This window comes from Vicugna pacos, chromosome 16 (genome assembly GCF_048564905.1).
Source record: "Vicugna pacos chromosome 16, VicPac4, whole genome shotgun sequence".
Taxonomy (NCBI): domain Eukaryota; kingdom Metazoa; phylum Chordata; class Mammalia; order Artiodactyla; family Camelidae; genus Vicugna; species Vicugna pacos.
In genome coordinates, this window is record NC_133002.1 from 383386 (window position 1) to 455474 (window position 72089).

Sequence of the window (72089 nt, forward strand, 5' to 3'; positions counted from 1 at the left end):
TAATTTTGTGCTCTTTTATGATAAAGATAAAATCAACTGTTAAGTAATTAGCTGGCAGTTCACGAGTTTCCCAATAAACTCAACAAGGAATTTTGATATTATCTGTACCACGACATGTTTTTAAAAATAAGCATACTCGATTTTCAATAAAGATTTACAAGTTCATTTTTACACCATGCTTCTGTATACAAAAACTTGCTGAGATGCACCTTTCTAGACATTTTGAACCTGAACATTTCAGGATGAAATCTGAGACCCTTGTTCAAAAGCATCTGTTTGAAATGCCATCTGTGAGAAATCAGGGAACACCTTGTCTTGCTCAGACATGGTCAGTCATTCTCTTTTGTCCTAGAGAAGTGATCTAGCAGCTAAAGGGCTGAGCAGTTACAGTTACTGAAAGCATTTAAAGGAAGATACTGGAGACAGTTTCAGTGAGATGAGTATTTTGATCATGTTAAGCATCCACTGAAAACTTATTCAACCCCAAATCAAACCACATCGGTTCTCCCTTGCCCTGGGGGAGTCAAAATACCACTCCCTGGGCAACGAAGCTAAAAGTTAAGAGCTGCCTATTTGCATATAATTTTCAGTCACCAAATTAATCACTGCTGTTACATGATACTTAAATACTGGCTAGGCCAGTAAAAAGATATTTGAGATTCTGTCCGAAAGAAAAAAAAAAATCTTCACACTAAAGATGAGACTTCGGCTCTGTCCCCAAACGACTTACACATACCTCCGACAGATGCAATCCATGACCAGGGAGACCACTGGACTTGGGAGAGAGGGAACCGCAGCCCGTGAGCTCCTCCGGCAACTTCTGGGAAGAGCGCTTGTAACAGCACGTCTGTTAATAAATTGACAGCACAAGGCTCTCCTCTGGGGAAAAGAAAAGACAGAAAACGCTGGACTATACAGTTGGCTTTAGATTCCGGAGCTCTTTCTTCGACTCTACCTCTTCCTAAATGACGCTTGTCTTTCCCTCTCTCTCTTTTTATTTCCTCCCCTGCCGGATTGCCCCTCCCTGCCACTTTTTTTTTTCCTTCGTTCTTTTCCTTGCCAGCAGATTCTGAGCTTTGGCTTCCCCCAGCTCTGCTCAGTGACTTGATAAGTCAGAATCACTCTAGAGTCCCCAGAGACAGAAGCCAGCTTTTACTTTTATTTCTCTTGCAGCAGTTACTGAGTACACCGCTTTGCGTTACTCATTTTTTCCCCAGCCAACCTCCAGATCTTCCTCCCGCCCAGCAGGCATTTTCATAAGAAAATCCCCGAGTCAGCGTTGCAGATCCAGTGGAGGGGACACAGCCGAAGGGACAGATGCTTTTAGGGCATCAGGAACAGCTGTGAAGTCATCGGGCAGCTGAATCCAGCCTCTAAACCAGCAAAAATCCATGTTCTTAGGTTTCCCAAGAATTATTTATTCATATATGTGTGCTGGTCATAGAAAATTTTCTTAAAATCCCCCTTATTTGATGCTAATTCATTTAGGAAAGAGGGTGGTAGATACAAATGTTTGTGGTTAAGGGGGAAAACCAGTCATCCTGATCTAAACAGGATGATTACTCATGCTAGGAAGTGAGTGACTTTGGTGATGCCGAAATCATCATCGTCACCATCGCTGTCACTTATAGAGCATCTATTAGGCACATGGCACATGCAAGGTGCATGCATTAACATGAATTCTCACTGGTTTACAAATGAGTGTATAAATAGTTTATAAATGAGGCTCAGAGAGGTTAAGTAATCTGACAAAGTTCACACAGAAAAAGAGAAAGCTTTGGTTTGAATGCTAGCCTTTAATGGGCACCTAAATGAGATAGGGAGCTTGTTAAATGTAGATTCTGATTTAGCAGATCTGTAGCAAATTCCTGTCTGTTGCCAATCTGCTGCTCTCTGACCCATTTTCAGGAGCAAGACATTTGAAACATTCAAACATATGGCTTGATATGTCACACTTTCAAACAATAAAGTTAAAGGTCTATTTCCCACTCCCTCGCTCCAATGGACTTAGAGCTTCAGACTTCCTTACAAATAAGCTATTAAAAATTTAAAGCCCCAGATTGTCTTCCTGGGGGAAATGAGATAATACTGGGTGACAACTTAAGCTCGTTCCTAACACTTCTGTAGCTAAAAGTTATCCATCCTCTATTTTTTAATCTATTCAAGTTTGAATAACTTCTTCCCAATTGATATAATTAATACTACAAGTATAAATTAAATCTTGAAAGAGACTTGTTTTCTTCTCTCTCTTGAGTTGTTCACTTTGTCTAGCTCTGACAGAGGGCACGGATATTCTGACATCTCTCCTCCATTCCACAATGGTCTGCTCTTTCTGACCTTGTCCAGTAACAGTACCTTGGTGATTTTGTCATAAAAGGAGAGGGTCCAGAAGTCCGTTTTTCTAGGATGGAAACCAGAGAGAGGGCTTCATCATTAAAAAAAAAAATTACAGTTGGAAAGTTCCTACATCCTGGCTGAGTGCGGGGAGCCTAGCCTGCTGGGGAGGATGAGTGCCTGGTGGGCTTCTGGCCATCACTATCCTTGAACGTCTAAAATGGGGGTGTAAAGGGACACAGCCGTCATCCAGGAGGAGTGCTGTCACCTGGTGTTTGAGATAGGGGATAATTAGAACCAGCGTGTTTCAGCACTTGCCAGCAAAGCCCTGGGAAGATGGGGATACGGGGGCCACTGGTTACATAATCAGAGGTTCTTGCCAAGCTCCTTATGAGAGCAGCAGTCTTCCCACAGCGAACTGCGGCCTTTGGAGGCAATTCCTCTCTGCTTCCTAGCAGGGGCCCCTTCCCCACCCGCCAAATAATCCAGTAACCTCACTGAAGCTCTGAATATCACCTTAGCCTGTTGAAGATCATGTTCCCCCACTGCCAAAGGCAGAGGTAGATGATTTGAACTTATTCCAGACAGAAGCCGGAGGCACCTTTTTCCCACAGTGAGCTTTTGGCTGAATTCATAATGAGGGGCAGTGAGTGTATCTGTGTGCTGGGAGCACAGCTGGTCTGTCATTATTGCTCCTAATGCCAAAGCTTTCTTTAGCCTTTTCAGGCTTCAGATGCTACATTCACCTTAATTCTTCTTAACAGTGTGCACATCTGCCCCACTACACAGATGCGCATCCCCAGACTCTAAGTAGACAGCTGATGTTTGCACTGATAAATACAGAGAAGTAGAAAGCTTAGGCATAAAGAAGAAATTGTATCTAAAGAACAGATAACTCTCATTATACCCTTGAATGCCTGAAGTTTTAAGTGACTTTTCCCTCTTCAAATTAAAATTCAAAGAGAATTCCTATTGATCAACCCCTGAAGTCTTTGAATGATTCCCCCCACCCCGCTCCGTGTCTATAAGATATTAAACACTCCTCCGAATGCTTTAAGGGACACCTGTCCCCAAATGCAAAATTTCATCCACAATGCAACCAGCTTGCTTTCTGCAAGACTTATTTCAGAAGGGAGAGGAAATCTTTCTGGTTCTTTTTAAACACATGGCTCCAGGAGATTCCTTTATGCTTGGAGAACTTTTCAGAAAGCTTCCAATTCATGAATGAAATCTATATTCCCCCCACCCCACCCCACCCCTCCGTAGACATTTAACATTTCCCTCCCAGATCTTTCAAAAACCAAGGCAAAGATCCTTACCTTTCCCAGCCAGAATTGGACTGAGACAGCTGCCAGCTCTGGCCAACAGCTACCCAGAGAGGGGGATGCAAATCGCTGCACTAGGGACCGTGAACAAAGTACTCAACAGGCTTACACACAATTAAGGGACCGGAGAAAAATTGGTGAGAGGAAATCCCTTAAGCGCTATTGTATTTTCTTCTATGACAAATACAATCCACTTTTTTTTTTTAAAGGGAACCAAGTTTGGAAAGTGTCCTCCTTTGTTTTTCTTTCTTTGTATCCTCATTCGGGCTTTCATTTTCAAGGTTTTTCCCTAACCAAAGCACCATTCTGATACTATCCCTCTGTAACACTGTTAACCTGCAGAAAAGAATTTGTAACCCTTATTCTATACTTCTAGGAGGCTCTGGAGTGGAGGGAGGATGAAAGGGGGGAGTGAGAAAACAAACTAATTTTTTTTCACCATAATATGCAAGTAATGAGAGGAATAAAAGAAGAAAAGGATTGATGGCGAAACAGTATTTGGCGCCTTGCGTGGGCAGTCTCCGTAAAGCCAGGCGAGAGGTCCTATGAGTGCTGTCCATCAGAGGGCGACAAGGCACCATGAAAACGGTGGTACACTGGACGGTCTGAGCGACCCAGGCAACCTTCCACCAAAGGCATCTTAAAGAGCAGGGTTAGGAACACTCATTGTTCTGGAGAAAACTCCTCCAAATTAAAAAAAAAAAATCTCATTTTACTTAGAAACAAGCCAGAAACAAAGTTACTTGAGTGAGCGGGGTGTAGAAATGAAGGAGGAAGATGGCGAGTATCATAACAAAGATTTTCGCCTCTTTCCCTTCAGGAGGCACCAAAGGTTCAGTTTCCCAACTGGAGAGGGTAACATTTTGATTTTGCCACTGGGTAGATGCCGTTGAAGACCTAAGAAATTTCTCCTTTGGAGACACACACACTTTTCATTTTGTGAGGAGCAAACCCACGTGCATTCAATTACTCGCCCGTATTTACATATTACAGTTTGCTTTTGCTTGGTGTGGTTGAGTTGGTTCATTTCCAGCAGCCCTGAAGATGCCAGCTCCTCCTGGCCCTCTGTCCGTCCAATCACCACATGCCTTTGATCTCGGTCATCACCTAGTCCAATTGGATTCAGTGAGATTCAGGAAGCTGGCCAGTTTTTCTCCTTTCCAATGCTTCTTTAAGGGTGTGTCTGCATTTCTGCTCTGAAATCATGGACATTTGGGGAAGCGATCTGTGCTTGTGTGTTCATTCTGGATAACAGGCTATGTTATTACTCCCCCCTCTCCCCACCCCAAGGCACTTCTCTTCGAGGTCTAGGACCTTAAATAGGGAGATCTGAAAGTACCAAGTGGAAGAACAGGTATGCCTTAAATCTGTATTTTACTATCTGCTGATCAGTTTCCAATTACCCAAAACTCATAACATCCAGGTGGATACAGAAAGGAAAACACACCTCCTGGTCACCATTCTCTTACCCATTTTGTCCTGAGTCACTATGAAAGATTGCAGAAACATTTAAAAAAAAAACAAAAAACAAAAAAAAAACAGAGTTGCTGACATCAAATAACACAGTGGGACCTGAGGGACGGATGAGAAAATTCTCTCTCATTTCAACAAGAACTGATTGTCATTCTGGCCTCAGACGAAAAGAATGGATTTTCTTGTTTCGAAATCCAAATTTATGCTGAAACAGCTATGAGCCTGATACATCCCCATGTACCTTGCACAATCCTTTATACTGATATATATTCTTCCTTGGAGGTGTAAGATGCGAAGCTCAGAGGTAAAGATTTACAGCAAGTTGTGTCAATACTTTCCCCAGAAAAGGTCACAGCCCTTGAGTCAGCGCCCCCTAGTGGGCTCCGGGTCATGTATTTAGGGGCTTGTGGAGCCCACCATTTTGACTTTTCCAGGGAAGGGAAGGGACCAAAACGCCCTCGCCCCTTTGCCACTCCTCTTGGTCCCTGATAATACGGCGCCATTCTATGCCTTTTTACAGAAAGAATTGCCCCTCGCCTCTGATGACAAATGTCAGTTTCCATAAAATGTGCGGCAACACTGTGTGAGCCCAGTCCACTCCTAATCAGCACAAAATTTCTAGGCTTCAGCAGCAGCCTGGTGCTGGGGATTTGAAACTGCCTTGCAGCGTGTAACGTTTTCTAAAAGCCAATAATCGATGGCGCTCTGTAAGGGTCAGCCAGCTTCTCTTTGTGCCATACAGATAGAGCGGAACGGATCTTCTGACCTGATTTGCTAGTTCCCGGTTGTGTGGCACGTGTCCTAAAATGACCAGGGCAGGATGGGTGCACCCAGCCCTCCTCCAAATAATGGAACATTCAACCATAGGTTTTTAAGCTCTGTGCTTGAGTAAGAGGAACGTGAGTTTATTTTCACAAGTAGTTTTGGTTATCTCCTTTTTTTTTTTTTTTTGGAGAAAGAAATGGGGATACAGAGGATGTCCCCGTTCCCAGGTCTAGCTCCAGGGCCTGGGCTGCTTCATTCTGAGTCAACCTACACCAGATGCCCAGCTTGAAGTGGAGAGAACACAATATCGCTTATTACGTGTCTAATATGCACCGTCGATACACAGACCCTATCTCTGTATTTTTATTTTGCTAGTGAGGAAGCCAAAACTCAGCAGGGTTGAGAATTCCCTTACTTGGAGAAAGAAGCAAAACCAGGATTCAAGTTCAGATGCCTCTTTTAGGTTGCATTGTGAGGATTCTGTTGCTTATTAATTAGATTATGTGTATATTTGTAAATTTAGCCCAACTGCCCTTTTTTGGGTTCCAGATGACATACTTGTAATAGGTTTAGTTTCGGAAAAGTGCTCTGAAAATGGGTACTTTCTAGGGTGATTAAACCATGAATGTTGCCTCATACACATCTGGATACTGAAGTAAAGTTGCATTACTGAGCAGATTTGGGAATGTTTGAGAACCAAACCTGGTCCCAACGGAGTCTGTAAAAGTTGAGCCACTTCAGAAATCACCCAGGCCATTCCTCTGCTTTCAGGAACATTTCGGTTCCACTAATATTTACTGCACACCTTTTGGGTGCCAGGAATTTTTTCAACCTTCTACCTGAGTAGATGCAACCCAAGAAGCAAAGCATGGTCTCTGCTCTCCAGGAGCTTTTGGTCCAGGACAGGAAATCCAGGGGGACATCAATGTGCACAATCTTTCTGCTAGAGGCCATCCCAAACTGCTACAGAAGGCCCCTGGATGATTAAAGCGGTCTGGTGGAGGTGGGAGGGAAGGCTGCTGTGTCGGCTGGTACTTGACAGTGTAAGTGAGGAAGGAGGGAAGGCAATTCTAAGTGGAAGGAACAGCCTGTATATAAGTGAGCACAGAAAAGTGCAGTCTTCTACAGAGAGCTTTGAGTAGCCCATGTGGCTGAATTTGAGAGAGCCCAGGGCAGACTGGGAACAGTCCAGCAAAAGACTGGAAATGGTGACTAGTGAGATCATTGCTTCAGTGTTTGGACTTTGGAGAGCAAAGCTGAACAGGATGGCATAGTCAGCTCCGTGCATTGTCAGTAGTGGCTTGATTAGAGTGCTGGGATGCATGGGAATGCTCTGGGGAGAGTCAAAACAGGGAAGGCAGAAAGTAGACCAGTTAGGAAACCTTTGTGATGGTCCCAGTGAGAGTGCCGGTGATCATGGGAAAGGAATAGAATCAACAAAACTTGGCAGTGAATTTCATGGGCTGAGGTTATCAAGGGAGAGGGGTCTGTAAGGTTTTTAAGCCTAGGTAATTAAGAGCTTATTGATACATCAGCAGAAGTAGAGGCAGAGCAAGGAGCAGGCATGGGGTGGAGGCACTTAGTTTGTTTGGTTAGCCCAGCTCTCCATTTCTCCAGCGGAGAGGCGTGTGCCAGACCAAGTCGCATTGCTGCCTGACTACAGATTCGTGAAGCATTGTCTGAGTTTCCAAATAGTGCCGTTTTGGGCTCACAGATGAATGTTCCACTAGAATTATGATTGAATTTATAACTCACTTCATTTTATGCCCACACAGAAAATTGCAGACACACAGGCAATATACAGACATGATTTGAGGTTGCTAACCTTCTGCCTAGAACAAGAAATAAATATTTTAAGAATTCTAATTGGAACCTTTAATAGGACTGACTATATGCAAATCACATACGGATTCAGTTTTAAGGCCAATTTTAAACTCCTCAGAAACAAGAAGATAACTATGCAAGTATTTTTGTACAGTGCCTAGTATGGAAAAAGTACCTCTGCGATGTTTTCTGGGAATGAAAGTGTTTTTCCCTCCCATTAATCACTACCCCAAAGTACTACTCACAGACAAAGGTACATACAGAAAGTTCCAGTCACTTCACATGTGGAGAAACAGCCTTTGTCTTACCAAGAGCTAATTTTATATCGCCCTGTGAATTAAAGATTTATTCGGTTTCTTTTTTTTTTTTTAAAGCAGTCCCACTCCAATTATGGATTTCTTTAGAAATGTCATGTTTTGGGCCTCGTGCAATATAAGCAAGGCTTCCTATTGGGGTTTTCCAAGACCACGTTGGTTGGAATACCTCCCATAAATTCCCGAAAGATAATACCAGTAACTGTGCGTGTGTGTATGGAAAGTCTTTGCCAAATAAATGAACAAATAAATAAAGAATGACTGTACATTGAAATCAGATATAAGTTTTTATTTACTCGTTTATTTTGTTAAGTGCAGGTAAGGGGGGATGGAACCCAGGACCTTGTGTGTAGTGAGCATGCCACCACTGAGCTATCCCCTCCCCACCGAAATCAGATATAATTCTGAAAACTGAGATCATTATTCAAATGGAATATTTCAAAGTGTCCACGTACTTAGTGCCAACAGTACTAATTACCCAATTATGCCTGATAATTATTCAACGATTATTGGCATTTTCCCAGTATTCTTTGGATGGTGCGTACCATGTAGACCCAACAACAGGCTCTATCTAATAAACAAATTTTTACTGAACACTTACTTTATGTGCTATAACTTTTATAGATTTATTATGTCAACTTAATACTTGTAAATAATCCAGAGGTCAATATCAGATAGTTTCATTATAAAAATGGCGAGATTAAGGGACTTGTCTTGGGAAGTCACCATTTGGGAAATGGTGGTGCCCAGAACCAGAACCAAAGCCCGTTTGACTCCCAAGTTTACCTCCTAATCTCCGCGCGATATTGTGTCTGTGTTCAGATGATTTGCATTCTTTCTGTTGCTCATAAAGAATTTACTCTCACCCCCACAATGAACTCTGGGGTTTTGAAAAAAACTATTTTGCCAGAAAAAACATGCAATCACCTTCCCACAGAGCCTCCATAGTGACCCGTTGATTGAGAGTAGGATCAACTTAAGAAACTGGAAACATTTCTATCCACTTAAAAAGTCTTTGATGCCCGCGATGTGGGTGGGTAGTGGGAAACAAAACCATTTGTCCAGCTGAACCGAGGTCAAAATAGAGCTATTTATCTTGGGAACTTATGGAACAATGCAGAGAGCCGATTTCTGGCTTTCATTCTCTAGAGAGAAATTTTAAAGTCTTGCTTCACAAAGGAGATGGTACCTTGCTGTCTCCTTCTTGTTTACTTAAACAACTATACAGGAAACAGGCATTGTTGTCTTTGTAAAAGCAACTGTAAAACTTGGTAAAAGTAATGATCTCAAGACCGTGCATGGCCACAGAATGAGAACACGATGTTTCTTCCATCGTGTACACTGAAGTCATTAAGTCCATTCTGAACTCCAACTGGCCACTGTGCATGGTTAGTAAATCTGCCATTGATAACTTTGGATGACTTCCAATTTGAGGGGCTCAGTGGTCTCAGGGGAAACTCTCTCTTTCGACTTATTTCTTGCTATTTATTTTCTAAGTTAAACTTAGTTTGGAAGACTTTCTTTACAGCTCTGATATGACTTGATCTTTCTTCCTAGGGTTACAGGGTAAGGTTTTGGATCACTTCCACAACAAAATGAACATTTCTGACTCTTCACTCTTGTGCAATGAAAATAACCATAAACTAGAGTCAGGAAATTTGGGTTTAAATCTTTCTTTTCCTCTATGTGGACTTAGGCGAGACACCCAGCCTCTCAGGGTCCCATCTGTAGATCCTTTACTATTATTTCCTTTTATTCTATTTTAAAAATCCTACTTGGGCTCCTATAATTTCCTATATTATCATCAGAGAACATAGATAAAACAGTTTGGCAAAATAGCTAACACAACTATCCAAGCTACCAGGAAACCCCTTTTAAAAAAATATTCCCTGGGGCAGCATCTGTCAGCAAAGCCCTTGACCTCTTACTGTGGGCATTCCTCTATTTCCCTGAGAGAAGAGCCACGGGCATCTGGCTCAGAGACTGATCACAGTGTAAAGGTTTCCTTCAGTTTGAATCAGAAATTCTTGGATTGCAGTGAGTGCACACTAATTTCCACTCTCGCTGACCCAAAGCTAATGCCGTAAGAAGTGTGGGGTGTCCAAGGAAATCAATAATGCAATACATGGCAAATTGAATTTGGAAGGCCAGAGCAGGGGCCAGAATTCCCTCTTTGGAGCCTTATTTTTCTATGGCTGACACGACAAGATCTAAGCTGGAGACTGCAGTTCACAGTGTCACGTGACAGGACACAGGAGCAGCCAGCTTTAGGGAAGACTGATGGGAAAGCCCAAGGGTGATTCCTTCCGGGAACAGGAAGCAGGTACCGCTGTACCAGGAAGGCTTTCAGACACAGAATCTTTCAAGTTTCGCAGCAGCAACTGGGCTCCCCAGAGGCTGTGAAGAGGGTGTCCCGTGGAGCGTGCACTTCCTCTGTGCTTCTCGCCTTCCAGATCACAGAATCCAGAGAGGAGCAGCTGTGTTGCTATGTGACTCGAATTATCACAGTAGATTCCTATATAAGCACCCAGCTCAGATTCTCATATCATAGATTAGAGCAGAGAAAAGGAGGAGTTTATATATTCCTCTCTTTCTGAAATTCCTTTTTGTTTTCTTTGTGGTGGGATCACAGTCTTACCACTATCAAATGTTTGGATTACCTGCATCAGAATAGTATAGGGTACTCAAAAAATACAGATTTCTGGGCTCATTACATTATTGCATTAGGATATTTTGTGAGTGTGTGTGTGTATGCGTGTGTGTGTGTTGGTAGGTCAGGAATCTGCATTTTTTTATCCATATCACAAATGAAGCTTGAGATCCTCCGCTTGACACTAATGTAGCAAGCTATTAAGTGCGTGAGCCCAACCACACTGCTCTCTGGTTAAAACCATCAGTGATTCCCTTGTATTGAAGGGTCAGCTTCAGCTTAGATCAAATTATAAATGCAACACACTATTCCATGTTCCTCATGCCCATTGGTTTCCACTTTTAGATACTCAGGGTGATGCCTACTCACCATCTGCTTCCCTGAAAAAGTCCTCCTCCATCTTTGGACCAGGCAGGCTTGCATTTCCTTCCACTGTCTCCCTACACTGCTCTGTGCTAGGGTTTCTCAGCCTAGCACTGTGACATCCGGGGCTGGATGAGTCTTTGCTGTGGGTGGCTGTCCTGTTGCTTGATGAATGTTAGCAGCATTCTTGGCTCCATCCACTAGATGCCAGTAGCAACCCCCGAGTTGTCAGAGCCAAAGATGTCTTCAGACATTGCCAAATGTCCCCTGGGGGACAAAACTGTACCTAGTTGAGAATAGTGCTCTGAGCTTACAAATATCACAGCCCTCACCAAATCATGTGGAATTGGTTTGCTTGTCTATCGTCTCTGAGATTCTGGGAGTTTGCAAAAGCATATCCTTGTGCCAAAGCATAACACCTAATGCATAGTCAACATGTAATACACGTTTCCTTAGCAAAGGTACTTTACTGAGGTACTAGCTATCAGCAGACCTAGATTTTGGCTAGTCTTGGTTGGATCTACTGCTTAAAATGTGGTGACTGTGGACCAATCAATTAGCATCTCTGTTCCTCAGTTTCTCGCATTTGGAAAATGAAGATAGTAAAGGAGACTTTTATGCCTTTGTGTTGTATGTGGACGGAATGCCACTGGGTATGTGAAAGTGTAAAGTGCAGAAAGAAGCCTGGTTAAGGCAACGTGTCCTGAGGGAGACATGCTGCTGTCACATTTGTATCCTCTGGGCACAGAGTCTGGATAGGGCTGGAAGTTCAGGTCTACGCAAACAATACAACGCTCTATAGTAACACCTGGAGGATTCCTTTAATGTGGAACATTCTACATATAAGAAACCTTGTTGAAATGATTGAACCTGATGTTGGGAATGAGGCCACCTCAATTCCTAAGCATGCTGCTGTACAACGCACTGTGGAAACCCTAAAGGGCCAACGCTTGGCTCCCTGTCCCAGATCCTGAAAAAGACGCAGCCAGGCCTGACCCTTCTCGGCTCTAGGTCTGTCTGACGTTCTGCATCCTTAGGGGGCTGCCAAGCCGATTCTCTGAGTCCTATTCTGCTCTGTGTTGGGACTGTGGCTGCCTTGTCTCCTGAGATTTTGTATTAGTGGCAGGAAATTAGCAGGTTTTGTATCTACAACTGCACAGAATGCTGGCGTTGCTAGGGAGTCAGTCTCAGCCACTCTTCACAGAGGTTTTTTCTCCTCTAATGCACCCTACAGGATGCCTGTCCAGTTATTTATTACCTTCAAGAAGGCTCTTTCTCTCTGTCTCTCCCTCTGCTCACCTGCTTTATGACTTCCTTTCACCCTGGGCGTTCCACTGCTGTTTCCTCTGTGTCTCCCAGCACTGTGGTGGGCTGGTTTACATCTCGTCCCCGTCCTTTTTAGCAGAATGAATTAGTTTCCAGATTGAGTTCAGCTGAGAAAATGTGGGCTTGGAGACGTGTGTGTGTGTGTGTGTGTGTGTGTGTGTGTGTCTGTTTACCACCAATCACCTCCCCTCCAGCTGCAGCCAGCCAGGGCATCCTTGTTAACCATTTCATGCCCCTAACATGTAGGCTGCGAGAGCACTTACAAAGTGTAAAATTCTATACAAAGAAGTCAAAAAGTCCCAGTCACAGGCACTGTTAGGGCTGCAAGAGGGCTTGATAACCACCCAGTCTAGCTCTTCCATTTTAAATTTGAGAACACTGACCAGGTTATCCAACTCGTACCATTTTCTTTGGAGTTTCTGACCATCCCAAAAAGCCAATCTGAATCATTCTGTTACTTTTAAAATGCATCACAGCTCATCTTTATTTTCCAACTTTTTCTCTACTTTGTGATCCTCTCTTTAAGCTTAAAATAATAATTTCCTTTCAATATAGGGTTTCAGGATGTCTCCTCTGAAATAGGTGATAGATTATTTTTTTAAATAGTGAGTTTTGTGTATTTTTACAGTAGCACTTGGTTGAGAGCAATGAACAGGATTTCTGCTCTTCCCACTCAAGAGAACTACCTTTTTCCATACAAATTAAAAATAACACTATTCTGTTCCAATTTTTTTCTTACAATTTCTTTTAAAAATGTCTTAGGCAGATTACTGGGGTTTGCTTGTAAAAAGACTGCTCTTGGGAAGGGATAAATTTGGGAGTTCGAGATTTGCAAATGTTAGCCACTATATAGAAAAATATATGAAAAAGCAAATTTATTCTGTATAGCACAGAGAACTATATTCAACATCTTGTAATAACCTTTAATGAAAAAGAATATGGAAACAAATATATGTATGTATACGCATGGCTGGGGCATTGTGCTATACACCAGAAATTGACACATTGTAACTGACTATATTTCAATTAAAAAATTTTTTTCATGACTGCTCTTAAGAAAATTTGCACTGCTCATTAGCCACTACAATTTTTCTGCCTGCTCTCCCTCTCTGTTTGTCTAACTGCAGCGCTCAGGGACAGTTTTACAGAGAAGCTTGGCAGCCTGCTGCAGCCTGAGAGTCCATGATTGTTCACTGCTGATCAAGACCAGGGTTTCCTTAGGAACTCAGATCAGTGGGGGAAAAAAAAGTAAAATGAGGAAGGACAGACTGATAGAGCATTTCAAAAAAAAATTTTGAGCACCTAACTTGAAGAACCAGGACGCAACAGTCCCTCCTGCCACGCACACCATCCCTAACCCGTTCTACCTAAAAATCCTTCACATTGTGGGCTTTCTTTTTCATTTTAATAATTGTATTTTAAATTAGGCTTCTAAGAAAGAAGGTGACATTTCTTATTCTTTTCAGAGTGGCCTGGGAAATGCTACATTGAAGCACCTGATGGGGGATAAAAATAGGAGAACAAGATCTCTTGTCATTTTGTTTTGAAATCAATGCTCCAAATAATAACCAGAAGCAAAAATCCACTGGTGTGTCCGTGAACAGGGTGCTGGGCCAGTCAAGTCACCCAACAGCCCCCGAGATGTTCTCCTGTGGGCTCTACGCCGCAGCTGCAGGCTCCTAGAGCAATCGATAATGTAGGACAGAATGACCAGGACTATGATGGCAAAGAACATCAGAGTGAAAAGACCCAGCACTGTGGAGCCTTTGCCCAAGGGAGTCCTTGGATTCCAGGGAAATGTGAGCTGTGAGCAGGGCGGTTGCAGTCAGTGGAGAGAAATGGCTCCCTCTTCCCTCCACTGCTCAGCCCTCCTTTTCCCCTCCTCCTCCTACCAGGGCCTGAGACTCAGGGATGCTGCAGCTCCATCAGCAGCTTACTTCCCTCCTCCCCTCCCTCCACAGCCAGCCAATCACAAAGCCCGGAGGAGGAGGTAACCAGGGAACTGCTTCCTTCAAATCAGGCAGAACTGAAGCTCAGCTACTCCCTAGGAAACCAATCCCATCCCTTGGCATCTAAATGGAATCTGCATTCTGATCTCTATCCAGATGCCTAAGGAATGAATCCTCCTGAGTGCCTTTCTTCTCCCTTTCCCCTCTCACACACTCTGGGCAAATTATCTCAGAAAAATGATGGTTGGGAACTGGACAGGCTGGCCACCTGCAAGTTATAACAGTCATGTCATGTAGGGACATGGACAACGGTCATGTGTGAGTCTCAGTTGGCATCTGGCAATGGAGCTAACACTCATGGGATTCCTAAACTGTCAGACATCACACATGTGGCGTAATTTTTTAGAACAATTCAATTTATTTAAAACAAAATAATTCACCCATCCCCCCACCCCAACCATCAATCTCTTCTCTGTATTTATGAGCTTGCTTGCTTTTGCTGAATAAGTACTTAAAAGAAAAAGCAAAAGAGCCCCTGCGTCAAAACCCATGACTGTTTCCTAAAAGAAAGAGTACTTTAGGGCAAAAACAAAAAGAATAGGATATAATCTCACCACATTGCTTTATGTTGCACGTTTTCAGTGTGCGTCGCTAAACTGACATGTGGAAACCACCAAATCTAGATTAATTTATCCAGGAACCAGAGATGTGAATTATAAAGGCAAATCCCATAAGAAAAAAATGGAGAATCAAAATTATTTGATTTGTATTGGATTTAGCTATTGTTCATATCATGTGGCTCTTCCGTGGGCCCAAGGTGTTAGTTATTTATGAAAATTTCTAGATTATTAGAGAGACAGCATAGGAAATTAGGATGCCAGAAACACAGGCCCGGCTAAGAGAATCTCTCATTTTACCACGTTCCATAAACCACTCAGCCTATTTGTTCCCTTATCCGTAAAAGAAGGATCTGTTTTACAGGATGCTGTACCTATGAAATGAAATAATAAATCTGAAAGCATTTAATAAACTATAAGGTGGTCTGCAGCTGTGAGATTTTATCAGTATCTTCAAGTTTTGTGGACTTCTTCTCTAACCAAAATCCTATCAAAACTGTGTTAATTTGTTTACAATGTCTGGTGAAACATCCAAATGCGTTCTATGTAGGAGACTACCGTATATAATGAGGATGTCAGTGTCTGGCACAAAATGGGCACTCAGTTATTTTTATTCCCTTTACCTACTGCAAATACGTGCTTTGACGCTCTAGGTAACACATCACCAAACGTTTTGTCACATAAGTGATAACCGAACTGTAATTATGCTTCTATGAGCTTTTTGAAATTTTCTTGGATAAATGAATGGAAAGGAAATCAAAACAATCTTTATGTGATAAATACTCTCAACCTACTCACACACTAGCTTTTCCCCTCACTTCCTTCTGTTTCTTCTTGCGCCCTCTACCGACTGCACATTTGTATTGATTTAGCAAATTGAACTGTTTTTCCCTCCAGTCTCTGACTGAAATCCTGTGACTGTGATTAACATGTATGCTATTTTTCTCACAAAAATGGGATCATGCTGCAACTAATTTTTACAAACTTGCTTTTAGCACTAACCATATATGGCAAACATCTTTGCATGTCAATAAATGGACCATCAAAATGGCTACACAGTGTTCCGTGGCAAGGATGTCTCATAATATTTTTATGAGTGCACATGCGGTCAGCTTCAGCTTTTCTCATCACTGGTTTTTGAGTTTCCTTATATGTCTCATGTTCTCCATGAAGATGTGTTAGAAACTAGAGCCAACATTGATAACACCCCGTAATTAATATTGGAGGCTAAAATGATACACTAGCATTCAAGATCATTATATACTATATTGTTAAATATTTCTTCTTCCCCTTTCGGTTTCCTGCACTGCTTATCCTTTTCTACTCAATCACATCAAGGTACATTTATCATAAAAGAAGTTGTGATATATTTTTACAATGGAATACTTCTCAGTGATTAAAAAAAAAGAATAAAATAATACCAACATGGATGGACCTGGAGATCATCATTCTAAGAGAAGTAAGCCAGAAAGAGAAAGAAAGATACCATATGATACCACTTACATGTGGAATGTTGAAAAAAAAAAAAAGAGAGAAGAAAAGAGGACACTAATGAACTCATCTACAAAACAGAAACAGACTCACAGACATAGTAAACAATCTTATGGTTCCTAGGGTAAAGGGAGTGGGAAGGGATAAATTTGGGAGTTTCAGATTTGCAAATGATAACCACTATAAATAAAAATAGATAAAAAACAAATTTCTTCTGTATAGCACAGGGAACTATATTAAATATCTTTTAATAACCTTTGATGAAAAAGAATATGAAAACAAATATATAAATGCATGACTGGGACATTATGCCATATACCAGAAATTGACACACTTTAACCAACTATACTTCAATTAAAAAATAAAAATTAAAAAGATACATTTATCATAAGAGCAATCACTTAAAATGATTTGAAATCTTGTTTGTTCTCAGTAGGACCCAAGAAGCTATTTCATCTCCCCAGCGAGGGTTGGTAGTCATAAAGACGGACAAATCCGAGGTCTGGAAAGCCTGGGTGAAAATTAGAAATATGTTTGCCATGTTGAACCCCCAGTAAAAGAATGAATGTCCTATATTTTACTGAAAAAATTTCAATTAATGAAACTGAAGAAAAACTTGAAATGTCTCTCAAGACCCACGGGGAAAAAAAATAACTGAAAATAATGAAAGGGACAGAAAAGAAATAAGGAGTCCAAAAGGTACAGTTATGCAAAGTAGGAATTCCAGAGCAGGAAATGAAACCAACAGAACACAAACAAAACTTACACAACAACGGAAGAAGAAATTTTTGAGCGAAAAATATTTAAGTTTGAAGCGCTGAAGAGGTTCACTAAAAATAAATGAAACACATGCTTAGGTATACCCAAGCAAAATTCTTGGTTGTAAAAGACAAATTAAACTTTCTACATGAATTGAGGCTTTTACAACAAAAAACTGTATTTTCTAGAGAAGAACACAAGTCAAGCTAGTCTCCCTAAAGCTAAATGCTAATCCTCACTGTTTACAGAATTCTGAGGCAGGGTCAAAATTAAGAGCTCAAGAATAGTAAAGACATAGTTTAAAAGAACTAAACTGAACAATAAAAGCATGGCTTTGAAGCATTTTGCACGTGTGAAAATACAATCCTTCAAAGAGGAGATGCATGTTATAAACCATAGCAGTAATAAATAATCTAGGTTATCATTCAATGATAGGCTTCAAAGGTTCATGAAAGGCAACATAAAATCAATATGTTTTTTCTTTTTGATGAGATTAACATTTTTAATTGAAGTATAGTTGATGTACAATATTATGTAAGTTACAGATCTACAATATAGTGATTCACAATTTTTAAAGGTTATAGTTCATTTATAATTATTATAAAATATTGGCTATATTCCCCACATTGTACAATATATCCTTGTAGCTTATTTTATACCTAATAGTTTGTACCTCTTAATTTCCTACCCCTTTTTGCCCCTCCCCCTTTCCCTCTTCTTCCCTGCTGGTAACCACTGGTTTGTTCTCTATATCAGCTAGTCTGCTTCTGTTTTGTTATATTCACTAGTTTAACTTATTCTGAAGATTTCATGTGTAACTGATATCATACAGTATTTGTCTTTCTCTGTCTGACTTATTTCACTTAGCATAATCCATCCAGATTGCTGCAAATGGCAAATTTTCACTCTTTTTTATGGCTAAATAGTATTCAATTGTGTATATATATATATATATATATATATATATATATATATATATATATACCACATCTGCTTTATCCATTCATCTGTTGATGGACACTTCCTTTTCACCCATAGGAAGTTTGTTTCCCTGTCTTGGCAATTGTAAATAATGCTTCCATGATCATTGGGGTGGGGTGCTTGTGTCTTTTCATATTAGTGTTTTGTTTTGTTTTGTTTTGTTTTGTTTTTTCGAATATACACCAGGAGTGGAATTTCTTGGTCATATAGTAATTCTGCTTTTAGTTTTCTGAGAAATCTCCATACTGTTTTCCACAGTGGCTGCACTGATTTACATTCCCACCAACAGTGTATAAGGGTTTGCTTTTCTCCACATCCTCGTCAACATTTGTTATTTGTGTTCTTTTGATATAGCCATTCTGACAGGTGTGAGGTTTTGATTTGCATTTCCTTGATGACTCGCAACATTGAGCATCTTCTCTTGAGCCTGCTGGCCATCTGCGTTTCCTCTTTAGAAAAATATCTATTCTCTTCCTCTTCCCATTTTTAAATCAGGCTGTTTGTTCTTTTGATGTTGAGTTGTATGAGCTGTTTATATATGTTGGCTATTAACCCCTTGTCAGTCACATCATTTGCAAACATTTTCTCCTATTCAGTAGGTTGTCTTTTCATTTTGTCAACATTTTTTTTTGTTCTTGATGCTAACACATATGATCTGTGTATTCAAAACCCTAGCCATTAGTAGAATTTTTTCTTCTATTTTTCCTTCTTTTGTAAGACAGGTAGGTGGATAGGATGTATGTCTTCTGCTTTAGTGATCTATGGGTGCCTAATGAGCCACCCTGAATCTTGAAGGCTTAAAACAACAACCACTATTCATTCTGCTTGTGTATCCGTAATTTAGGTAGGGCTCAGTGAGGACCACTCACCTCTGTGATATGCTCAGAGAGACAGCTCAATGAAGCATGGAAAGGTTGGGCTAGAGTATCTGCTTTCAAGATGACTCACGTGGCTGGCAAGCTAGTGCTAACTGCCAGCTCGGAATTCAGCCAGGGCTGTGGGCCAGGGGTCTCAGAGCCCCTCCAAGGCATTGTCTTCATAGGCTGCTAGGGCTTCCTCATGTCATGGTGTCTGGGTCCTGAGACAGACTTCCAAGGGAAAAGGAAGCAGTACTACCTTCTATGACCTGCTCTTGGAAGTCACAGAACATCACTTCTGATGTGGTCAGAAGCTCACCCTGTTTCAGAGTGAGGGGGCACAGACTTTACCTGTTGGTGGTATAAGCGTCAAAGTCACATCATAAGAGATTATGTGGGATGAGAGATATTGTTGTAGCTATTTTTTTTTTTTTTAGAAAATACAATTGTCTACCTTCATATCACCAAAAGGGAAGGATATTTTAAAATCTCCACATACATGGCCTTATTTAACTTAGTAGGTATGAGAAATGGCTGGGCTCAGAAAGATCTGGATTTGAATCCTCACTGTGACATTTACTTTCTTTGCATCTATGGACATTTCACTTAGCCCTTTAAAAAACTATTTTTTAAATGGAAATGTTGAGACACAACGCACAGGGTTTGCAGTGAGAAAATGTGCTGTAACTACTGAGCATAGTCCCTGACTCATAAATAGTCAATAAATGATCATTTAAACAAAGACAAGGGTGACGGTGACACCACTGTTTACATTGTTTCAGAAGTTCTAGCGCAGATCAACAGAATTTTTATGTTAATTCACTCAACTGGTATTTACATGCAGATGTATGTTCATAACTGGGGATGCAGTGGACAGGTCTCTGCAGTGAGTTTGTGCTCTGATGGAGAAGATAGATGTTCAGCTAAATATAGATCAAGACTGATGCTGGAAAGCAAATAGCATTTATTTATTTACTTTGTATTGTTTTCTTCCTGCCCCACTGGGGCACACAGGTTCAACTCAAGTGGAAATACACTTAAAAAAAAAAAGAAATACACTTTATATAGGTAAAAAGCAAAGGGCTGAGATAGCAAATAAAAGAGACTGGGGAAGACAGTCTGTGGAAGGACAATTTCGGCTGTTACCCAAACGTGGAGAATGAGTGAAGAGGGTAGGGGGAGTAGTTGAGGCAGAGAAAAGAGTGATGGCTATGTTTCCATGGAGATGGAGCTGCAGGAAGGGCCAATCAGATGGCAGAGGCCTCTGTAGGCCATGGGAAGAAGTTTGAATGTTACTTAACATTCTGTGAAGCCAGTGGATGATTGTAAGGAGGGGAGTGACAGGATGACTCAGCATTTTAATACAGCTCTCTCAGCCTCTGTGTGGGGAGTGGACTCCAGTAGGGAGACCCATCAGAAGGTCACTGGGCACTCAAGTGAGCAGTGATGGTGCTGGCTTTGGCTAGGTGGGCAGTACAGTTAGAAAGAAGTGAACAAATCTAAGCTATGTGGGAAACAGAAGTAGCAAAAACTGTTAACAAATTCTACCTGAGGTTTGAAGGAAAGAGAGGCGTATCACTAAGATTTTTAAACCTCCAAATAAATCTGATCTGTCCTCATGGACACACAGCTGTAGTGAGACAGCGAGTAGAAGGGACCCAGATGAGAGCGTCGTCTACAATCCCAGAGAAAGAGAGTCAGGTGTTGGATCCAAATTTGAGAGCTCCACTATAAAAGAAGATTCCAGGGGTACAGAAAAAAAAGGCATCGATATTTATGCAGACTAATATGAGAATGGGGATCACAACCCAAGTGAAACCCTAGACTCCTGGTCTGAAACGTCCAAGTCCTGAACTCGGATCCCCTGCAGTGATTAGTCAGGAAGGGACTTGTAATACAACACTTCCAGCTAGTCTCTGGAATCCCCTTACTAGAAGGAAGGTGCTTGATGACTTTGTTCTCTGATCCCTTCCAGGATTCAAGCAAATCTCATTTTATGAACTATCATTTTCATTTAGTAAAGTTCACCTGACGTGTATGCTTTTAACAGACAAAACTATAAACTCATCTTTCCTAACACCTAATTTGCTGTTTTATTACATTTATATTAGCAGGCAAAATACACCAGGGACCCTTGGTCTGCATGGATGTGTGACATCATGATTTGACTAACTGGATAACCAAGTTATTATCTGAGTTTTACCTCTTTGTACCTCAGTTTTCTCATCTGTAAAATAAAAATGGTGGACTAGTTAATATATGGCATATACATCAAATACTATCCTGATTAATTGTGTTAATGTGGACAGTAAGCTAAAGAAGAGAATTTGCATGCCATCTTTCTGCCCTACTGTAGCTGTTACTGCCATAAAAGCATAAAATCTCATACTTAAGGAGGATTCAGATATTGTCTTTCATTTACTCTTTTATCTGTTAATGTAGTCATTTGTTTGATAAATATTGATCAATGTTCAGTAAATACCTATCAATGAATGAGTACAAGAGTAAATTAATAAAAGAATGAATTAAAGGTGATATCTAAATCCTGCTTACAGTATTAAAGTTTATAGTTTTATGGCTATAATGGTTCACAAAGAGTCTTTTAGGAATGGGAATCTTTACAGATACAATTGGGTTAGAAGTAACGTTCACTGCTTCATGTCTATAGATCCTACATCAGTAGTAGGTGACCTAGTCATGAGAAAATGGGCTCTAGAATCCAACAGAACTGGCTCGAAACCTCAGTTCTGCCTTTGACCTACCCATGTGACCTTGGACAAGTTCCTTTACTTCCCTGAACTTCAGTTTCTTCCTATAAAATCTGGGGATTATAATAGTACTGATTTCAAAACTGGTATTGTTGAAACAGAGCAGGGCCCTATGGGGCCTTCCCAGGGCAGATCCCCCACCCATGTCCTCTGCCTGCCTCTTGTCTGGAGAGAAAGTTTGGCCAAAGAATAAGTTTAATCGGGAATAAGAAAATACAAATAAAGGGAAATAGGCAAGCAAAACAAAACAATAATAGTTCAGTCATTCAACAAAGTCAAGGACATTTAGTTCCTCCTCAAGGGCTATAGATAATATTCTGAGCCGTATCCTTTGAGCTGTTCTGTAGCTACTGAAACTCCCGTCAGGTAGGAAAGTTAACCACATAATGACCAGACTGTAGCCATGACAGAAGCTGCCACCATTCTGAGAAGTGGCCTCAAAGAAATGGAAACACACCAACCCTGGAACTGAAGATTAAAATAGTCAAGATGGTGCAGATCAGACCACCACGTGACTAACTTCAAGATGACAATCAGAGGACGATCAAGATGACCATGCTGTTCTGTGTGTAGCCCCCTCCCTCTGCCTTCACATCCCTGAAACTCCCCTTGAAAAGCTCTTGCCACTGATCTGCAGTGGGGAGTTGGCCTTCGGACACAAGTCCACCTTCTCTCCCCCATCCCCTTCCCAAACCCATTGCCAGTCTCTGGAATAAAGCAAACTTTCCTTTCTACCAGACTTGCCTTTCAAGGGCTGAGCAGCCAGACCTGAGTTTTGGTAACATTGTAAGGATTAAATGAAAACCCTTAGCATACTTTCAGTCATAATGAGCACTCAGCAGACTTAATCTATTATTAGCCAACTTATAGGTTACTATTTTATGAGCTTTGGAGCCTGGTATCAACGACGTACCCCTCTTCTGCTTCTCCATTGCCCTAGCAAGAGGGAACCCTGGAGCACTTTAACAGGAGCAGACAATCAACAGCACAAGTTGAGTAGAATAGAGCTGCAGTGATTTGGATGGCCTTTGAAACAGATTAACAGCAGCTCAGACGTAGAATTTCAAGTTAAATATTGAGACAATGCACTTCCTAATGTTCACTTTCTCTTTACAGAGCACTTTCATTTGTACTATTATGTTTACATCACTGTTAAGTAAACAGGTTTAAAAAGATTTACCTGGTCCTTAAAGTCACCAGAACCCAGATCTTTTGATTGCGAAGCTGGTTTCTGTGACCAAGATAGACTTGGGAATCCACAAATGAAGTTAGTTCTGTCCTGTAAAAAACAACCCGAGTGAAAGGAACCAGTTCTGGTCTTTACACAGATGTTTTATCCAGGGTACCCTAAATTTCATTTTTCAGTTGCTTGGTGCCTAGCAACTTTTACTAGCAAGTAAGAACAGATATTCGTTTAGTCTCCAAATTAAAAACAAAAATAAAAACACTGATCAATCACAACAGATAATTCATGTGCTTCCTGTGCAAAGTTCAGCATCTGTGAATATTCAGCATTCATTCATTCATTCATTCATTCATCAGAGTATCCCAGAACAGTGTTTGGCTTTTTATTCCACTATTAATGGCAATTATAGTACTACACTTTTATTAGAATTATTTCTTGTATTTGTTTAAATTACACACGTTTCAATTATACAGAGAAAGGCAGAGAATATTGACCTTCACAAACCCACCACCTAGCACATACATTAATATTGTACCTTATTTGCTTCATAATTTTTTGAAGAAATAAAATGTTATACTTACTGTTGAAGTTAACAGGTATCCTGCCCACATACAGTCTCCGTTTTCAGGGCATATGTATGGTCCTTAAACATTATAAAATATCTTACTCTCTACTCCTTTTGCAACTTGCTCTCTTCACTTGTCAGTGTCTTCAAGATTTATTCATGATTTACGGGTAGATTCTTTTTTAATTTCAAAAACTGTGTAATAAATAAGCCACAATTTATTTATTTATTTTCTAATTGGTGGATAGTCATGTTTTCCCCCTTTTTATTTCACCCCTAAAACAATGCACATCCTTACGCAATATTCGCAGCTCTCTCAGGCATACTGATAGAAGTTGTGCCAGACAATGTGTACTCTCAAGTTGAACAGATCTTTTCAAGCTGTTTTTCAAACTGTCACTTACACTTCAGAGTATTTTATGGAAGAGCTATCATTTCCCTGTAGAGTCACCAATGCCTAATTTTTAAGTTTTTGCCAATTTCATATAAATTTTGTGTAAGTTTATTTTGCCTTTATCCACTTACTGTGGAAGTTAAACAACTTTCCATGTGTTTTTTGTGCTATTTGGGTTTTCTCACTGTTCATATTCTCAAATGCATTCTTTGAGTTTTTCTCACTGATATCTAGGAGTTCTGTGTGTATTGTCCATATCGATCCTTGGTTGGTTTTGCGAGCATCAAATCTACCAATCTCTGCGTTGGGTTTTAATTTGTTTATGGTATGTAGTTGAACAGGGATTCTTGCTTTTGAATGTAGACAAGAATTAATCTTTCCTTTGGTTTGTGCTGCTTTATGTCTTTAAAAAGGTTTTAACCTCAAGTCACAAAGGTTTACTCCTATATTATCTCCTAAAAATTCCAACATGCACTTTACACAGTTCTTTTATAGTTCTTTTATACATCTGGAATTGATGTTTGTGTCTGATATGATACAGTTAATCTCATTTTTGAATAACGCTAGTCCATCTTTTCCAACACCATTTTTCAAGTTGTCCATTTTCTTTCACATGCTAACTTTCAATAGGCATGTGGATTTGTTTCTAGGTGAAAGTTGTTTCATTGTTTTATGATTATTTTCTTAGATTTGGGTCAATATCACACTATTTTCTGCATTATTCTAATATTTGATCAGGAAGGTTTCCTCTCTTCCCTCCCCCACTTTAAAAAACTGCTTTCCTACTTTTTCAAATTGCTTGATCCCTACGCCTTTCCTAGAAAAGAGTCTTCAGATGTTCCACTATGTTTATGAACTTGCTAATTTCTCCTTGTACAGCCTTTTATGTCTATGGGTTCTGAATCCTTGATTTCAACCACAAATTGAAAAAAAATTCCAGAAAGTTCCAAAAAGCAAAACTTGATTTGCCACACACAGGCAACTCTTTACATAGCATTTATACTGTATTAGGTGTTGTAAGTAATCTAGTGATGATTTAAAATATTTGGGAGGATGTGCATAGGGTATTTGCAAATATTACGCCATTTCACACAGGGCATGTGAGCACCTGTGGATTTTGGTATCCTTGGGGGTCATGGAACCAATCCCCAGAGATACTGAGGGAAGACTGTGTTGGTGACAATTTTTGCCTTACGAACGTGAGATTATGTTGTGAAATGAAAATAAATTTTAAGCATTCAGAATTCCTGAAGAATTGTGTCTTTGTCCTTTAACTCATGAACTTCTTTCTACTAATTTTTTTCTTGCCTTGACGTCTATTTTGTCTGATAATTTTAGAGTCACATCAGCTTTCTTCTGTTTAAGGCTTGCTTGTGTATGTTTTCCCTGCATACCTCTGCATTTTCTGTGTTATTATATTTTAGTTATTGTCCCATGTAAACATATATAGCTGGGTTTTCTCAGAATTTCTATTTTGAACAGTTTCAAATATGCAGAAAATTTGAAGGAATAGAACAGAAAGTATTGCTACCCTTACCTAAAATCATCAGTTACTTATATGTTGTCACTTTTGCATTTCTCTATGTAAATTACACTATTTTTTAATTGAACAATTTGAATGTACATTGCAGGTGTTATGTTACTTCGCTCTTAAAGTGAATGACTTATTCTAAATTGCATGCATTACATTATATATATGTGTGTGTGTATATATATATATATATCTATATAAACACATACAGGTGCACACACATTCATATACACACATTTTAATCATTTAAATGTTTATTGCCGAGTAGCACTTCATTGATGGATACATCACAACTTGTTTTATCAGTTCACCCATTGAAAGCCATTTGGGTTGTTTCCAGTTTTTGGCTATTACAAATTAAGAAGCTATGGACATTTGTATATATAAGGGCAATGATATATTTTTTTCCTCTTGGGTAAATACCTAGAAATGGAATGGTTAGATTGTGTGGTATGTGTATGTTTAACTTTTTAGGAAATTTTTAAGCAGTTTTCTAAAGTGTTTGTACCATTTCCATTCCCGTCAGCAATGCATAAGGGTTCCATTTTTCCATAACCTTGCTGAAGCTTGTTTTGGTCAATCTTTTAAATCTTAGCCATCTAATAGGTGCATATTGGTATTCCATTATGATTTTAATTTACATTACTTAATGACTAATGATGTTGAGTATCTTTTCATGTTCTTGTTAGCCATCAGTATATATTCTTTGGTGAAATGTCTGTTTAAATCTTTTGCCCATTTTCATTGGTTTGTCTGTTTTCTTAATGAGTTGTAAGATTCGTGTCATTACATTTTAACATGCAAAGGAGACTAAATTAATCAGTATCTCTTAACTATTTTCTACACAAAACTCTGGCTTTGCCCTGTTTTATTTGTTTGTTTGTTTTTTGTGTTTTTTTGCTGTTTAGAATTTTAGTCCCACTTTATCTATTTCCTCCTCACTCATCCACCTCACCGCCTAACCTTTCTGTTCTCTTCCTGTGGAACTCCAGTCAGAAATGTTTCACCTTTTCAATATCACTTACTTCATCGTTCATGTATTTACTTCTTTTCCTCTCTGTGTTCCTTTCTTGGGATTTCCTCGTGGCCACCTCCTTATCTTTCTCTTGAACTTGAATAGTTGTGGCAGGACAACCATTTTACCTTCTCTTTTAAGTTTCTAATTTTAGCAACTATTACAATTTTCATTTGCAGAAAGTGGTCTGGTTTTTTATATTCTTTTTCAAAGTCATTTTTCGTGTGTGTGTGTGTGTGTTCCATTTCTAGACTTTCTTTTACTTCTTTAATTATCACAAATACATACTGAACAATTTCTGTCACATTGGTCTGTTATCTGTGGTTCTTTGCTTCTGACAGTTCTGTCCACACATTTTCTACCTCTCTCACATAGAGACTCACTTCCTCGGGTCTTTGTAATTCACTTTTGATACATGCACCTGCTGTAAGTGTTGTTTCTTCTTGCATAATTCCATGTGTCCTAGTTGTGAGAATGTCACTGGTTTTGATTCTGGCAGGATCTCGGGTGTTTCAATGGTCCTGAATCAGCTTTCATGTTAATTTATCTCCTTGCAGCTCCCATGCAGTGCAGGAAATATAAATTTGAATTCCATCTCTGGCACAGGCATAAGGTGTGGTTTCTTTCAGTTGCCTTTTTCTTTCTTTCTACCTAAGTCTTTAGGAAAAGCATGAACTGCCTTGAGGGCTCCATGGTCGACTGGCTGGGAATTTTCTGGTTTCCTTAGAATGGAAGGGGCAGCTCTTAGAGGATCTGTGAAGGAGTACCCTGGTCCAGCTTCTCACCAGCGATGGCCCAGCCCCACATTTTTAGTCCATTTGTGAGTATTCATGAAACCAATCTCAGCTCTTAGAGCTTCTGTCAGTTAGGATTTTAAGAAGCCTCAAGTATATTATTCCTCTCTTCGTCACCTGCCATGTTGCTGGAGAGAGCATTTTTCACAAAGGACAGAGGCTGGCCTATTATAATAAACAGGTCTTTCTAGACCCCTTTCCAATCCTTTTTCAGACTTTTGCCACATAATAAAAATTATTCCCTGATGTAGCTTTTTCCCCCATTAGCTGTAATAATGTAAACATGGTTGTAAATCTCAAAATACCCCAATAAATATACATTTACCTTCTGAATTTAGTAGGTAAATATACTTCTAAACATGTGTCATAAATATAATTTAAATTTCATGCTTTATATTTTATATTTTGCATAATGCCATTTATACTTTAATGCTTGTCTTCATGAATCCATTGCTATATAGTGATAAAGGTGCAGTTTCATTAAAGCACCCCTTTAAAATGGGATTCCTTGGCGATATTTGAAAATGCTTCATAGCTAATGGTTTTTGATGAAATTCCTTTTGTTAAGTGATTGAATCTTAGTTTTAATAGTTTTTGTAAGGAAGAAAGAACTTAAAAGGCATTATAAAAACAGTAGTCTCTAACCTCTTGTGTATTTTGTCTATGGATATACCACACCCCTCTTCCCATCCTCATGAAACGGAATAGAACCAGCGTTGAATAGAATAAATCAGAAACTTATCTATGTTGCCACGTCTGATCTCTTATTGAAAATTGGCATCAGTGTAGGTTTGCCATCAACTTCAAGGCTTGCTTGCAAGTGCAAAAGGAGAAACATTTCATTATAGTAATGTAAAACAAGGGGAAAGTTTTATGAACATTTACTTCAATAAGCACTGGGCAAACATGTTCTGTGTTTATTTTATGTGGTCACCTCCTCCATGCTAACTGGTTGCACAATTCTTTCCCTATTTTATAGATTAGGAAACATGGGTTGCCAGAGTTTACTGGCACCCATGTGCTGTTACATTGATTTGTTGTTTAAACTGTCTGCTTTATTCAAACCAAAGTACAGTCTGGTGGTGAGAAATACAGTAATACCAAAGGGACATGAGGGAACAAAAAGATTAGTTGCAAGACACCTAAGTTACGCAAGCTGCAGAAATCCTGGAGGGAAGGCACATAACTTTTAGACCATCTTTCACAATCCAGTTGGCAAATCACCATTACGGATTAATTCCCTAATCCTTTTCGTGCTATGGTCCCCTTTGGCCTTCGGGGAATCCCATGGACCCCCTCTTAGAAAAAAATGCTTTAAAGTGCAAAACAGAAAGAATGGAAATTTTATTGAAATATGGGTCTAGCATTTGACCCCTGAGATTTTCAAACATTTCTGCTTTGTCCATCTCACCTCCCAAGTCTACCAAAACGCTCGGAGACTTTCCATAACCTTCCTCAGAGAAGGTAAAGGAGAGACATCCAAGCAGATATGGGGAGAGTCTGGGAATCGGGGGGGGGGGGAGTGCGAAATGGGTTACAGACATGTTTCTGAGATGACATGCGTGTCTTCCTTTTCCCATTTAGGAGCCTCCCCGTTTCCCAGCCCCTTCATCCTCTCCCTGGATCAAGTCCAGTGTTTCTCGGATTTACTTCTTTTCCACCCTCTTTACTTCTGCTCGGCCCAGCCCACTTCTCCAGGCCCGCCGCTCACTGGCCTCGCCTCCCTTAGGCTCCTCCCCCAAGTCCCGCCTCCTCCCGGTCTCCTTTCGGTTACCTGCCAATCTTGCTGGGCCAGCCTCTCTCCCCGCCCCCGACACACACCGAGCCGGTCTCCGGCCTCCCCTGCGGGCGGTGGAGCCGCGGCTGCGGAAGGATGGCCGCTGGGTCCGGGGTCTTCTCCCAGGAGCAGTTCTGGCCGCCCTGCGCGGAGCTCCAGCAGCCTGCAGTTGCCGGGGCCGGCTGGGAGCTGCTGTTGGAGACCTTGGGCCTCAGCGTGTACCGGCTCCTGGACCAGGTAGCGGTCGGCCCGCTGGGGGACTGCGGGGCGGCGGCGCCCGGGGTGCCCCTGCCCGCGGGGAGTGCGGGGCTGCAGCCCGAAGTCCGGACCCCACGGGTCTCCTGGAGCCGGGAGGAGGGAGCGAGCGCTCGGGCGGTGCCTCCAGCTGACTTTGCCCCTGCGGGTCGCGGGGAGTGGGGAGGTCATCCAAATTTAGTCTCAGGTCTGAGGCCCACAGTGGGAAGTGCTTTGTTACAAGTTCATGATCCAGTTAACGGGCGGATCGGTGGAATCTTAGCCCCATGCAGTTGACTGCGAGAGACTGGGAGCCCCCATCCCCGCTGGATGCCAGTCCTGTGTCCGGCCTGGGGCGGGGGAGGTGCGCTGGGGGGCGGGAGGGGCGTAGTACGGAGTATCCCCGGATTGAATGGATATAGAAAAGAGACTGAACTTTTCAGAGCGGGTGTGCAGGGTGACTAGCGTGGGGGGAAGAGTGTTGTTGAGAAAGGACCTACTGTCACTTCTAGTGATTTTAGTAACTTGCTTGCTTTGGCGGCTGCGCCCTTATCGCACTTCATGACTTGAGTCTGAAGCTTCTGGGAGAAAGTTTAACCGAAAGGCTAGGAGGAATGGAGTTGGGGGCGTGCCTAGAGGCCTTTGGAGCCAGGTAGCCAGCCAGGTGGATTGATGGCTGGTCATCTGTTGCTCCCTGCGCTAGAATAGCTGCCTGGCAAGTAGGTGAAAAGTCTCCTTTACGCAAAGTAGGTGAAGTGGAGGTTTCCTGGCAGAGGACCAGTGTTGCAGTGCCAGAGAAGGGAGGGGCTCTGCATGTCTGTGTGTGCCAGGGCCACTGGCTACAGCAGCATAAGCACAAGCTCACAGTCTAGAGCAGGTAGAATTCATTTCCGAGTGTCATTTCAGCAGTTACCTTGGTGCAGAAGTGGACATGTGTTCAGACAACATCCGTTCACCTTCTGACCATTCGTTTTCCACACCAAACACATCAGGCATTTGCCAAGTGTTGTCAATTCACTGCTCAGATGTATCTGATGTCTGGCCCGCTTCCCTTCCTTTTTTCCCCTTGACCTTTGCCACTTTTGGTGACACCTCTCACCTAGAATTGCGCTGACCTCTTAACTAGCTTCTTGGCCTTCCTGCTCCCTGATTCCTTCCAGCCTACGCATTACCCTATTGATGGCAGAACTAAAAATAATAGTAACTACTGTAATAGCTGACGCATTGCGGGCTTTCTTAGGCTCCAGGCACTATTTAAGTGCTTTGCAGGCATTGACTTACTCAATCCTCGCATCAACCCTAATGTAATGCACTGTGATTGTCACCTTTTTACCTCCATGGAAAAGAAATTTACTTCCACGGAAAAGGCTAAGTTGATTGCTCAAGACTGGCTTGGCTGTCTAGCTCCAGACCTGTGCCGTAAACGCCCTCCTGCACTGACTCTCTGTAAGGGGGCAGACACTGCCAGGTGGGCTATGCATGCAGAACTAGAGTGGTCCCAACTCACATTTCCAGCTTTATCTCCCATGGCTCATCCACACACCTCCTGTCCTCCAGTCAAGCCAGACCTCACCCCACGTTCCCCTATGGGCTTGTGCTCTTTTGATTTTGTGCCTTTCATCCCACAACATCCACTGCCTGAGCTGAGACTGGCTTTGTCTTGTGTATTGTTTCCATTGTGTTTTGTCATGTAGTGGACCCACCTCCCTGCTGCGGAGAGGATGGGAGTGGTATTCAGCATAGTTCCTATCCCCACCAACCGTATTGTAAGATATGTCTGTTTCCACCTGTTCTGGGCAAGAGAGCAGTCATGGTGCATTGATGTAAGTTACAGGTCTTCCCAGAGACTTCCATGAGTTTGGAGGCCATGCGATTCCCATAGGTGTGCCTTTGAGCCTCACCAGCTAGGTTGGAGGGCAACTGCCCCATGGCCACTTTGTTTCCATCTGTATTAAATGTCAAGAGACCCTGTTGGGTCAGGTACTAGCCTTTTCCTTGAACCATCAGTCCATATCCAGCATTAGATGCTGCCTGACCCACTTTGCTAGAGCCTCATTTTCTTTCCAGGTTGACTCCCATCCTTTATTTTACTTCTGGAAGAGAATTCCCTCTAATCTCCAGTTGGTAAATCTTGTCTTCTGAGTACCGCTCCACATCAGAAGTGAATTCGGCTTGTCCCACACTCTTCCTAGACCTCCACTCCTCTCCCCTAAAGCCCTTTGCCCTTTTCTGTCTTGTGGGTCAGTGCTGTTTCATCACCGTGCACGATGATGCCATTACGTGCCTCTTCCTCCTCCACCACCCACTTCCCTGCCCTGGGCCACTTTACCAACACCTGTGCTTATTGCCTTGAGCCTCCTGGTCCCTGACTGGAAATCAGACCAGAAGACCCTGGCTCTTCTGTCAGTCTTCACCTCGATAATACACCTGACTATTGTCCCAGGTGATTCCAGGTCAGGTTTTTCATTGCAGTCTTTGCCTTCTGGCTTTTAAAATTCCTCCAGCTAAGGTACATAGAGTGGACTTGTTTGGGGCCCCTTCATGTTGAGGTACCAGCAGGGGGTCCTACTGATCTACCCAACTTTTGATAGTGCTGCATTAAGACCTTTACTTCAATCCCATCAATATTCATTTTATTTATCATATTTCTTATCTTAATAACCGTCTAAGGATTTCTAGTCTCCTGGAATGTGCCCCTGGATTCTCCCTATCTACCCCCATTTTCCTAGTAATTACTCTGATTTTCTTGGCATCAGTAAGACCCATAAAGAGACACTGAGCCAGGTAGGCTGATTAGGCTTCTTGGATTGCTCGATTTTGCATCAGTAAGGTTACATGTGGTTCCCAGGCAAAAGGGACCCTCTTGATCAAAGTTTTTGCCAAAATTTTGCTAGGCAAGGGGCATATTCATTGGATGAATGCCTTAATCATGACAGAGGAAGTCCAATATAGCTTGCATACAAAGTGTTTCAGCTGCTTCGTCAAGGGTGTACCAGTTGGATTTTATAGGATAGGACGAATTAGTCCCCCCTTTAGGACTTTACAGTGGTTTTTATCCATTGGAATCAGGCTGGCTTTTCCCTCGGGAATAACCTGCTGTGTGTCTGGATCATGTGTAACTATCAGTTACAGACCGAAGCCACAGACATCTGTGATCATGATCGAAATGAAGCTGTAACAAAGTTACTAGTACATGTTTTGTAAAGACTGAAATGAGTATAGAGGTCTTGAAAGACTTTGCAATGTAACAAATAAATTATATTTAAAAATAAAAGAGATGGTGGCTTAGTTTAGTACACAAATAATTCTGAATCTTGTTCTTGGACAAATGGCTACTTTTGATAATCAACATTTTGATACTTTTTTCTCTTTTTCTATTAAATCACATAATTCCAGATTTAGAAAGTTTCTTTGAAACCATTCTTTCCAACACCATCATCCTTTCCTTTACTTGTTTTTTCTACTTTGCTGACTCTTTTTCTTTGTTGTCATCTATTCTTTTTCCTCTCCATGTTGCAATAGTAATAAATAGTCTTCACATGGTGCTTTAATATACAAAATGCTGTTACATGTAAGTTTTCATTAATCCCTCTCAACAATCAGATAGGCAGAGACAGGCTATTTTCCTATTTTATATGCAGCAGTAAGACCCAGAGCTGTTAAGTTTGCCATGCAAGACTTCATAACGAGTAACTAGACAAGATCCAGTCTACTCTGATAAACTCAGTACCAAATACGCAGCATACTTCAATTCAGAACTACATTTTCTGGAAGCTAAGCAAAACTAGTATAGAGCTGCCAAGTGCTATCCCGCATGGTACTGTGAGAAGAGCATAGGTTTGGGGGCAGACAGTCCTGAGTTAAAATCTCTGCTCTGCCCCACTATCATTCATTTATTCATTCGGATGTTGATCGAATGCCTCCCATTGTGGTACTGCCCTCACAGGGACTAGGCACAAGTAGGGAATAGGAAATTGGAGCTGCTGTTTCAATGAATGAGCTTCTTGAGGAATGAACCATATTCACTAATGAGAATAAACCCATAGTATATAATGAAATAGGAGGTGGAAATGCTACAAAGAAAGTAAGGGGGATAGAGGGATAGAGAGATGGCATGGCATGGGGAGTATTCAGGGGTGATGCGATTCAGTTCAGTTAAAGGGAATCTGGAAAGCTCCTCTGCCCAGAGGTAACATTGGAGTGGAGATAGAAGTGAAGCGACAGACTGCGTCCAGCAAATATCTGGAGGAGAAATGTACCAGAGAGTGTTCTCGAAGCTCAGTCACTTTCGAACCACCTGGGGAGCTCTGAGGACATCACCAAGTCCTACCCTAGAGTCTCAGATTTAATTGAGCTGGGGTTGGGCGGGGCTTGGGGGGTCCTTTTGAAAAGCTCCCCTTTCATACAGAGGTTGATTTTTCTGGCCTTTTTACTTCTGAGTATGTTTGAAATGCGTCATAATAAACTGTTTTTGCTATTGTTTTAATAGTAAAGTTTCCCAGGAGGTTAACAAACATACTGGGTTTTAAACCCCTGCAGTAGAGGGAACACTGCGTGCTCGGTCCCCAAGCTGAACTAGGCTTGCCTTGTCTTCTGGGAAGAGCCAGAGGGCCACAGGACTGGGGTGAGGCTGGGACTGGACAGCGGCCAGGGGCCAGGCCCCACTTACTAGCTGGATATTATTGGCCAGTTTTTTTTTTTTTCATTTTGAAATCTCAGCTTCCTGATTTGCAAAACAGGTATAATACTTACTTTTCAGTCAAATATTAAATGAAACAACATAGGGCAGAGTGGTACCCGACCTTGAGCACGCACCAGAATCACCTGCAGGGCCTCTTAAAAATCACCGTCAAAACCTCACTCCATTTCTGATTCAGTGGGTCTGGGTGGGGCATGAGAGTTGGCATTATATTTCTTTACTTCTTTTTTTTTTTCTTTGCAATCTGTTTTAACCGGTTGCCAAGTGATGCTGAAACTCCTGGTCCAGGGACCACACTTTGAGTACCACTGGTGCATGACAGGTGGGGAGCATCGAGCATGGTGCTCAGGGGGTTTTGCCATTAAGAGAGAGGAGGGGCCCCTAGTGATGAGAAGCAGTGGGAATTGAAAGGTAAGAGCGAGAAAACAGAATATCTTAAGACGAAAGCAATGTCTACTTTGAGGCTGACTCTTCCTTTTTAAATTAGTGACCACTCGGGAGTCATTGTGGTCCCCTGAACAGTGCTGAGAAGTCCCCCTGACAGAGGAGGGCTCTGGGTCACTTACAAAAGCTTTCCCAGTGATCTGCAGTCAGGTCTCGTGGGAGCCTTAGGCTGGTCACCTTGCTAGCAGCCACCGTGACATGACAAGAGATAGGGTGAAACCAGGGTGCAGAAGCTCACAGCAGGTTTAGACCAAGACAATGTTGGACTGAAAAGATCTGGCTGATGGCTGGACTTCTTCCATTTTCAAACTAAGTGTCTGGCACTGTGAGAAGGGCCTGCCTTTGTCCTTTCATATGTCTTCTAATCAATGCGTTTGTGAGGAACAGACAGAGCTCTGCCACGGACTGTTCTTTCCTGTGCTGTGGACCTATTAAAATACAGCAACTTTTTCAGGGGGGCCAAGAGGAAGTTTGGCTCTTGGGAGGGAAGCAGAGATCTGACTGCCCTGAGAACAGATTCACCTTGACGGAGGAGAAGCTTCCTCTCCCATTCCCCAGGTGGGGTCGCAGTCTGATTTGCATCATGGGCTTCTTTACTTCTGGATGACAGGACTAGTCTGCTCCCTTCTGCCACCCTTCTGCTTCTCCCCTAGGGAAGGAGTAGGTACCCGCACGACTGATGGAACATTTGTTGCACCCAGGACACCTGTGCAGCCGTATTTACCAGTGGGTAGGGCCACCGTGTCTTAAAGCTGAGCACCCACGTGCGGCAACTTCCTGCCACTGCTTGAGGTCACCTGTCTGTCTCTTCCGTCCTTCCTAGGCATAGCACTGGATAGACATGTCAGAGCCTCAGTTCTCCCTCTCTTCACTTCATCTTGGGATAAGACTGTGGTATGAGGCAGTGTGAGGATGCTGGCCCCAAGGCTTAGATGGGGGGCATGAAGGGAGAGGGACGAGTAGGATCCCTCACTTCTGTCTCCAGGTGTAACCCTCTCTTTCCCCACGTCCCTGCAGGAGGTTTGCAGGAGTGGGCTATTAATAAACTGGAACTTTGATTTTCATTGGGCTTTGGGAACCCTAGCGAGGAGAGGTGACTTGTAGGAAGGATTTGGACATTCTAGATCCTTGGACGTAATCCCGTACCAACGCCTGGGAGGTTCAGGGGCTGGACTGGGGTAACTCCAGGTGGAGGTCGCTTCCTGCTTGGCCTTCTAACTTGCTGATAACATCAGAGTGTGGGCAGAAGGAGAATTCTAGCTGGCTCTCCAGTGGGAGTGCTTTGGTACTTCACAAGTTCACCACTCCCCAGTGTTATTTTGGAAGATTATTTTACCCTCCGTGGGAATTAGGCCAATGAATATATTTTTGTCAGAAATCCATATAAATATAAACTTCGAACTTTAGCCCGGGACTTTTAATGTGTTATTAAGACACCAAAAAAGACCACCTTATCTTACCGTTTAGTTTAGGAAAGACACCTTTCCATAGCTGCCTTTGAGTTGTCTGTGTCTAGCCCAAGCAGAAGAAAGCTCCAGGATACAGGTTCACGACCCATCGAAGCAGTCTTTCAGGACCTATCGTGTGCCTGCATTGTGCTAAGCCCTGGTGATACCTGACAAAGTTCATACCTTCCAGAACCTTTACAACAATAAAATCGGCACTTTTATGTTATATAGATCTGATTTCCTGACTATGATTTTTTTTTTCTCCTTGAAAAACTCCTTTTAACATTTCTTCCAGAGCAGGTCTGCTGAATTCTCTCAGGTTTTATTTGTCTGAAAAAAGTTTTTTATTTTTTCTTCATTTTTGGAGGACAGTTTCATTGGAGATAGAATTCTGGTGGCTTATTTCTTTCAAAGCATCACATTCCCACTCCGCTTTCTTTGGGCAGGGTGGTTTCTGACTCAATTTTGGCGGGGTATTGATCCTGTATGGTATCCTCAGGATGGTCAGATTTACTCTGAAAGATGGTCTGAACTTAAATCGTAAATCTCCATGTGATTCAAAATAAATATATTTGGGGCTTATGATGCTAAGATTCCTTTCTTACATGTATAACTGCAATACGACTTTATAGTAAATTGGAGCTTCCCTGGGTTGTATGTTTTGGAAATGGTGGTGGCAGTGGTCTAAGACAGGCACTGCCAATTTTTTTTTTTCTGTAAAGATCCAAATAGAAATTATTTTAGGCGTTAATAGGCAAAATGGAGGTTATTTATTACTTAAATAACTACTTGAAATGTATAAAACATTCTCAGCTTGTGGACTGTTTAGAAATGGCCAGCATGACAGACTTGGCAATCCCTGGCCTAAAGTATCGTTTTGATGCCCAGTTGCTCTGTGATATTAGATTTTATGAACCTAAGACCCTAGCTGAGCCTCAGCTTCCCCTTCTATAAACTGGAGATAATTCCTGCTCTGCCAAATTGTGCAGAGAGGATGCATTTTGAAGCACCTAGTGAATTAAATGGTGTTTGTGAGCCGCGGCAGGGCGACCTTGTGTCCCGGTATTACCCACCACAGCCTGGTTCACGCTTGCCGTGGTGAGACATTTCACAACACGGCTTTCATTCAGAAGTGTTCTGCTTGGAGCGACGTGGTCACCATGGCTGCAGCTACATGCACTCCGAGGGCTTATCATTTACCTAATAAATAAAGGTTGAGGGGTCAGCGACAATTTGGAGGCTGTATCACAGACCTTGAAATCTGCTGTCACATCGTTGGCATCAGGTTCAGGTTCTGTGGCAACTAATGACTTCAAGTCAAGTTCATTATGTGTCTGACCTTGGGTGAATTTCATAACATCTTTTAAAAAAAGTTTTAACAGCTTTATTGAAGTGTCATTTACGTACCATAAAAGTGACTCATATTAAGTGTACGGTTCAATGATTATGGAGTCATGCAACCTTCCCCACAGCCTGATTTTGGGGCATTGGTGTTACCCCCAAAGAAACCTCTTGCCCATTTGCAGTCACTCCCTGTTCCCATTCCTGATGCCAGACAGCCACCAAGCTGCCTCCTGTCTCTACAGGTTTACCTTTTCTAGAAATTTCTCAGAACTTCTTTAAACCTCAGTTCCCTTGTCTGAATCAATGAGTTTATCGATGGTCCGCACCTCATATTGTCATTGCCTGGATTAAGTGGGATGAACCCTGCAAAGCACTCAGCACAGGGCCTAGCATTCAGTAAGCACTCAGTCAGCGTCACTTATCAGCACTACTTTACCTAACTCTCCACAGTCGTTCTGCAGTAGACCTACCGCGTGTTCTCAGAGAGATCTCAGATATGTTTTGTGTGTGTATGTGTTTTTGTTACATCTCTTTTTTTTAACTGAAATGTAGTCAGTTCGCAACATGTCAATTTCTGGTGTACAGCATAATGTTTCAGTCATCCATATAAATATGCATATTCATCTTCATATTTTTTCATTATAGGTTACTACAAGATATTGAATATAGTTCTCTGTGCTCTACAGAAGAAATTTGTTGTTTATCTTTTATATATAGTAGTTAGTATCTACAAATCTCAAAGTCTCAGTTGATTCCTTCCCACCCCTCTTTCCCTCCTGGTAACCATAAGTTTGTTTACTATGTCTGTGAGTCTGTTTCTGTTTTGCAGAGATCTCAAATACTAAATCAGATTTAGTCAGCTGTCTTTCTTCATACGATCTTGGTACACACTTCCCAGCAGCAGCTGCAGCTTTGACACCTGCCATTAGGAGTGATTCTCGTTGGTGAAAAATGCTAACTTCTCACACCATCTGAGGCTGTTACTTGCCACAGAGAGCTGGAGTCAGACAGCTTCCTCAGTGGTAGATTGGGAAGGCTTCCTGGCCCTTGAGGGATGGAAATGAGCCCTTCCATGAGACAGAAAGAAAATTCAGTGCACACTTGACAGCACATTTACAGGATTAGAGAGATGTGATTCATCAAGGCTGTCTTGTAATTAGTGATGTAAACACCATAATTGAAGAAAATGAGTGATGCCTCTCTCCAGGACAGGCGGCAGCGTGGGGGACACTGGGGATTACTAATCACTCCTCCGTGGGGGTTACTCCCTGTGTGGGACCTGCAGCATTGTGACATTTTGACATTTCTCATATGTACACACATTTGCTTTTACAGAAGTTATTCTGCTTAGGCCAAGTAAGTGTCCTATTGGCAGCAATGTTTTTCTAAATATTTTAACCCAATGAATGCAAATGAAAAAATTGCAGTTTTTGGATGTAATTTCAGTAAGAAAAATCACCATTGGGAAGAAAAATAACAACTTGATTTTTAAACAAGTTAGCCAGAATAACAAAACATCTCAAAAGTTAGTGATGACAGTAGCAAATTGCTAAAGTATGTATCTGTACCCCCTCCATGTCTTCACTGGGAAAGTGGAGTTCATGAGATGCTTAGTTCTCAGGATTACATTGAGTGTTAATCTCTAAGCACAGTGACCAGCTTAGAGCAGGTACCTATTGGTGCTAGTTCCCCCCTACATGAGCAGTGTGTAACAGCTCTGAATCATTAGATCTTTAATCTGGTAGAAGGAGACTATTATTACACCTACCTCAGAGAAAATGGTGTCTAATGCTGACTAACTACTTTTGTACCAGGCACCCCAGGATTTTTAGGTGGATTATCTAATTTAATCCTCAGAATCACTCCCTTACGTAGAAAATCTCATTAGACCCACTTTGCAGCTGAGGAAGCAAGTACATGGAACAGTTTAGACGGCACCTGGGCTGTGACCCCAAGCCCATGTCATAACCACCACGCAGTATTTTCTGGCTATGGGATTTTTGAGATGACTCTGGGGTAATGCATGGAAAGACAGCACAGCCACAGTTCACTGAAGGAGGTAACATTCATCCTTTCTCCATTCCTGCCTTTTCCTTGATTATTGTCTCAAGACCCCAGCAGCAGTGTCTAAAAAGTTTCCTCTTCTGGCTGTTAGATGTCTATTGGACAAACATGCCAGGCTCAGGGACTCAGGGGAGTGTCTCAGTGGGAGGTCCATTCTGGGTGGTCTTGGGACAGGAACAGTGTCTTGAGGACTGGAAAGAACAGGTCCTCATCTAGGTGTAGCCACCAACAGTGTCTTCAGCTGACTCCTGGCGAGTCAATGACACCTTTTACATAAGAGTCTAAGTCTCCCTCCAGCTCTAAGATTCTTTGTCATCTTTACTGTAATCATTAGCTTGTGGTTTAGAACAGTGGCTTGGAGAAAATGTGCAGAGACAGTAGAATTAAATTAGAAGACATTGTGGTGGGCGGAGAGTGTTGCCCTCTTTCTGGCTGTCCCAAGTGCTAACTGTTGGGCTCAGGCAAGTAATGTAGCCTCTCTGAGTTTCACTTCCTCATATAAAGGTGGAGACCACACCAGTGTCCCTGTCGATATCACAGGGCTTCGTTAAAGATTATACGAGATAATGAATGTAAAACTGGAAACTGCACTGTATTTAGAGAAACAAATACTAGCATTATTGAAAGAATTTATAGCAGGTTGAAGTGACTGGAAGACTTCCAAGCAGAATCCGCGGCTGTTGCGATGACTGCTGACAGATCACCAAGGGAAGTACCAGCTGAAAAGCCAAGTACAAGCCTGTGCCTGATGTTCCCTCAAGGCCAAGAACACAGTGGGTCCCAGGAAGTCCATAAATTTTTTTCTGTGGAAGGAGTTGGTACTTTCTGTTATAAAATATGTGCATTTCAAGCACTGTATGCAAAATTAAATATACTTCAATTTAATGTCCATTAATAGTGCCCATTATCCCTTGCTTCTCTTCTTTGACAATACATTTTAGTAACGTTTATGTAAGTCTGTACTACTTTAACAAATTTAACACAGAATCCTATTTCCTTGTAAATGTTCATAAGTCTTATCAGAACTATTTTTTCATCCTACTTTTCTACTTTAAAGTGATGTCAAATAAGAAACAAATCTAGACTTGGTAAGCAAGGATTTTTATTCAAAAGGATTATTGCCAAGGTTGGGGTTGTTCTAATAGGAAGAATACTTTGACCATAAGCTCCATGAGTGTCTCAGGAGTGAGGCAGGAAGGTCTTTCTTTTATAGAGAGCAGTTAGCAAGGTGGAAGCCATGTGTGGGGAAGGGAGATGAAGGTGGCCTGGCTGGAGACTAGAAAAGAGAGTGTTTTACCCAGGGGCCAGTCTGTTCTCAGGAGGAGCTGGCTACTGGTTCAGGCTTAGGGTGGGCCAAAGTTTAGAGTCCTGAAGGGGAGAGAGATGTTTAACCAGTTTGGTTAACAAGCACTTTATTCTGATTGATCCTTGGAATAAGCAGTTTAGCCAATCATTGATGGGTCAATGAAAGGGAATGTAGAGGTGCTGAGTCTGGCCTTGCGATAGCTTAACAAGGGGTGCTTCTGTGAGTCTCATCTAAGTCATCGGGGAAGGTGGGCCTTTTGTGATAATCTGTTTGCTGGAACACAAAGGGTGAGGGTGTTTTTTGACCTCTACTGTTCTCCAGGATCACAGGAATCAAGTAAAATTCATTGTCAGTTAAGTACCACTTGTAATCATTAGGATTGCTTTTAGCTGCAAGTAACAGAAAACTGGACTTAAACAAAGCGGGGTTTTATTTTTCTCACCTAAGAAGGAGTTCAAAGGTCAGCAGTTGCTGGCATTGGTTTAGATGATCAAGGATACCAGTAAAGCTCTTTGTCTTTTTCACTCTGCCTTCTCATGTTTGTTGTCTCTTAGTCCCAAAATAGCTGCTGTAGCTCCAGACATCCTATTCATACTCAAAACAGGAAGGAGGTGTCTTATAGTATCTCTGCCTGCACAGAAGACCAAGAAAGTTATCATAGGCCATAGGGGTTCTCTTAGCAGGAAAGAGAGCATATGCTATAACACATCTTCTGTTTCTTCTGGTAATTATATTCTACACTTGATATTGACTGATTCTCTACCATTGAGTAATTCTTTTACTGTCTGAAATGCAGGAAATTAAATATCCTATAAATGAGCATTAGAAAAGTAAGCAGCATGTTTTACTTTGGATAAAAAATTGAGCCTTTCTTAGAAGTGGTTTTCAGGGGGAGCTTCAGGAAAAGCCAAGAACCTCTTGAGTAAGCTTGTTTATTGAAATGGTAGTAAACTTGCAGACATATCAGCAACAAACGTTGCAAAGAGTTTATCTCTCTAATTTAAAGGAGACTTACATATCAATAGTAAAAACATTGCCCAAATAAATACACAACTTGTTTTCTTTTCCTATTAATTTGATTGTAAAAACAGTGGAATCCAGTCTTCATGAGATGCTCCTTTGCTACTAGTGAAAGTGTAAACAGATGAAAACCTTTCTTAACAATTTATAAAAAGTATAAAAAACCTTAAAATGTTAATGTCTTTTACCCTGAAATTTCTTCCTAAGGAAGTATCATCCTCCTTTTCCTAATGAAAATGTTAGAATTATGGACCAAGTTGGTCCATATGGAGTAATTGTTTCAGTAAGATTCATATTTGTCAAACTATATGGAAACATATATAACTTACAAGAATAATTAACTTAGGCGTGATCTCTCCACAGCTTCATGCTCTTCATTGCATGTTGTTAAAAATAAGAATACAAGCTCTTTATACCATATTACTCCCATTTTGTTACATATAGAATTATTATTTACTCAAAAGTAATACATCAGATATTACCATTAGGCATTTATGGATTATGGGGTACATGCCATTTTAAGTTTCTTTATTCTCTTTGGCATTTTTTAATTGTCCTTAATGCGTATGAATTATTTTTATAATTATTAACAGTTCACTTAATTTTTTTTTCAGAGACATAATACAAACATGAGTTCATTTGCTGAGATCTTCTAAAATAATTGATAGGTGACAAAGTGCTTTGATCCAAGAATTTGGGTGAGGCTCCTCAGTGCCTAGAAAGAATACTTTATTGATGGACTAGGGAAGGTGTCACCAAGCATTTTGTCCTCTAGTGTCTGGCATCTCTCGGTTCTGCTAGGAAGGGAGTGTTTAAAGGGAGCTATCACAATAGTTCTTTCTCCGGTAATCATGGAAATCACTTTGTTCTATTCTTCTCTTCCTAGAAGGCTTTCTGTTTTTCACTTCTGTGATATGTGCGGGACTGAGGTCACTAAGGGCCGAATCTGCATTCAGGAGGGGAGGGGAGCCAGTTCACGGAAACAGTGTGTCTTCATTCATCCAGATATCCTAACTCATGTGAAATTGGAGAGATTAGCTCAATACATAATTATCCCTTTTGCTCAGTATGTGTGGAAAACGGGGCCCCACTCTTCCTGAACAGAAGCTAATTGTCTCCCTTCCAAGGCTGATCAAAACGTGTGGGTGTAGGTGTGTGGTATGTGTAAACCCTCACCATCTTCCCATCTGTGAGGGGGAGGGAGGGGACAGGAGGGGATGAAGATGTTTCTCCCGGGTCCTGCCCTTCCTGTGGGACAACCATGGCACAGCACATAAGGGGGTCAGATCTACCAGTCTATCATTTGCTGGTTGGAAACCCTTGTTCTAAAGCCACATATTTGTAGAGCTGAGACATCCTTATGACTTCAGTTTCCATTTTACCTTCCACTTCCTGCCAGGTATTCTTAAATACATCTGAGATCCCTAAACTGGGATGTGCTTATCCCTGGGTTATGCCAGGAGACCCTTGAAGCCTCAGGATCTCTAGAAAGATTCACCGTGTTTACCCCTTGACTTCATGTAAGTCCCTGGAAAGGTGTTTTAAAAGATAGGTTCGTTCATGTTCAATTAGCCAATGACATTGCGTTAGCAGGTAGAAGAGTGAGTCCACCTGAAAGTTTCATTTTTGTGTGTTTGTTTTGTTTGCTTTTGAATTGAAATTAATCTAAAGGCCATCAGTTTAAACTTAACCATAGAGCCTTTAGGCAAGGGGAGGGTAAGAATTGTTAGTTACCATCGTGCAGAGAGTGAAGTGTGTGGTCGTCCGACCCCAGCCCAGAACCCTCACAAAGATACGGAGGATACAGCTCAACGTGAAAACAAGGGCATTCTCTTGTACTTAGGAACCTAGAAATGGGCTTTTTCTGACTAGAAGGGACCAATATGATTGAAGCTGGTGTTTCTTTCCCCCTTTCATTCTTTCATACACGAGTTGTTCATAGAAAAAAAGAAACAGTTGTTGGAAAAGTCTGTCTTTAAGTTGGTACAACAAAGTGTTGGGTTTCTTTACACCCTGTGGGTATCCAGAATAGTGGTCTGAATCTTGAGCACTAGCTGCCTATGTGACGCCCCCACCTGGATGTTTGATAAGCATCTCAAGCTCGACTTGCCCAAAGTAGAACTCTTGGTTATTCCACAGCCTACAAATCACCTCTTCTGTAAGTTTTCTCTGTCTTAGAAAGTGGGGCTCCCTTCTACCTGGTTGTCTAAGCAAAAGGTTCTAAGCGTTACCCTCAATTCTTTGTCTTCTCTGTCCCGACAGCCAATCTGTCAGCAATTCCTGTTGACATTACTTCCAAAGTATGTTCCTAAATCACTGACTTCTGCCCATCACTGTTGTTTCCTCCCTGTCCGATCACCATCATCTTCTATCTGGACCATTGCACTGGTCTTCTGACCCAGCTCCTTGCTCCCTTATGATCTACTTTCTACCAGGTGGCAAGAGTCATCTTTTAAATGTCACTCCCCTGTTTTGTTGGTTTTCCATAGTAGTTAGGAAAGAATCTTTGCCCCTTTCCCCTGGTTTATAGAGTCCTTTGGGCCCAGCCCCGGCTCCCCTCTCTGACCTCAGCTCCTGCTGCTCTTCCACACCACAGTTCTCTGGGCCCCCTGCTTTCTGTTCTCTGAGCAAGCCAATCCACCCACCCGGGGGCCCTCTCCCAACCAGGAGTGGGCTTTCTCTTCTTCCCACAGCCGGTTCCTTCCAATAGTGAGAACAATCTGCTCTGAGAACTCCCTCACAGAGGCAATTCCTGGACACCTGATAATATAGGACCCACCCCCAGCCCTCCAAAACCAGGCGCCATTTGTCATATAACCCTTCTTCTATCCCCTAAATTACCTGGATAGCATATAGCTCTCACCACCAAGAGTGCCTAAGGCCAAATATAAGACCCCCGAGAGCAGAATCCACATCAGCTTTTACACCACTGTGTCCCCAAGACCACAGAGCAGATGCTCAATAATGGTGCTGCACGAACAGCTGTTTTGCATGTGCTGTGTCATCGCCACGTGGGAATCAATAGGTTGTCCCTGCTGTTCTGTTTCTACAGCAGACTGGACTTTATGAGTATAAGGTCTTTGGCGTTCTGGAGGATTGCCCACCGGCTGTACTGGCAGACGTCTATATGGACTTAGACTACAGAAAACAGTGGGACCAATATGTTAAAGGTGAGTGACAACAACAAATTAGAAAGTAGAGTCTATTAGTATTTCTTCTAGTCGTTAGAAAGCGATAGGCTTAATTTCTACTGTATTATGTTTCATTTTTAATTTTGGCATAAACATCTTAAAGTGCCAGGCTCAAATGTGACTTTGCTATTCCTAGGACCTGCTCCTGGCATACTCTTAGATTCGCTCTCCATTTTGCTCTGAGGGCTACTTTGCTCTTACTATAAGTTCATCATCATCCTTTGTACCTAGGGGAAGCCACGGAAGGCTTCTTGGAGGAGGTGGTGTCTGAGCTTTGTTTGTTTGTTTATTGAAGTATAGTCAGTTATGATGTCAGTTACAGTGCCAATTTCTGATGAATTTCTGGCACAATGTCTCAGTCATGCATATACATACATATATTCATTTTCCTATTTTTTTTCATTAAAATTTATTACAAGATAGTGAATATAGTTCCCTGTGCTATACAGAAGAAATTTGTTTTTCAAGCTTTGTTTTACAAGTGGAGTCAAAGTTTTAGAGACAACAAGAATACATATATGTGAGGGGGTGAGAGAGTGAGGGGGAGAGTGGTTTAAGGGCATTTATGTTGCAAGGAGCAGCATGAGTTGAGTGAGAAACAGCATGAGTAGAGTGAGGAAGACATGAGTAACAGCACGAAACATTAAAAAAATGGGAGTCCTCGGGTGCTGTTAGGTTGTCAGGGTAGCAGAATCTGGAACGAGAATGGGAGAAGGGTCCACATCCCCAAGGGCCTAAACTGGCCACCAGGCTGCAGTTCTTAGATTTTTACCCTGTAACTGATGGAGGTTACGAGAGGCATTAGCTAGGGGATCCTCCTGCCCCCAGAGCAGGGAGCAGCCTCTGCCGTCCCAGTCACAGTGGAACAGGTACGCAGATAGCCCAGGGGCACAGAAGCCCTGACAGACCCTCACTGTGGTCAGGACTCTGGGCTGCAAGTAACCAAAAGCTAACGAGTGCCAGTGTCAGAAAAGGAAAAAGTGTTTATTGGTTCATGGCATTGAAAATCCATGGGTATCTGGCTTCCTGGACAGCTGCATCCAGTACTTCATTTCTGCGTCTTGACTCTGTTTTCTCCAGTGTTGACCTAATTCTCGGGCAGATTCTTATGTCCTGGCTGAGATGGCCATCAGGAGATGCAGGCTTACACTCTAACCACATACACAGCCCCGGGGGAAGAGGAACTTCCCTGACGGCTGCCGGAGCCCCAGACTTACCCTTAGCACCTCAGCAAGGACCACATGCTTGTTTCCTGGGAATGTTTGTCATGGTTCTGGCTCTCTTAGTGTTTTCAAATACTCTTCCAATCTAAGGGAACTGTGATGCCCTCCTATCCCAGGGAGAAGGCAGATGTTCTCTGTCCATCTCCTGAGCAGCCGAGATCCGGTCATGTGCTCCAGACCTTGGCAGAGCCTCTGATGTTTGTTCCTTGGTGTCAGCAGCGCCTGCTATGGAGTATGGTCCACAGGCAGCATCCATTTAGCTTCTCAGGAACAATCCTGAGGTTCTAAACCTAGCTCTGGTCCTCCCAGATCTTCTGTGACCTACCTCAGAGCCTTTATTAAACCACTTTTTGGTGTAAACTTGCTAGAGCTAAGCTAAGACTCTGACCAGAGGTACCATCCTTGAACCAATCCATGTGGCCATGGCTGGCTCAATTTCCCAGTCCTGATATTAATGCTGAGTCAGTCCTGCTTAAACCACATTGTGGAGAAGAGGGGAGGGGTGATGCCCTGGAGGAGACTGAGATACGGGTCCAGGAGGAGGGGAGTCAAAGGTGAGCAGCAAAAGCAATAGATGTCCACTCCTCCCTTCCTTTCAAAGGCGTCCTCAGCCTCTTGTCCCGATGGGCTGGCAAGCTCTTTACTCCATGGTTTTCTTCCAAGAGGGTTTCTCTCTTTCAAGAGCTGAATTAAGTAACACATTTCCTCAGTCAGCATCTCCTCAAGGGCCTCCCTTGGTTTCTTCAGCAGCCTTGGCTTGGCTCCTTCTCTAAAGGGTCAGTTAGAAGCTTTCTGCACAGCTTGGGGGCAGAGGCTCTGTATGTCCTCGAATTCCTTTGCTATCTCCCTGCAAGAGCTGCTGCTCATTGCACTCAGTCGCATGGTGGATATTAAGGAGATTTGGTCACTGTAGCTGTGATTTAAAACGACATGGGAGAGAGGCAAGAAACTTCAGGTTAATCACATTTATACCACTTTCTAGCAGTTGAGGAATGACACTGAATTTTCTGGAACCTTCATTTCCCAGCTGAACTCACTAGACTGGGTGACTCAATCCCAGGCTACCTGTCAATAAATCTGAAGAGGGGAGAAAGGGCTTAACAGTAAAACTCTTGGTGCTCTAGTGACCTCTGGTGGTTACTATGATTTTTTTTTAAATTGAAGTATAGTTGATTTACAGTATTGTTAGTTTCTGGTGTAAAGCATAGTGATTCAGTTACACAAATATATATATATATATTCAGTTATGCAAATATATATATATTATTTTTCATTATAGATTATTACAAGATATTGAATATGGCTCCCTGTGCTGAACAGTAGGCCCTTATTGTTTATCTAGTTTATATATGGTTGTTAGTATCTGCAAATCTCGAGCTCCCAATTTATCCCTCCTCCCTCCTGGCCCCCGGTAACCATAACTTTCTTTTCTATGTCTGTGAGTCTGCTTGTATATTGTAAACCTGAAACTATTCTTGGATGCCAAATGTTGTCTCGTCGCATTGTATTTGAGAATGTTGTTTATGCTACATGATGAACAAGTTTTGTTGGGTTCTTTTACTTTTACTGCGTTTTTTTACCTACTAGACTCTGCCACTGGGCAAAAAGCTTTCAGTGGTAACGAATCTATCTGACTTTTTTGTAGAATTCTATGCCTTATGAGTTAGTGGTTTATCATTCCCTACAAAGTCATCATGTCAAACCTTCTTGTTAATTGAAGCCTAAGGGGCTTCCAGATGCAGTAACTTCTTTTGTTTTTGTTTTTGTTGTTTAGAACTCTATGAAAAGGAATGCAATGGACAGGCAGTGGTCTACTGGCAAGTGAAGTACCCTTTCCCCCTTTCCGACAGAGATGTATCCTTTCCAAAGGCACACCATTACTCAGCTTTCCAAGTGCTTCTGTGCCCCATGGCCATCACCCAGTGGCCTTGTGTCCAGCAGGTGCGGACATCATCTTTGACTCTTGCAGCGGCATCTGCTGCAAAGCTGCTGCTCCCTGTGTGTCTTTCGAGACCTCCGAGTGTGATTTCTGGGCCTGACCACGTGGAACATCAGCAACTGTGGTCACAGGAGGGTAGCTCATTCTTTCCTGAGACGTCTTCTAGGGCTTGAAATTGTTGGGCCGCAGAACTGGGGACCTGAAAACAACTTTTCATGAAGAGTGTTCAGTACACTCCCTCAATCTATAGCGGAGGAAGAAGGGACCCAGAGAGGTAAAGAGATGGAGGCACAAGGACAGGTGCCTAGAGGCAGAGTGGGGGCTGGGACTCAGCACCACATTCCCGACTCTATCCGCCTCCTGTTTTGATGCCCCACGGTGTTCCCTCTTTGACCACTGGATCTGGACACTGGGTATATGTTTCTTCCTGTCAGTTTCCATACTATATTATGAAACATTTGAGTGGGGTGTGGGGAGTCTTAGCTAACACTCCAAGGTTCCAAGAAGCCCCCTTAGGACCAGCCTGGAGGGTTCGATGGACGTTCATTTGTGGGGATGGCGGAGGTAGAATGTAGGTGTGGACAGATGAGATTTTGGCTCCACTGTCTTCTTCAATTATCGCAGCTGAGTGCTTTGCACACTGAATTTCCATGGAGGATCCTTTTAGCAAAGGGTCTCAGGGATTTAAAAAAAACAAACTCTTAGAAACCACTGAATTGGATGATCCCTGGGCTCTTCTAGACCTAACATTCTGTAAGTGTGCATGTCCCTAAATAATTGTTCTCTAGAAAGAGAGGTGTCGGGGGTGTGCTTGTGGGTATTGTTCGTGTGTGTTTTGTGTGCACGTGTCTACCCCGACCCCAGGGAGATTATAAACTCCATAAGGGTTTATTTCTGGCATGATTCCCACAGACGGCTGGATAGTTGGTGCACTGCTGGCAGGTAATTGAACAATCACGTTTTCTGAATCCCTTAGATTTTATGTGGCTTCCTGTCACCCTGTGGACAACTGTGCAAGGTTGGTGCAATCGTCCCCATCAGACGGTGAAGGAAACTGACACAAAAGGAGGCTCAGAACTCTGCTCAGTTTCTCATCAGGTCCCCCCACTAGTAGGCGCAGGTCTAGCTGTCTCCAGGGAAGGTGATCTGGATCAGGGCAGCCCCACCTCTCTGCGCTCACAGGGACACTGCAGGCAGGAAGGACAGGGAAGTATTCTCAGGAGTGGACACTGGGGGCTCCCTGAAGTTCTGTTGCCTTGGCCTTCCAATGCCACACAGCCCCATAATGAGTATCTCAGTCTATGTGTGTGCACATATGTCTCTCCAATAAGAGCTGTTCAGTTGTTGAGAACAGAGAACAGTGCAGTGGAAAAGGACATCAGTTTTAGAGGGAAAGGCCCCAGATTAAGTGTGAGTTCATTTCATCATTTGCTGTGTGACCTTGGAAAAAGCCATTCACTTCTCTGGGCCTTCTCAGTGAACTGATGGTTCTCAAGTCATAGGCTGTGTGGCATGCTGGACCTTCCAGCCCTTCAGAGACTTCTGCCAAATTGTAAGCAATACATCAAGTTAGTTTTTCCTCAGTGGGGTGTCAGGTGATGTCCATCACACGAGCTGAGCAAGTTGTGGGACAGAATTTGCCGTGAGGAAAGAAGAAGGCTTGGGAGAGAGGAAAGCCAGAGTCAAAGCTACATCACTTCTTCTCTAAAACATTTACGAACTTTACTCATCAGATGTAGAGAGTGGGGACAGTAGACCCCTTGCCGGGTGCCTGGGTGAGGTGCAGACAACTCTGTGTGCTCTTGAGGCTCCAAAGTGGCGTGGGGCAGCAGTCAGGACTATTGTGCTAAGTGTTACTGTGGACTGTCTGGATTGCTTTCAGCTTTTAATTCCTTCAATTTTGATACCTGAAATCCTGCCTTTGGAAAGTCTAATGAACACATTAATGTGCAGCTATGAAAATCTCTCCAGATCTTGTAGCCTATCTGGGTTCAAATTCAGATTCCATCACTTCAGCTGGGCTGTGGGACCTTTGATAAGTTTCTTTACTTCTCTGAGCCTCAGTTTCATCATCTGTAAGATGGGGATACTCAGGATGGGGCTACTTATGCCGAGCTCACAGGGACTGTCTCAGGATCAGAGCTGGTGCTATATGTGAGATCCATGATGTTTGTATAAGGTGAGGTCTCAGTACATAGTGACTTCTGCTGTTTTAGAATTGAATTGTATTCCCTCTCACAGCGCCATAGACAGAGTGGTTGTTCTGTGAGTGTTTATTGAGATGAAGCGGCTTTGTGGTTTTTGATGAACCAGACCCAGGGAGGACATCTGCCTAATAAACAGTCATGTATTCACATGTCTTCCTATGATCAACAGGTGTAAGCAACCTTGCCTGACCATTCTCTGTGCACAAGTCAGTGATTAGGGCTTAGTGGGAGGACAAAGAGCAACGGCCCCATTGTTTCTTGGATGCTTATCCTGCTCCAGTCTCTCTCCAATGCCCCCACCAAGCCTGCCTGCTAGGCAGCATTACCCACTTTCCCTGCGTAGGGAAACTGCATCTTAGAGATGTTGAGTAAGCAACCCATGATCACACAGCTGATAATTGACCAATCCTGATACCTTGTAGTGCCTTCTTGGAGAAAGGAGGACTAGGTGCCCCACATAATTAAAAGCAGCAAAGAATCATTCACAGAAGGGTGAAATGTGCTCTGAAATAGAACGCCAGTGGGAGGAGCCAGAGTTTTGCAGGGCAGGGAGGGAGGTAACAGTGCAAGGGAGCAAAGGCCAAGTGGAGGAACAAAAGCACCCCCCTTTGCTTCGGGCTGGAGGGCTTTCCTCCTGCACATCTGAGATGCTGGCCTGGATGTCAAGCCTTGACTAGGGGTGCAGTATGTCTACGTGCGGCAGCGACAAGAGCTGGACTTTGAAGGGCAGAAGGTGCATGTCATCCTGGCCCAGAGCACCTCTGTGCCTCAGTTTCCCGAGAAGTCGGGTGTGATCCGGGTGAAGCAGTACAAGCAGAGGCTGGCAATCCAGAGCGATGGCAAGAGGGGGAGCAAAGGTAAAAGAGGGCACGTCTTGGTGCACCCCATGTGAAGGCCACACTGACTGCCAGGCATGCAAGATGCACGGTGCTTATTCCCCGAGGTCAGAGACTGGACACAGGTGCCAGAGAAATAAGGGAGCCTCAATTCAGCCCAGGAACGTGGCTAGAGTGCCAGGGGGGTGTTTAATTCTGACTCAGTCCCTTCTTTACTGACTCTCGCGTTGTCCAGGTGAAACCAGAACACCTGAGTGAACCAGAGGTTTGGTAAGTTACTTCAGATCAGTTCCACACATACACACGTGGAGCCAGGGTGGGCAGGAGGGCTGGCAGGACGGTCTCTGAGGACACAGCTCCTGCTCAGCAAAACCCCAGGGACTCGGGACCTGCCTGCCTTGAGCTCCAGCCACAGGACAGCAGCTGGGTGGGGCCGTGCTGCCACCTGCTGGAGCCTGGCTGGAACAGCCTTGGCCCTGCAGCTGTGGCAACATCTGAATTCAGTTCTGATGAGTGTTAGATCTGTCACCTAGGACACCTCAGCTCCCTCTTCGGAGTCTCCATTAAACTGAGGTTTAATTCCATTAACCCCTTAGGATTAAGACAATTAATGAGAGGAACAATCAGATGAGAGATTATATTCAAGGTCTAGCACTTGCCAGGCTTTTAGTAAATAGCAGCAAATGTGCCTTGGTGGTTTTCCAACATGTTTGTATATCGCCTCCCTTAAGGCAAGGCAGAGAGCGGGTCCACCTGAATTCCCTGTTACCCGCCTCTGTACTTTCTGGACCTGAATGTAAGGGGGGCAGGTTTGCAGGGTTTGTTGATGTTTCTTGCTAACATGCTTCCTCCTTCTGAATTGTCCTCTCTCCCTCTCTAGTTTTCATGTATTACTTCGATAACCCAGGTGGCCAAATTCCGTCCTGGCTCGTTAACTGGGCTGCCAAGGTGAGCTCTCAGGGGACAGAGGAGGGGAAGTGTGTTTGACAAATATTGACATCACCCAGGGGGCTGTCAGGCAGAAGGGACACCCTGTCTCAGGCCTGACCAGGCTCTTCTTCGAAGCAGCTTGGTTGAGTGACTATGGTTAGGACAGGGGCTGTCAAACTTCAGGATGGAGGCTGGGACAAATACAAAGAGTCTTCAGCTGCAATGGCAGCCCCTCCCTGCTTTGCAGTGAGACCCACCAGGATCACTCTCTGGAACCTCCGGACAGTGGGATGCTCCTTGTAGGAACCATGGTGCCTGTGGACCCTGTATCTGCTGATGGAGGAGTTAGGCTGACCTGACTCTGGAGACAACCAGATGTGTCCAAGCCTGGGCGAAGCCTCTTGTTTTGTTCCTGTTGTTTAGTTCTGAGGAGAGGGAACCTCAGTGGTACTGCCTGAAACTGTGATAACCATTCAGCCTGCACTGTAAGGTCCTACTTACTGGCTCGAGGGCTTGCCAGAGTCCCTGGGAGAGTGAAAAAGCCCAGAGGCTGTGAGTCAAACACGTGGTGTTTTGAATCCTGTCCCGGCTTCTGACCGTGTAATCGAGGGAAGCCGTTGATGTCTTCCCTTTGGAGATGGGTATTCCCGCCCTGTAGAGGAGTAAGTAAGACAACATTTGGGAAAGTCTTGGGCAATGCTCACCACCCAAGGATGACGTATCTTGTCTCCTGCCCCTGATCCTTACCATTCTCTGATTCTGTAAAGCAAGTCTTTGCTGTCATTTCTTTAGAGAATCTTATTGCCCAGCCCAATGAAGTCCCAGAAATATCTCAGCTTTTTACTAGAAAAAGCCAAAATATACGACAGTGGCTTCCAACAGTGGCCCCTGCCGTCTAGTATTGCCTGTGACCTTGTCATCATCTGTGGTGACGTTCTGTTGAAATGTGATCAGGGGCCCTATTGTCATATGTATTATTCCCAAAGCCTTTGCCTCTGCCACATCCCAAAGAATCAGAGTCATCACTGTGATGACATAAAAGTGACAGTCTCCTTTCCTTTGCAGAATGGAGTTCCTAACTTCTTAAAAGATATGGCAAAAGCTTGTCAGAACTATCCCAAGAAAACCTAAGAGATGGAGTTGGGAGCCTTGTGTCCATGAAATGATGTCTCCAGAAGTGCCACAACTACTGACGCTCAGCCTGCCTGTCACTGTTCCATCCTCAGAGGCCCGCACACCCTCCAGCACGTTGTCCCCAAGCGTGTTTGCCTGATGCCTGGTTTCCATTCCTATTCTCCCCACCTCAGGATGGGCTGTTGAATTTGAGTCAGATTAGGGAAACCTTTGCTTGTTTATTTTTAAGAAGGGAAGTGCACACTAGGGAACACAGTCATTCCATTGTGCCACTGGAGGGGGATGGTGGGTGGAGGACTGACAACACCACCTAAGACTGAAAGGTCTCAGCATATGATCCATTCCATATGTGATTTCTTGCAACCCCAAAGGGGCTGCCAGAAGTTGCATCTCCTTCAGAGTTGACTCTCTGCACCAAGACTAGATGTCACATGCGGATGTCCGTTTGCCTTATGCTTTGCTGACTTGATCTGGCTGGAGGTGATAATCCGCTAGGTCTCTCCCCAATCCCACTTGTGAAGGATCGTGAGCTGTTTTGATTTCAGACCATTTTGAAAAGCATTGCAGGCCTGACCAAGCACATAGTGTGATAACAATTTTTTTCCCATCACCCATGTCTAAGTTTTTCTCTTTCCCACATGCCACTGGGGAAGGGTTGTCCATCCCTCCCTCGTCCTGCATTTTACTGGAAACTGAGGCATCAAGACAGTTAGCAGAAGCCAACCTGCTTTGCACACAGCACTGAGATAAAATGTCTATATGCAATAAATGAATTTCCTTCTAGAACATTTGGAGCTGTTGAAGGGATAAAAGTTCACAGCCAGGGAAAGATTAATTAGTGGTGTGATATTCCTACACCTTTTTCTCAGGAATTCTACCTAAGTTATCTGCCTCTTCCACCACCAGAAGTCTCCTAGTTTCCTCTTTTTCTCCTGAATTTTGGAGGAAAAATTATTCTGTGACTAAAGGCACAGCTTTATGATCTCAGGGAAAAATTTTACCCACTGTGTGTGATGGTACTGAACCTTGATTAATAGGCACAGAAATTCTGGATGTAAAGCTGGAAGCAGGGGATTTATTAAATGGGATACCTCAAACTGTATGTTTTCTCTCTGGAAAGGAAAGTGTATTGAACACCAAGTAAATACAGAGTGTCTTAACATTTGTCTTGTCTGCAGTTTCCTTCCTATCTTGTTTCTCCTGTGGGAATGAATCAGTTAGGTCTCTTCAGTTTGCAAGTAAGTCACGTCCAACCTAACTCATGGACTTGAACATAAAAAGGAATTTTAGGCTCACTTATATGCAGGGCCAAGTGTAGAGAATCCTTAGGTGGGGGTTGATACAGGAGCTCAAACTGACGTTAGATATCAGCTCTGTTCTTCAAATTGTCACTGATGTTGGGCTGGTTTGGTGGCAGGATTGCTGCTCACAGCAAAAGGTAGGCCTGCATCTTCCCAGGCTCAGCTGCTTCAGAAAAAGGCAGCAATTACTTCCAGTCGATCCCAGACCGTCCCATGATTTCCTCTAAACCATGTGTCAATCCCTTCCCTAGTCATTGTGGTCATATGTCAAGAATTATGCAAACAAGAAAAGATTTCATATTTATCATCAAGATATCACTATTAGCAATGTAGCTGGAATTTAGTTTAGGGAAACTAAATCTAAATTTCCCATGTAAAAGAGGCCAAGTTGACATTTTATGTGTAGAGTCATTGAAACACAAGCACTAGGATTTAAATCGACATGAAATAGTGTCATAAAAACCACACATTTAACAGTGTCCAGTAGTTTGCTGAGAATGCTGAAAACACTAAGAATACTGAGTTTATAGGTGAGGCAGGTAAAAACAGTCACAAAGCTTGCTGTAATCAATAGAGTTAAGACCCTTTGGTATTCGTGTTCGCTAAATTGGAGAATACAGTCTTACACAGCATTGATATCCGAGATTACCTGGGGGACTGAGAACCCCTGAGCTGAGAATAAATGCCAGAGGCCCCCCGCAAAATGTGAAGGTTGTACTGGATTCTTCAGGGTCTACCTCTCCACAGGGGCTGAAAGTATCGTTTGGAATTTGAAACTCATAAATATGTTGTTATTCCACTAGCTCCTTGTTTCTCTCGTTTTACCCATGTCTGTCTCTGAATGGACAATAAGATCTTTGTGGATAGAAACGGTTTTTTCACTTTGATGACTGGCCCCTAGGACAGTGTGTCGGAGGCAGTCAAATGGTAACTAAACAAGTGACGTCAATGGTTTGGAGAAGATTGACCAAATGACACGTATCCAGAAGGCTAAAACCATCCAGATACAGAGGTTTGATATGATTACAGTAAATCTTCCTTTAATGTTTAATAATTTAATTCAAGCCTAATTATTTCCCCCAAGTCATCATTTTAAGGGTTCTAGATTTCTCAGGTTCCCATTGGACCCACCTTGAAAGCACTCATGTTCTTTGTTTGCTAGCAAGTGGCTTTGCTGGTGTGGCTTTGCTGGTGTGGCTAGAGGTTACACTTGAATGTTACAGAAATGGCGCCGTCCACACTGAACCCAGCTGAGATTAGTCACAACGTCTGGATTTTACTGATGAAAGTAGCACGACGGTCAGCGCTAAATTTTTTCCATAGGCGAATTATTCACACTGCACAGCAGTTCAAAGTTAATGACCGCCTTGGAACGGAGGAGTTCCAGCCGAGGGTCACTTCCCTTGAAAATGTTCCTATTTCACAGTGAGGGTCCTGGTTTGGCTTCCTGGCTGGGATGGATGCCTCACCCAGAATCCCCATCCCTACTGCCTGCCCTTCAAAACTCCTGCTTCCCAGCTGGATTTGAAAGACAGAAAGCAGGAAGGGACCATTCGGTTCTCATGTTTCCGGGAGCACCACCCAGGTGGCTCAGAGAATTGTCTTTAAAAGCTATGGGTGTGTGTTCACTTAGCAGGTATTTCTCAATGGTCTGCTGTCCCTCTGGCAAGGGGACAGGCATGGCAGTTCCTGGGATAATTGAGACAGGCTTGGCTTCTTCCCAAAGGAGCTTATGATCCAGTGAATGAGACACTGTGGACAAGCTGTTGAAAGGGAGCTGAGTTGTGAGAAAGAGCAAGTAAAGGGTGCTAGAGTCTAAACTTGGGGACAACAACCACATTTGAGGGTCAGGGAAGAACAGGTTGGAGTTGGCTGGATGAAAGGTGGACAAGAAAACTGTACCACATGGAAGGAACTATTTGCACAAAACTCGGACGGGAGAGCCAGTCACATCTGAGGAACTACCAAAGGCCAGTAGTTCTGGGGCAATGAAAGGGGAGGCAGGCATCTCACATGTGGCTGGAGGAGGACAGTCAAGCGTGGAAGATCCCGAGTGCCACGGTAAGGATTTTGGATTTCACAGCCAGAACACCAGTAAGGTTTGAAGGATTTTAGACTGAGGAGCGACTTACTAAGATGCATTCATTCCAAACAGCTGCTCCTTTCCCCTCAGGGTTCTCCACCATCTCCAACATCCCTCCAACACCGTCATGGGGGTGCCCTCCAAGGTGCCGCAAGCCTTGTCACTCTGCATCCTCCCCACTGTCCGGCAGCACTCTGAGTAGCCCACCCTAAACCTACTTTCCAAAGGGGAGCATCAGACTCTGGAGTTTAATCAGAGAAAACAGGGGGCAGGGAACACCCATGCGCATGGCCCTGACTCTCCTGGCCCTTGTATGAGGCAGTTAGATAAGTAGGGGCACCAGACAGATAAGGCAGAGGGGAGGGAGGATGGTCCAGAAGATGGTGATACGCCTCCCTGCAGTATAAGGGGCCTTACTTCCTGTAAATGAGTGACAGCAAGGATCTGCTTGGGACCAGACAGCCATGACTGCGTGGTAGTGGCAAGGACCTAACTGGACGTGATCCAGTCCTCATTGTGATATAATTAGCATTCTGGCTTAGCACCTCCCCCCACCACCGTGGGCTTTTCTGTGCATGCGCAGGAGACGGACATACCTGAGCTCTCCGGGGGCAAGAGCTGTCAATCAATCAAGAGACTGCCTCTAAGCAAAGGTATAAGACAGAAAACCAAGAAAGACTGGGATGGCCATCCTTTTCTGGATCAGCTCACCTTCTGCTCTGGGAGGTATTTTCGTTTTGCCAATAAAATCTTTAAAATCTTAACTACACGATGCTTTTGTCTCCCATCTGCATTCTTCTCTTTCGGGCAAGACAAGAACCAAAGCCTTCCTGTCTTAGGGTAACACTGGCAGTTGTGAACATGCCCTCCAGTGTGACTGCATCATGCTGCCCGTCAGAGCAAAGCCCCCGCAGGAGCCAGAAGTGGCAGAGAAAAACATAAGCAGGTCTGCTTTCCCCAAAGTATCTTTTCCCATACTCCTCCCCAACTACAAGGAAAAATATAACTATATATATATGTATGTATGTATATGGGGGATTTTTTGCTAAAGAACACAGAAACACCTTCTTTGTTTAGGTTGGTTTGTTTAGAACCAACAAAATGGGAGGCCTTCAGAAAAATTCTTTATATTGCTAATCTATTTATGAATATTTTTGTGTACATCTGCTTGCATACGTATAATATGTGCTCCATTCCCTAAGATGTGATAATGGACAACAACTAAGTAGCATTTATGTGAGTGTCAGTGCAAGTTCCCTACCTGATGTGCTGGGTTCAGTGCTGGCAGTGGCGTTCATAAAGGTGGACAAAGTCTTCCGTGAGAGAATTGGCAGTATACAGAAGTCATGGAATCTGTGCGCAGTTTATGATAATAAGAGAATGTGATCACCACCATATGGAAAGAAAACGTGATATTTTAAGAGTCCATCACTAACTGCAATTAAAAACAAGGCCACAGGCCCCAAATGGAGTTACTTATGCTAAGCCTCATGTCCCAACTGAGCCTTCATTACAGTTTCAGCTCCCCTAGAAATGGAACCTCAGATCAGTCAGTCAGGAATGGCTTGATCAGCACTAGTCAATTTGCCTGGTCGATCCCTGCCATCCCCTAAAGATAGTAACCTTGCAATTACCAATCTGCTTTTTTCCTAATATATCTTCCTTTTTCTTCCTCCTTTCTGCCTGTAAAATTCTCTCAGTCTGTACAGCCCCTTGGAGCTCCTTTCTATTTGTTAGTTTGGATGGAATTTTTTTTAAGCAGTTCTGTGGTCAGAAGTTGACCAAATTGGAAGCTGATATTCAGAGCTTGATAGGGACTTTTTTAGGCCTTCTCCTGTATGCTAAAATGAAGCTATGTACCTGGGGTGGGGGGGGGGCGACTCTGAGGCCTTTGTGGAAGGATTTACTAACACATGCCATAGACACACAGCTCTATGTCTAGAACATAGGACTCTTCTGATTTGCATCTTAGTTGAAGACCATCTTCCTGATGTAAGAAGGGAATTGAGGATGGTGTAGTTGGATGGATGGGACACCACCCACATCATTCAGGTTGCCACTAGATTCTTTGAGGAACTAAAGACAACCCAACTTGTCTTACAAATCAAGCCTTTGTAAGAACAGAAGTGTATTTCTAGAAATAATCTGAAGCCCATTTATCCTTTTTACCAATCCCCATATGTCTCCTTTTCCTCTCAAAAGGCTTGCAGATATTGGAAAAACCTGAACTCAGGGAACAAAAGTCCTTCTTGGTGGAACATGCATTCATTTATTGTGCTTTTGAGATGTAAATATTCTATGTGGTCTTCTCTAGAAAGCAAAGTAATTCTTATCAGAAGGATAAAAAAAAGGCTATTTTGAAAATTAGGCCTATGAAAACTCTTAAAAGTCTGTTTTATAAATATTAATAAAAAGCTCTCTAAGCAGGGAACCTTAATTTATTCCATATGCCAGAAACACAGTGGACCCAACTGTTCTTATATAAACTAGTGAGTTTTGTATTATCACATCTGTTTCAATGGTTCAGATTCTTAAATGAAAGCTATAACATCTCAATCTGCCTTTGTCGGTACGTTTTTGTTCGTCTAAGGTATGCTATGGATAGTGATTCTTTGTGTACCTCTGAATGATGCTTCCAAAATTATTTTTAAAGGCTCTAATTGGCTTAAAGATGAACAAGCATTATATAAATCAAATATACTGTCAGAGACATAAGAAGTAACCCAAGTTGTTTTCAAATTTCACGTGACCTAGGATAATCTTTGGTAAATAAAAGACAGTTTAGCAGGAGAGCTGAGTGGTACTACAGAAACAATAAAAAGTTCTTTCACTTTAACCTGGTTCTATGCCCAAACTTCTAACCAAGAAATAATTCAGCTGTAAGCACCAATTAAATTGCTATAAAACATTCCTTCATCTGTAAAACATTTCTTTTTTGTATTTGTTCGTTTGCCAATTAAACATTGTCACTTGACATCTGGCACTACAAGAATGAAGTCTCTAGCTGCTGCAGTCACTGACCTTCAACATACCCCGAGAAAAGTTCAGGGTTGGAGGTCAGGAATGAGGCAGTCTGTGCTCTGGGACGATCTGGCAGAACAGGCCTTCAGATAGTTAAGAGATTTTCAGGAGAAAATTTTACGAGCCCAGTTTCTTTCATCTACTCATATCTCAAAAAGCACTGAAATCCTGAATGGAGACATGTGTTCCTTGTGACTAGCAGCAATCCTTTGCCAAAATGTGTGCTTGACATCACGTATCCCCCTTCACCAAAATCACATATATTCTGACCTCCTCCCCACCTCTTCAGAGCAGTTCATCAGAGCTATCTGAGAAGCTGTCTCTCAGGTTATAGTCCTCATTTTGCTCCAAATAAAACATCTCACAACTCTCACGTTGTGCAGTTTTTGCCTGTTGACAGTTTGGATGACCAGTGAATGGACTCCAAGCAGAATTCTCCTTTGCCTGAACTCTGCGAGGAACTGGAACTTGGTACCAGCTAGACCATGCACCTAATCAGAGAGTCCAGACAAATGTGGGTGAGTTTCTCCTGGTTCTCTTATCTCCCATATTGGCTGATGATCCTGGGTTTTATGGGTGGTATATAACAGGTACCTGGTCCCCCAGCTGAAAGATGCTGGGGGGAGCCCACCCAGTTGAAAGAAACCGGGGTTTGCTCAATTGCAATGCATCAAGGAGCCTTGGTTGATTGGTTAGGTCACCTTTCCTCAACCCTGCAGCCTTACTAGATTTATTGGGATAGAACCGAAGATATTCCATGAAAGCTTTGCTCCTAAGAAGAGTGATTAGACCCCTGCCAGTCACTTGTGGCTTTCTCAGGCAACTGAGAAATTTATGGGAGTGATGGAAGCAGAGTCCTCCTACCATGCAGTGGACCCATAGGGGAAACCCACTCTCTAATGAAAAGATTTGCTTCTCCAGGGACCACAAATAAGAATTGGCCATTCAGTGGTCTGAGCATCCATGGTCAGCTTAGACCACCAAAGGGAGAAACTGAGACGTGTTAGAGGGGCTGAGATGACTCTAGGGTGATGTTTAGAGGAGTTAAGCTCACAAGCCAGCACACTGGCCCAACACTCAATTTTATTAGTAATAAATTTTATCTCCAACAAATTAAACTTTAAAATGGGAAATAGACCCTCTCAAACAGAGAAATGAATGGCGTCAGAAAGACAGCCTCTGCCTAACATCCCTGCCAGGTTTATATACATACAGAACTTATAAGTACCTGCTTAATTGGGAATTAAAGGAAAATTTTGGCCTGAAAATGGACAATACAGGCTCCTTTACTGCGTACACAGTTGTTAGAGAAAACTAGCTTGATATGGCATCTTTCCAGAATTCTGACTCTGAGGGAAAAGTTCCTTCTAAGAGAACTTCTTTTTCTCACCCTGTGCCTAGAGATGTAAATGTTCTTACCAGGATTCTCAGAAACACTTATCTTTTCTAGACCATCTGTAATTTCTGAGACTGAGGGGAAAAAAGGAGAGAAAGAGGCCTTTTTAAATTCACCTTATTGGAATTGCTACTTATAAACTAGTGAACTTTATATTGTAATATCTGACTGGAGAATGAAGCTATGAGGACTCTGGTTGTGTCTGTCCATATGCCTATGTGCATGTCATTATCCAAATTGATTTGTAAATTAGCTGTATTTAATTGGAAATTAAGGAAAGGAAATTAAGCACTTATATAAATTCCCAAAAGACTGAACTTTGAGAACAAATAAACGTTTAGATTTTTTTTTTAAGTTACAAGTGTTTGTCTCTCAGTTATTTTTTGCTTAATTTTATTACTTAAAAAAACTTGTTTTTCTTCCCCATTCTGATTCAGTACCTTTGGAAGACTTGTATGGATTACCCAGAAGTCTACACATTAGAAAGGTACTATTGATGCACCTGGGGGAGGGCAGACGGGCAGGAGGCAAAGCTGGACAAGAAGAGAAGAGCGTCTCATCTGCAGAACAGGATCCTGGAAGTTAAGAAAAGCTGGTTCCCCCGGGAACAGGTATGTCGGTTGGTCGGGGAACAGCAGCACGTCAAACCCACTTTCTTCTGTCTATTTTACCTAATTTCCCTCTATTGGCTCATAAACTGAGAAAAGGCCCACAGGAACCAAGCAGGACAGAAATGATACTTAGAGCTCAGTGAAGGACTTAACAACAACTTTTGTTCAATGTCAAACTGCTTAGAAGGGGCTGGTTCTGTTTCTAAGTGGTCGTGGATTCTGCTTACCAGTGATTCTGGTGCTTCATTTTCCCAGGGAAAGTGACTTCTATTCTTCATTAGGAGCCTATATTCCAGGCTGGGTAATTGAATAATCACTGGATTGCAGACAGCATCCAAGCAGGAGATCTCCCTCCACCACACTGCTTGCCTCATGTGCCCATTCCAGCTCCTTCAAGCTCTTGTAAACAGCATTCATTTTCCATTACAAGCTAGGAAATGTGGCTGTGCAGCAATGGTGCTGGGTCACTGGAGAGGGCCTGCCAGGGAGCCTGCTTCCTCACATCTCATTTTAGTTTGTAACTTGCTGGCGAGGTTGGGTCATCACTAAAGCTCCATGTCTTCCCATCCCTAACTTATGAAACAGCCAGCGACCCGCTGGAGGACTAGCAGATCAACCAGATGTTTCCTGAGCAAAGACAGCATTCACATCATCTTGTGAGGGTGGGGAGGGGTGTGCTGGCGGGACACTCACCCTGTCTGACATCATCGGGTGGGAGAATTTCAAAGCAGAGCATCTTGGCCAGGGAAGAGCTCAGCTGGCAGCTGTGTGCTGGGATTAACTGACCCAGATAACTAGGGAGGAGGAATCAGCAACTTATGTGTGTTTATTCCCCAGGACTAATTAGACCCTCCACTCCCTGAATCTCATGGGCTACAGGAGAACCTCCCCCATGGCTCCACATGCACAGTCAGGATCATGTTCACCATATTGCTTCTCATCCCAACTCCTTGTTTTCCCTGACTTGCAGCTGAGGCTGAAGTGGGACAAGCTCAATTGATTGCAATGAACAATAGTAAAAAATTATTATTATTAATAATAAATCAAATAATCCTCCTTCCTCCCCAAACACAGGGAGCTCAAATCCTAAAATATATGATTTCAAATCATCTCTTTAATTCATCACTAGCTTGTCAGATTCAGGTTGCTAAGACCAGTAAAATAAAATAATTTTTTAATATAGGGACATAGACAAGGAATTGACAGCTTCCTCTTAGAAAGACCATTACAAGTAAATGAAATAAACGAATAAATAAAGTAGAATGCACATACCATTTGCTATCACGATGATCTCGTAAAACAAAGGTTAATTTAATCTCCTTGACTCACATCCCTCCAAGGAATTTTCCTCACTCTCATAATCAAATGGAAACTACTGAGACCTAAAAAGTTCCATATGACTCAGGATCTGACCCCTGCCTACTGTCTCCAGCTCCACCTCCTCATTCTCTTATTGTTTTCCGGCCTTTTCTCTGTCCCACAAACATGCACTGGTCTTTGCATTTGCTGTTCCCAGCATCTAGAATGCTCTTCCCCCAGGTCTTGTGGACACTGCACTGCCTGAAGCAAGCAGCTTTCTGATTTGGCTCCCAGTGATATAATTCCTGGGATTCATGTCCTTGGGTGATCCCTTCCTCTGTGTTTAAGCTGGAGCTGGAACTAGTGCCTTGGTTCTAAAGAACAGAAAAGAAGAGATCTGCTCTAAAGAACAGCAACTGAGATGAGGTTCTAAACGTCTGAGACTTCCTTCTTGCTCATGCTCTCTCTCTGGCACCTCTCACTTGCTCTGATGAAGCAAGTTGACATTTGTGAGCTGCTCTCTAAAGAGGCTGGTACAACAGAGAACTGAGGGTGGTCTCTTGGCTAGCAGTCATTCAGGACCTTTCATCCAACAGGTTGGGAGGACCTGAGTCCTGCCAACAACCTCCCAAGGGAGTCTGAAGCAGAGTCTTCCCTGTCCTATCAGGCCTTGCAGTGACTGCTCTCCCAAGGACACCTTGGCTGCAATCTTGCGAGAGAACCTGAGCCCATCCCTGAACCAGCTCAGCCGCATCCAGGTCCCAGAGACACTGAAACTATGAGATAAGAAGTCCTGTTTTCAGCCCATACATTCTGGCATAATTTGATATACAGTGAAAGACGACTAAGCCGCTTCCTTACTCCACTCAGGTCTCTGCTCAAATGTCTCCCTGCTTAAAGTACTCTCTCACCTCCCAAACCAACCAACCCACAAAATTCATCACACACCATGCTCTATTCCCTTACGCATCTGCATTGCTCTTTATGGAGATTATCAGTACTCACATTTATATTATATATGTGTTTATTTATCAGGTGGTTTCCCTACTCAAATGAATAAAAAATTCAGTGAACACCATGTCTGTCATTTTCCTGGTAAATAAGATGACTATATACTTGCCCTGATGGTGCTCAGGTTTATTTGACAAATACTTATTGTAGGCCTACTATACACCAGGTCCAGGGACCGTAGTTTATTTATTTCTGTTCCCTAGTATGTGGGCCTATTAATTTTAATTTGTGGCTAAGCCTCCTTTTTAAATTAAGCTGTTCTGTTTGATAATGCACCTTTCTATGCCTTTAACTGAGTATTTCATTAAGATGTCAGTATTTTGTCAAGTCTGGGGCTTGTATGTGATTAAAGTCCCAGGTTAAATGATCAAGATTTGAAAAATTCTTACTTCACTACCTTTTCTATTCCTCTCTTACAAATCTGAATTAAGTGGTTAATGCCCAATCATGCTTTCTTCTTCTTCTACCCTTGGAAGACTAAAGGTCTTAGAAACCCCTCAGAAACTCAAATCCATAATATATTATCAGATGCTTTTGCTTAGCAAATTGGATGTCTGAAGAGGTGAAGTCATCTATCACCTTCAGATTTCTGTTTGTTGAGATAGAGGATTAATGTCAAGGCAGTGCCATTCATAACAAGGCCACGTGGACTGAAATTACTGCTAGGTCATAAATGGTTTATTGTCAACTCCTGTCTTGATTTTGCATGTTTGTGCTACTGGCTGGTGTGCCGATCACTCTGTCTATAGTGTTACCTTCCCCTTAAAACCTGCAAAAACCTGGTGCTTCTTCAAGAACACATTCAATACTACATCCTCCAGTGGTAGCTTCCTAAATCCCTTCCTCCAGCTTTTACTCATGGTATTTGCACTGTATCTTGTCACATCTCAGAATAGCTTAAATCATTTACTGCTGTGCTATGTCCTAGCTCTGAAGAGGTTGAGTAGATTCTTGTATCCTGGAGGCTGCTGGGTCTCTGGATGAGTATTAAGATGATGCTTGTTTTCGGAGTCTCAAACTGTTTCATCCTCGAGTGGCTGATGCATCCAGGTGCTTTGAAGACATTTTCATTCTAACCTATGCTGTTGTGAGCTCCCACTAATGATTGGGGAGAGTCAGCAACACTCAGGGAGGATAAGGACGCATGTCAGGGAGGTACAAGGCCACATATTTCACCGCTCTCTCCTCACCCTTTAAGTTCCAGCCATGCTGAGCATGTTTAACAGTCTCGGTGCTCTGCACTGTCACTCATTCCTTTCCCTCTGCTTGACATGCTCTTCAAATCCTGTCTACCATCTGTGTCTGATAAAGCTTATTCACCCTCTTGGGGTCTCAGCTGAAAATACCACTTCCCGTAGGAGGAGTCTCCTGATTCCCCTATTATGACACTTCACTTACTACACTGTAGGGCAATTGTGTGATTACATGTGTGTTCCCTTCACTTAACTGTAAGTTTCTTATGGGAGAAGATGCTATCTTTCTTGCTTATTGTTGTATCTGTAAAGGTTAACACAGTGCCTGACATGTAACAGCTGCTCAACTTGTACCTATTAAGTGAATTAATGAATGTAGTGTTCCCTGCTGTCATGGGGGCTGAAATGTCATAGTAGGCGCAAGATAAGCACACAAACAATCAGCATGTTAATGCCTCCATTGACAATCCCCAAGGATTCTATGGAGATAGCACTGTTCCTCTCATTTTACAGAAAGGAAAATTTAGGCTTAGAAGTTCTGGCATTTCCCAACATGATTTCCCAGCTAGAAAGCGGCAGAATTGGATTTGAACTCTAGTCTTCTGATACCACATTAAGTGCTTTGTACATAATGTTGCAACGATATGCAGCAAGTGTTAACAAAACTGATACAAAATCTTTTCAGAAATGGATGAATTCATTCCTAGATAACATAACATTTCAGTGTGACTCTGAAAGACAAATCAGCTTCTTTATAAAGGATGATTGTCAATTACCAAAATATAATCAAACAATCAATCTTCACGCATTATGATAAGTTCAACTAACACATACATGTTTAATGCAAGAAGTGGAAGTTCACCCCGCTCTTCCTCTCACTATGTTCCTAAGAGATAACCATCATAAATCATATCTGTGTGTTCACACATGATAGGGTGGTTTTGTCTTATTTAATTTAAGAAGATTGACACTATAAATACTATTCTGCAGCCTCCTTTAAAAAAAAACCTTCAATACAACTTGAGCTGCCTTCTATCTGGTATCAATATATTTAAATACTGCACATTTACCTGCTTCCTTCCATTCCTTTGTAGGAATATTCCATAATTTGTTTAATCATTCTCCTATTGGGGCATTTAGGTAGTTTTCTATTTTCTCCTCAAATAAATAATTCTGCAATAATTCTCTTGTGTATACATCTCTGAGCTGTCGGCAAAGATGTTCAGTCCATCAATTTCTAAAAATACGGTTTCTTGTGTCATGGCTTACATGTAATTGAAACTGTGAATGAAACTCACAAAAATGCCCAGGATGTGAAAAAGTTCAAACTGGAGGGCAAAAGGCATTCAAGGTGATGAGAGCCACATAAATAAAGGTACATAAAAACCTTATGAAAAGTGTAAGTCACATTCCTTTATTTTTCCCAAGGAATTTCAGCATTTTGACCCTACATGTGAGCTTGAAGGGCAAATTCCAGCTCCTGCCAAGTGACCACAAGCTATTTGTCAGTCTGTCTCTTTAACTTCTTTCCTGTCCCTTCAGTGATGAAGTCCCCAGCGGTTAAACATGCTCATTAGTAATCTTATCACTCAAATCCTTGAAAACCAATGTTTGCTGCCCCTTGGTTCTTTACTTTAATGACTCCCTCATCGCACACAGACCCTTCATTGTGCTATTCACAACTTTTCAGCTGAAACCAAAGGCTTGATTCAACTGTAGTCAAAGAAAATGAATTCTGCACAATTCCACACACATACACACACTAACCCTCCACTTCCCACCAGCGACTCATACTTAACATTGAATGATCATGACATGTGATGCCTCTAAAGAATTATCCCCTGGCCTGCAGTTTTCTTAAAGGGACAAATATGCAGTCGCCTTTAATGGTGTTTATTTGGAAGCATGTGATGTTTACCCTTGGAAACTTATTATGTATTTCTCACCTTACAGTGAACAAAAGGACATTGTCACTTCACGTAGTCTGAGTGCTTGCTTAAATTTAGGTCTGTACTCAAATGAGAAAAATGCTGGAGTATCAGTCATCTTGGAATCCAGGGGACTTATTCATAGAGGATGTGGTTCTCTCTTCATTTATGACTTTGCATAAAAGGAAGTGGGGACTGTGTGTTTGTGTGTGTGTGTGTGTTGCTCAGAGAACCATGGACTGCCTCTCCTGAGTAACTTATACAAGATCAATATTTATCCAAATGAGCCAAGAATTGTGCCACAACTCTCCGACAGCCAAATGCTTCATTTATAGTTTCTTCACCCATTGAAGGGAGCACGACAGATTGAGATGTTTGTGTAAAAACTGCTTAAAGTGGTTCTCACTTGATTCCTGTTGCTTTAGAAACAACACGATGCTTTGGCTGAAATGGCAGATTTCTGTCACAGATATTGTGCATGAGTAGCACATAGTAAACATTAAAAATGTATTTATTAAATAAATGACTAAAGGGAAATAAGCAAACATTTTTGTCACTGTTCCTGAAGCGAGAAAGTGTTTCCCACTGAAAGTGTTCTTTTTATACACATTAATTCAGCAACTGATAGGCCTTTTGCATTGAATGAAGACAGAGTTCTCACTTGCAATGAACTTCCAGGCAAATATGTAAATAACTAAAGACATTATAAATGAAAAGTGCTATAATTTTATTAAAAATTTTAAAACAGTATTCTGAAAATTCAGAGGAAAGATCAGTTAATTCTGCTTAGACAAGTTTTGGAAAGATTAAGAGTCAGTGGGAGTTAAACAGCCTTGTAGTGAATGGAGAATGGAATTTTAAGAAGACATAATAGCATGAACAAAAGAACCACAAAAGCCCTTCAGACTGCACAAATGGGATAGATGGGTTGCCATGAATAATTAGAGATCTTGTGTCAGTAATAATAATAATAATAATAATAATAATAATAAAGCTATACTTTTCCATTAGACTTGGATTGTACATGGCCTTATGCCCTCAACCAGTGAGCCGTTACCTTATTTTGTAAGTGAGAAGATACTGTTAGAGATTTCAGAGATAGGAGTGGATAGAGGAGATTCTTAGAGATAGGAGTGCCATAATCAGATTTCCCTTAGTGATGTATTTCTGGAGGCACCATCTATATCATCCACACACCATCTAGTAGAGAAGAATAGAGAGGAGATGACAAAGGAGTTCCAACTTGCTTGTCAACTCATGTAGTGTCTCTACAGGATGCTGCTTTGAGAAGGACTCTTCAACTTCATCTGGACTCATCAGGAAAGCCTCCAATAATAAGGAAGTAATGCCCAGCATTATTGTAAGAAGGGAAAGATGAGAGAGTGGAAGGAGGCATAGGCGAAGCATTTGCCATCCCTGAGTTAGCAGGATGTTGGAAAAGTCTAGACGAGGTATCATAAGTCCCAACTTAGGGCAATCTCATTGTATAAGTGGGAGGTGAAGGGAGCATATTTAAATATTTTATACTACATATACTAAATAAGTTCAATGTGCTATTATAAAATATCATATATTATATATATAGTCCTGAATATAGAGGACTTGATGAGTCATGTTAGGTTTAAGATAAAATAATAGAGAATGACTTTATAAAGTTTGTAGCTTATGGTAGGGTCTTGGGGAAAGTAATCAACATGCATTATGACAGGGAATTGAAGCAGGAAAGTCAGTTGAGAGTAGTAAGGAAGCCAAAAGGAAGATGATGATTTCAGTGTTGACTATACTAAATTCCAGGAGCACAGAAGATATCCAGAAAGATATTCCATGAAGTGCTTGAAGTATGGGGTTAAAGCCAACATGACTATTCTGGGGTGGAGCTATGACCTTGGTTTTTATGAATATGGATGGCATTTCAGGAATTGCGGGGATACTATCAATTGAGAAAACATGAGGGACACCAACATTTAAATAATGGACAGAAAAAAAGGAAGATCCATGTGGATGACTTAGAACATCCACAAAGTGTATTTACAATTTGAGAAATACGTGATATTGTCTCTCAGCCTTCCATCATCACACACACGTAGAAAAACAAAAGGGATTTCCATTTCTGAAAATGATAGACTAACTTCTTTCAGACCAAACATCCTGCAGGGAAAAATTAGAAAAGTTAGATTAAATTCTGTTTGACAGCATGGGAGAACAACAAAGAAAGGGATGATTTAGGGACTAAAAAATCCAGGGAGAAGTGCAGATAGATGAACCTAATGTTAATATTTTCTATTTCTTCTTGAGGTTTTTGTCTATTGATATGTCATGGCAAAGGCATTGAGAAGCTATGCAGAGCTTGGGAAGTCTTCCTAGGGCTATGAAGCAAAATGGAATTTACAACCTGCTGAGGAAAAAATGCTTGGTAAACACCACAGATTTTCAGTTCGTACCAGGGCCAGGACTACAGTGAAGCAAAATTTTAGAAGGCATTGACTTATTGAATCCTGTGCCCTATGGACCTCACCTCCCTCATTCTAGTCCTGACCGTTTCAGGACACTTAAAGGATTATTGACAAGTAGTAAGGAAAATCTGGTACTAGATTATCCTTCACAAAGGCCAGTTCTAAAATAGATCAGTCCAAAACTGTATCGTGATCTGCCTCTACTATAATTGCCTACTGGAAGCAAACTTTTATCCTTGCTGAAGGAAAAGATTATCATTTAGAAATTCATACTATCACTACATTTTTTATTTCTGACAAGATGCCTTTCAATAAAAATTAACCAGGTATGCATGGTTGTAAAATGTAATGATTAAAGAAAGAATAAAATCAGAAAAAATTAGCAGACTTGCAGGAGAGTCAGATACTGTATTCATAAGACTTAATTAGAAAAAAAACTGGGATTTGTGTGTACAAAATTTTAGGTGAAAAGATGAAAAATTTTAACTATGAACCAAAATGTATTAAAATATAATAAAATCAGGAAGCTGAAAAACTAAAACTGAAATTAAGTACTTAATATACAAACATAACAATAGAGTAAACACAAGTAATGGGAAAATTAATCAGTGTGAAAATATATCTGTTGGAAATACACAGAATCATGGAGATAACAGAAGAATGGAAAACACAAAAGAATCTAAAAATATGGAAGAAAATGAAAAATCTAAATAATGGGTAATTGTGGTATCATAAGAGTGAGAAGAGATAGTAAGGAAGAAGCAATATATGAAGAGACAGTGATGGAAAATCTTCTAAAATTGCTGAAAGACATTACAGTAGAGATTGAAGAAGTGTTACAAACAGGAATAAATACAAATAAAACCACATTTTAATTCATCACATTATTAACTGAGGAAACAAATAAAATATTAAAGCAATCAAAGGGAAAACAAAGACACATTATGCTTAAAAAAAAACAAACCTAAGACTTACAGCTGACATCTCATTAGAAATTATGGAAGCCAGAGAAATTGAATGGCATTTCCAAAATATTATAAAGAAAAAAACTGCTAATATAGAATTCTAAACACCAAGAAATATTCTTCAAAATGTTCACTTAATAAAATCATTATCAAAAAACACAATCCAATGGAATTCAGCAAACTCATAGTAGACAAAATACTAAAGGATATCTTTGCAAAGAGTTAAAATATTACAGGTAAAAGAGAAAAATTCAGAAAAGAATGAATAACAACAGAAAGATTAAGTTTGTTTTTAAATCTTGATGAATGTTGAATGTATAAGACAACAATAATAATGCCATATGGGGCTTAAAATCTTTGTATAATTAAAATAAATTACAACACTCTCCTGAAAGAGATCAAGGGGTAAGTAGTTTTAATTTTTTGCATTGTCTTTCAGTGATAAAAATTTATGTTTATATTTATATTAGACTTTAATAAGTCAGATATTCATGTTTTATTATCAAGGATATTCATTAAAGAATTTGTTAAAGAATGTACAGTTAATAAGGTAATAGAGGGTGGAAATGGAATAATAATAAATGAATGGAATGAGTGAAATGAAACAATACATAGACATTCATTTAATCCAAAACATGTCTGTAATCGCTTGAAATGGACATGGTATAAACATTCAAACTAAAAATAAACAAAGCTTTTTAGACTAAAAAAGAAACCCCACTGTATGCTGCTTACAAGAAACACAGTTACAGAAAGTTATAGAAATCAAGAGACTAATTATCAAAAGATGACCTAACTATAGAAATATCATGCAAAATAGACTTTAAGGCAAAATCAATAATAGAGATTTTTTTTAAACCATTTCATTGTAAAAGTGATCACTCCATCAGAAAGATAACATAATCACAAATTTACATGTACCCAATGATACCATTTCAAAATTTATAAAGAAAAAAATGAGACAAATAGAAGGAGAAACAGGCAAACCCAGCATCATAGTGGGAGACCATACTATACCTCCTTCAGGAGGTGAAAAACAAGCAGACAGATATTGTAAGAACACAGATCTGCACTATCCAGTTAGGAAGTTTGTACTCTTTCAGTACGATTTGACTGTGCTTTTGGTTCCGCTTCTGAGACAACATACAAGAAGTGCAGCTGTGTGCACTTCTTGTATGTTGCGTGTGTCGTTTGATTTGCGTGTGTGCATGTGTGCGTGTGTACGTGCGCGCACGCGTGTGTGTGTGTGTGTGATTTTATAGAAAACTCTTTGGTCCCGTGAAAGAGAGTAATGTATCCTGAAGAATGAAAACAGTTATCTTCTCCAAGAGAAGGGCAGCAGGCTAGTGGGTAGGGAAGGGGTTCTCCTTACTGTTCTGGAAGGATAAACAAGAAGCCAAGAGCCTGGGCTTTTTCTCAAAGGGCCATTAAGTTCTTTAAAACAGACTACTGAGTCCAATTATTAGAACATGGAAACACAGTGAGAGCTTTTGCATTCAGAAAGGCAAGTGGGAAAGATGAAAAAGGGGGCTGAGACAAAGATCTGGGCGCCTGGGTGCCGTACCTGAGAGTGACCCCCTAAAGAGAGGAGGACTTTATGACAGTGTTGTGCTGGAACGCCTGGTTCACCCTGGCTCCCTGCGTGCACCTCTTCCCAACTCCAAGCCCAGTAACATCACATTGGTAGCTTAAAATCACCTGTGGGAAGAATATTTACACCGCAGAACTGGCGAATGCTATTAATTGGGGCT

The 72089-nt window shown here is 42.1% G+C and overlaps 2 protein-coding genes across 5 annotated transcripts in view; one reads left to right on the forward strand and one right to left on the reverse strand.

Moving 5' to 3' along the window:
* The window catches only part of TMEM100 (transmembrane protein 100), a 5645-nt gene extending 1970 nt beyond the window's left edge, over nt 1-3675 (reverse strand). The window contains exons 1-3 of one of the 3 annotated variants that reach the window (XM_015249689.3): nt 3654-3674; nt 2356-2401; nt 737-879 (exon numbers count right to left, since the gene is read on the reverse strand). The gene's annotated coding sequence lies outside the window, so the exon portion shown is untranslated. Of the gene's footprint in view, nt 1-736; nt 880-2337; nt 2402-3653 lie in introns of those variants that run through there. The other 2 variants (XM_072940136.1, XM_072940135.1) reach the window with 2 other exon arrangements.
* Nucleotides 3676-29075: 25400 nt separating this feature from the next.
* PCTP (phosphatidylcholine transfer protein) lies at nt 29076-54239 on the forward strand. 2 transcript variants are annotated; one of them, XM_072940134.1, is made up of 6 exons: nt 29076-29295; nt 44673-44787; nt 47806-47885; nt 50863-51034; nt 51894-51961; nt 53009-54239. In XM_072940134.1, the coding sequence occupies exons 1-6, from the start codon at nt 29155-29157 to the stop codon at nt 53072-53074; spliced, it is 642 nt and encodes a 213-aa protein (XP_072796235.1). In that variant the 5' UTR covers nt 29076-29154; the 3' UTR covers nt 53075-54239. The 2 variants fall into 2 exon arrangements, with proteins under 2 accessions (XP_072796235.1, XP_006216483.2); XM_006216421.4 differs by having other exon boundaries at nt 29077-29295; nt 44670-44787.
* The last annotated feature ends 17850 nt before the right edge of the window (nt 54240-72089 follow it).

Excerpts from the sequence above, each read along its gene's own strand:
- PCTP (XM_006216421.4), top strand. The coding sequence starts at position 29,155 with ATGGCCGCTGGGTCCGGGGTCTTCTCCCAGGAGCAGTTCTGGCCGCCC. Across the intron at positions 44,788-47,805 it reads GTGGGACCAATATGTTAAAG|AACTCTATGAAAAGGAATGC; the intron begins GTGAGTGACAAC and ends TTTGTTGTTTAG. Across the intron at positions 51,962-53,008 it reads TCGTTAACTGGGCTGCCAAG|AATGGAGTTCCTAACTTCTT; the intron begins GTGAGCTCTCAG and ends TTTCCTTTGCAG.